Source organism: Mesoplodon mirus (genome assembly GCF_964341445.2).
Source record: "Mesoplodon mirus genome assembly, chromosome: 9".
Taxonomy (NCBI): domain Eukaryota; kingdom Metazoa; phylum Chordata; class Mammalia; order Artiodactyla; family Ziphiidae; genus Mesoplodon; species Mesoplodon mirus.
This window is the reverse complement of record NC_138985.1, coordinates 99,194,117-99,266,205: the sequence shown is the minus strand read 5'-3', so window position 1 is coordinate 99,266,205 and position 72,089 is coordinate 99,194,117.

Genomic DNA, 72,089 nt, shown 5'->3' with positions numbered 1-72,089 from the left:
CCCAGATCTGATATCCACACATTTTGTCATTTCTCTTCAGCTTCATTATCTTTAAAAAATAACACCCACTTCATAGCACTGTTTTGAAAATTAAATGTCACTAAAGTTATAAGCACTTAATACACACATAGAAATGGTAGCTGGTTATTAGTCTTCAGCAAAGTTACATTATGTTACAGGTTTCCAGTCTTGGAAGGCAGAGACAGTTCAGCTCTATTTGCTGTGAGCATCAGCTGAGAAGGAATATCTCCTCAAAAATAGACAAATGTGCTCTCGAGACCTCCTCCAGAAACTGAGAGATGACTTCAGCAAGATTTCCAAAGACTTTTTTTTGCCTTGGAAAATTATTCCTTTAAACAACTTCTTCTTGCAGAAACAGAAAACTGATATTCTGCCACGTGAATAATAAATGGGCTAAAACATAACTTATTTTTATCCTAAATCTTTCATTCAGAAAGATGCCAGCCACAAAGAAGGTTCTTTAAAAATATTTATCATATAAATCAATAGAATAGTCTTTTATATTATGAAAGTATTTGGATAGATATTGAATACTCATTAAGTTAGACATTTTGTAAGGAGTTTAATGTATTAAAATATATTAACAATTTATTTATTATAAATTAATATATAAAAATCAATTTCCAATTGTTCTGTGTTTTTTTCCTCTTTTATTTCTACCTAATAGTAATGAACTAAATAAAATTATAGTAACAATACTATAATAACTTACTGAGGCTTATCATGTGCCAGGCATCACAGCAAGCTCTTTGGCAGATCATCTCACTTATCCTCAACAGCAACCCTGTGAGATAGGTATCCTTATATTATCCCATTTCACAAAGGATGAAACTAAGGCAAAGATAAATTAATGTTATGTATGTTGGTATTAAATTTATTTAAAGTCAATTAGCAGCTTTGTGGTGGTAATGGCAAATATTTATCTGTTTCAGTTATCTTCTCAAAATTAATATGGTATTTCCATGGGATAAATTAGACTCTGGTCTTATTTCTCATTAAAAATAACAATACTTTAGTTGGTAAAGGTTTTACCAACCAATAAGCTATGTCAAGAGTCAGACGTCCTGGGTTCAGGTTTTAGCTTCGCTACCTCTTGATGAGAAAGAGGAGACCTACATGTACTTGGTAGTTGTTCCCACCAATGTAGAGTGACAGTACTGTTGAGTGTGGTGAAGAGAGTACACTGAAAGGACGACAGGAAGAGGGCATGGGGGTTGAGTTCCTTCAGGAGAGGGAGCAGGATTTATTTTCTGTGTATCTCTAAGAGCAATATTTGTTCACTGCTTTGGTACACATGGGTCAGTAAAGGGCCATTTCCTTGAGCATACTTGGAAATTAACAAGCAATAAATGTAATTCCACTTCTTTTTCTCACTTGAGTACACAACACTGCAAGTGACTAAGGTTAAAGATAGATCTACTGTCATTTATTTAAAAAGGAAACCCTTCAGATTTTTGTTCTTTAAATATTATTGTCCATAAATTACTGGGAAAACATGTCAAAAATTGATGGAAACACAATAGAGAATCTAAGCTACTTGTGGTATGTGCTCAATAAATATTTGTTGAATTGAATATATTTAGAAGGAGGGAATAAGTCAAGCAATAACTATTTAATTCTTTGACAGCATTCAATATTAAAGAAGTAAATATTTAAACCATAAAGAAAACCACAATGTTACTAAGGGAGAAGAGGGTCAGAATCATTTAATTATCTTTTTCTGATATTAAAAAATGTTTTTTTCCTATAAAGAGCATCTCATAGAAAAGAATAAAAATTAGAATCTGTGTTTTAATCACATTTTTAGTGCACAAATTGTAACAAAGAAATTATTCCAAAGAAAATGAAAAATCACCATTAGTCTATTATTTTATTTTTTGAAAACACTGTCTATAGGGATAGATATTCAATATGTAAGAATGAAATGGAAGAATTTAATGGGTAGCCATTGAAAATTCAGGGGGCTCTATTGAAAGAGCAGACCCCTTTGTCCACAGAATATATAAAAAGCTGCCTTAAGACTTTTTCTAATCTATATTGATTAGAATACCATAATCTGTATAGAGGAGAAAAACAAAAACAAATTAAACTGAATCATAACACTACATACTTTTCATGTACTAAATGTTAGCTCTGCATTTTTGTTGTTGATTTTGCTGTTATTGTGTTTAAGATACTATCAATTTAAGATATTATATTAGATATATTATTAGGTATTATATGTTCAAGTATGATGTTAGTTATGTGAAGTGACAAAACATTAATTTTTAATCCATACCACTGCTAAAACCCAACATTTCATTTGCTGAATAAAAACAACTCACTTCCCAAATGAATAATTTAGCATCATTGTGTAGTAAGGTTGTTGGTTCTGTTACTTACACTTAAACTAAGGCTATTTGGATGGGATCGATCAGAAATAACTAATGTTTTATCTGGAAGTGACAGAAATCTTGAAATGTCAGCTCCACTACTCAGGAATAGAATTTGTATATTGAAACAACTAAATTATTAAGAAAAAACTAAATTAAAAACGCATCAATCCGAATGACAACTGAGTGACAATAATTTGAATGATTTCATTTGGCATCCTCTCTCTCATTCCCATACACACACACACACACACACACACCACTTAACTTTAATTAACCACACCAAAACCTAGTCAGTCAGGAGTTAGGAACTCCTCATCACCACAAAACATCAGTAGCACAGAAAAATAGTAACAATAATAAAAGAGCCAGGTTCAGGTTTTCAAAGATGGGAACATGCCGTTGAAAGGTGAGAGGAGAGAGCGACCGCAGGTAGGTTCAGTGGTGCCTCAGTACCCACACACCTCCAGTCATGTTCCTTTCTTTGTCCTCCTTTAGTAAACACGAAAGGCTTTATTCTGGGAATCTCAGTGATGAAAAGAGATTCGCAGTCTTCGTTTCTTACAAAGGTGACAGGTGTAATAAACTGAGCCAATAAGGCATTTGGTGCTTTCATATAAGGACCTTAAAGTTCTGAAAGATGATTCAAAATCCTGAGTTTGATATAACTACTTGGCTTCAATTCAAACTCTCAGAAAATAAGTGTTAAGGTCATGTGGAACTAGAATGTACTAAAAGAATCAATATATATATGTTTATTATGCTAATCAAAATCATAGCTAATTAATATTTACTGAGTATTTATTGAGCCATGATACTATATGCAGAACTGGACAATACTTTAAATATGAACAAAATGATTAGAGGGGGAGCCCTTTGCTTGAATTACCTAGATATTCTGAATGCAATGTTGTCTTTGCTCTTTCCTACTTACATACTCCCTTAGCCCTAGCCCCAACCCAACCCCTCAATTTGGCACACACCATTACTCACCCAAGTACTTCTGGAGTGTGTGTATGTGTGTGTGTGTGTGTGTGTATGTCATTTTATCTTGAAGGGGAAATTTATTCATCAAATAACACTTCTTTCACCTATATTGTTGGTTATACTCTGCAAATGATCTAGTACAGGATGATTTCAGTACCTTAAAGTCAGCATTTCTCTAACAAAAATGGTTGTTTATCCATGCATATTTGTATAGATTTGTGTCAGTTACATGAGAAATAGGTATAAATGTGTGCGTGAATTAAAGAAGAAAGTGCCTCTAAAAGTATACACTCGAGTAAGTTTGTGTATGAGACTCTTGGTAGACGTGCTTCAAGAGTGTGAGTTTCAAGAATGTGTTTGTTCTGCATGTGTATGTATATGTGTACATATGTGTTGTGCTTGCATAGATATACATGGAGAAGATCTTGGGATGCAATTTAGCATACTTATCAACCTGAACTCTGCAGATGAATTTCTTTGCATTCAAATCCCAGGACCAAGACTTATAAGCTGTGTAACCTTGAGTAAGTTATTTGAACTCTCTTTGCCTTGGTTTCCTCATCTACAAAGTGGGCGTAAAATTTTACCTACCTCCTGGAGTTGTAATGAGGATTAAGTAAAGTAATCTTTTAAAAGTCTTAGCCCTGGCACATTGTAATCAGTAAAAATTGTCTTTTATTATCTCCTCCCCTCCCCAAAGAACACATGCTCTGATAAATATAAATGTGCTTGCCATGTATGTGTCAGAGAATAACACTGGCTATGCCTTGTGTGCATTTATTATTTTCTCCTTTCCCCCACCCTCATAAGTGTTGACACCTTCCCCATCATTAGAATAAAGTAATAGTGGTAAGAATAGTTGGAAGCAAATATTGAGCCCAGGGTAATCCCTGAGTCAATGAGATGAAAGTTAAAAGAGGATCATATGTGTCCCTGGCTGATCAGCATATTAAATGTATTAGCACAATGAGCACACACAAAAATAAAGTGGAAAATCTAGGCAAAGACTTAACTCTTTGAGAAAGCAAACTTGAAAACCCATAATTCAAAATAATTTAAACACTTCCCTGTTGTTCAATACTAGTATAAGTGGCTCTAGCATTTCAAATTCTATGTACATTAAGGCAATCTCACCTACGTATTAGAGGTGCAGACTTACCTTTTATCCTCCCAGTCTACTCTCATATCTGTTTTGCCTCTTCCTATCACTGACATACGAAGATTTGTAGATAGTGAAAATAGATTCTCTGCTTGTGTTTTCACAGGATATGTATCAACAAAACAACTTAGATTTGCAGATAAACACTGATTCTGTCAAAAATTCCACGTTGAAGATCAGGATGGGCTTGTTCATTTTGAAAAAAAAAATTGATCATTCAAAATTTAGTCAAAACACATAAGTATAATTGCTATGGTCAAAGAGAAGAAAAGAGATGAAAATTCTTCATTTACTGTTAATTAGTCAGAATGCTCTATTCTACCTAATGTATCAGGGTAAAGGGCCTCACCTCTGCTAGTCAACTGCTTCAGTTTTCCAATTTACAGGTCTGTAAAATCTTTACCACCAATTGTTTTAAAAAAACAATTTATAGATTCCATGTACATGTGTTAGCATACGGTATTTTTCTCCTTCTGACTTACTTCACTCTGTATGACAGACTCTAGGTCCATTCACCTTACTACAAATAACTCAATTTCATTTCTTTTTATGGCTGAGTAATAAAACAATGGTTCTGAAGAAACTAGGCGCAGGACAGGAATAAAGACGCAGAAGTAGAGAATGGACTTGAGGATACGGGGAGAGGGAAGGGTAAGCTGGGATGAAGTGAGAGAGTGGCACGGACATATATACACTACCAAATGTAAAACAGATAGCTAGTGGGAAGAAGCTGCATAGCACAGGGAAACCAGCTCGGTGCTTTGTGACCACCTAGAGGGGTGGGATAGGGAGGGTGGGAGGGACACTCAAGAGGGAGGGGATATGGGGATATGTGTATATGTATAGCTGGTTCACTTTGTTATACAGCAGAAACTAACACAACATTGTAAAGCAATTATACTCCAATAAAGATGTTAAAAATAAATAAATAAAATTTGGCAATTTTCTAGATAAAAGAAAAAGAAAAGAAGGAAGACTAAAATAGAAGTGTTGCCTTACAGCTTAAAGATGGCCGGAAACAGCCGCTTTTTAAACTGATGACCCCCCTCCCCAAGCTCTAAGCACATGATGCTCTTATTCTAAGGTATCTTTTATCTTCACAATTAGAACTGAGAAAATTAAATCCTATTCCTGAAAAAAACAAACAAAACAAAAAAAAAACAATTTATAAAGGCTATCATAATACAATCTGAAAATACATTTATTTTCAGATAAATAAACACCATTTTTATGCCCTATCTTACTTTGCCTTTAGTTCAAAAGTGCTAAAGCATTGAAGAAGTGTCGCACCATACTAAAGAGTAAGCACCGTGTAATGGTGCCCTTTCATCTCCTAGATATTTGATCATGAGCAGATTACTAAAGGCTCAGTTATCCTGTCCCCTAAAAGAAGGATGATGATTAAAACTGGAATTTCATACCATTGTTCTGAGAATTAAATGAGACAATGAGTAGAAAGAACTTAGCATTTCAGGCATATATTAAGTCCTCAGGCTTTTAGTAGCTATAATTTTTCCTATTCTCTATGCCTAAAATGCTCTTTTCCTATTTCCCAAGTAGGAAACTGTTATTCATACTTCAAAGGTAAACCCAAGTGATTCCTTTGTAAATCCTTTGTGACATCTCCAAGCAAGTCAAGCAGATTTTTCCTTGTGGAGAAATAGGGAAGCAACACTATGGAAAGGCAGAATGATATTGGTAGAAGAAACAAGAAAAACTGGGTAAGGGAGGGATTCTATCTTGCCTAGTGAGCTCTTTTTTGTCTTTCCTGAATCCATGATGGTACCTTCATAGTCTGAGGAGATGAAACTTTTGGAATGGAAAACAAGGGGTTTACAAACTTGAAAAAGTGTAGGACTAAGATATTTTCCTTGGAAATTTTGGATCTTCCCCTCTCTTATTCTTTTCCTGGTAATGCCTATTTTGTAGGTACTTTTGGCTGAGACGGAGTACAAAACACAAGCGTGTAACAAGGCTGGTTTGAGGCTCAAGGAGGAGGCACAACAGGGCACTTTTCATTTCATTTTTAAAATGTACTCCTTTGCCATATGATCCAGTAATTCCACTCCTTGGCATATATCTGGAGAAAACTCTAATTCCAAAAGATACATGTACCCCATGTTCATAACAGCACTATTTACAATAGCCAAGGCATGGAAGCAACCTAAATGTCCAACAATAAATGAATGGATAAAAAAGATGTGGTACATATATACAATGGAACACTACTCAACCATAAAAAAGAATGAAATAATGCCATTTGTAGCAACATGGATAGACCTAGAGATTATCATACTAAGTGAAGTAAGTCAGAAAGAGAAAGACAAATACCATATGCTATCACATATGTGGAATCTAAAAACTGATACAAATGAACTTATTTACAAAACAGAAACAGACTCACAGACATAGAAAACAAACTTATGGTTACCAAAGGGGAAAGGGGGTGGGGAGGGATAAATTAAGAGTTTGGATTAGTAGATACAAATTACTATATATAAAATAGATAAACAACAAGGTCCTACTGTACAGCACAGAACTATATTCAATATCCTGTAACAAATAATAATGGAAAAGAATATGAAAAAAAGTACTCTTTTCTGGATATGAAAAAATTCAGGATTTAGGATGAAAAGTAGGACTCTAAATATAACTAGAATGTGCTAGAACATCCCTGATTTTGTGTTTCTTAATAACTGGAATATCAAACAAAGTGAGGAGCTTAGAATATTTCACACAAACATCCATCCAGTGAAGTGATAGTGATAGGTTCTCAGGTTCTACGAAGGCAAAGCATCCCATTTATCTCCCAGAGAAGTGACTCAGCTGTTGGTTCTGCCTTCACATTATGGACTGGTTAAGAAGCACTTTCAATCTTGAGGGATAGAAAGTTTTGGATTTGAGATTTTTATAGGTATCTAAGATATTCATGTGTGAAGGCAGCAGAAAGATATATACACAGATATGTATTGGCTCAAGAAATATTAAGTTCATTAAAACAAAACTAAGTATTTAACATTTTTCAAGAGATTGAATCAGAACAAACAATTTAGAAATAGAGAGATCTTGCTATACAAGGACTTATAATCAATAGAAACCAGTGAAACAAGGAGTAGTAAAGTAGTGGTTATACAGTACAAGGCAACTGATTGAAAATATTGGAATAAAATAAAACATGTATAGATGTATATGCATAAATAATAAAAATTCAAAAGTTTAATAGCAATAATTTCACTCTAAATCTTCACATTATATCACAAAAGATCTGAAACTGAGTGTGAAATAAGCATGTTAATTCAAAATATATTACGTTTTATCCTTGGCTTTGATAATTACCATAAAAATAATGATAAAATATAGTTTTTCAAAGTAAAACTAAGAACAAATTAAATTTTGAAAACAGATAAATACTCTTTAAATCACTATGTTGAGTGAGAGATTTCAGAAAGCAAAAGACAGAGAAGGAATGAAACATAAAGGAGGTATAAAATGAAAGCAGAAAAAAAAATGAGAGAAGAAAAAAATATGAAATGATTAAACTACCAATTTAAAAGCAAATATTCAAGGATCAAAAAATAAATAAAATCTAATTATATGCTATTTTAAAAACTGACCTGAGCAAAATGGTACAGAGAATTTAAAAAGTATGACAAATGTTTCTCAAAGTAAAAGAAATGGGTAGCAATATTAGTTTCATATAAATTAGAATTACAAGTAAAATGTTTTAAACAGAACAAAGTAGTAATAATTATGTATAAAGTTCAAATATGTATTAAAAAACCTATTAGAATTTAACCAAAATAAATAGGTGTAAGGAATGCAAATACAAATACAAATCAGGTAAAATTTTTTTAAAGCAAGAACAGAAAGAAATGAATAATATAATGAATATGGGGAATGGATATAAATAAAACGTGTTTATATGTGTGTGTGTATAACTGGCCCTCTTCAATAAAGAATAAAATTTCCTTTTCAATTATTCAAGTAGTTCAAAATTGAAAAACTGAGAAAATTTCAGAAAATAGATATTATAAGGCCACATTTCTGACCAAAATTCATTAAAATTAGAAGTGGGTAAAGAAAATTTTAAATAAGAACAACAAAAGCAACAAATACTCAACACTTTAGATGTTAAAAATTAAAGCGATTATTGAGTTAAAAAAAAAAAAACCAAAGCACAATTTTCAACAAATACTACTATTTGTGTTGAACATTTGATTTTGCTGTCATTGTACTACACACTTACAAATATATTATCTTATTTAATCTTGCTAAGCACTATAAGGTAAGTATTTTCACTATAAATTACAACTGAAGACACCTAGTGAGTTAAAGTTCCTTTCACAATATGTACAGAAATCAAACCTAAGCCTGCCTCCTTCTAGGCTCATGTTCTTATTAACTAGACTATATTTTAAACTTTTAGATGAGACCAAAGCAATTATTAGACACAAATCCATAGTTATAAATGATCTCAATACTAAACAAGAAGGATTTTTTAAAAGAAGGAAACTAAGTGTTCAAAGACAAAAAGTTATAAAAAGAAGGGAAACAAAAATCCTTATGGTATTAGAACAAAATGATATAAGAAATAAATTGTAAAATCAAAACCAATAGAATTAAGAAAATTAAAACTCACAAAACTCTAGAAAACCTTAACAAAAAACCTGAGAAAAATAAAACTAAAAAGAGAAAGAATCATATGACAATTATTTGATAAAAATTGTATGTATTTTCATTAAATAGATAATCAATAGGGAATCCATAATTTACCAAAATTAATTAATGAAGATATATAAAATATAAATAGGCAAACACCTTTGAAAAATGTTATAATCAATATTTTTAATTTTTGTAAAAAATAATTTGGACTTTATACTAAAAGTTTTACAAGTGGGCCATTTGAACATATGAAGAATTGATAATCTTCATGCTCTATAAATTCTTCACTGGCATAAGAGAAAAGGGGAAGCTACTAATTAATTTGATATAATCAGTGTGACTCTAATATAAATATGAGCCAAATGCAACTAAAAAAGAGTTTTTAAAACTTTAAATCAATCTCAGTTATAAGTGTAAATGCACAAATCTTTAGTAAAATAGTAGCAAATGTAATTCAATAGTACATTAAAAGAGTAACATATCATGACAATTAAAGCCATTGAATTTGGAAATATATTAATATTAGGAAAACTAAAATTTGATACATCACATAGTAGTCCCAATAAAACTATATTTATATATACATATAAATACCAATGCATTAAAAACAAAATATTTGACAAACGTAAATTCCTTAATTTTTTATATATAACACCTTCCTTAAATCAAACCCGAATATCATATTACTGGTAAAAGACTTATAGAATTCTTATTAAAATAAAATAAGAATGAATATTTCAACATTGTTATTGTGTTATAATAATACAGTTATGTTGGCAGTTTTATAACATTAATATAAAACATCTACCCAATTCAAAATAAATACAATAAATATATTTATTGCAAAGTGAGGAACATTTTTTATTATTTATGAATAATATACTTAAATACCAATTAAGTCCAATAAATTCAAATTTTAGAAAAAAATGCATTGTTCTATATGCTAGATTGACCTATTACTAAAATTCCTTATATACATAATTAAAATCCACAAATAAATATTTGACTTATACCCCTGTTATTTTTAATTAGCTTTTATAAAAATATATCTTTTATGCTTATTTCCATCCTAATAGAGTACACTGTGACACCACAGCTTTAATAATATCCACAAAAATAACATGTATTTCGATGCAGAGGTGGGAAGTTTATTCCCATTGGTGAAAAAGGGAAGAGTAAGATGTCTTTTCAAAGCAGATTTGCATGTACATTATGGAAGACACCAATTTAATTCCTGAGAAGATGGGGTTAGAAGTGTCCGCTGCTTGTGAACAGCTCAACAGCATGGAGTCCTCCAGGTTGGTGTATCTCTAAACATGACCCACCTGGAGATCCATGGTGTCGAACAATGAACTTTCCAAACCAGCAAGGTCTCCAAAGAGTGAAGGGAGCTCTTCTTCACCACCGTTGGTTGGAGAACACACAACCTACATCTACACTAGCCCAAATTAGTTTCTGTCCTTTGTCTTCTATGTCAGAATTTACTCCATCCATTTTCCATTTCTGGCCCATTTTTAAGCTCCTGCCCCTGATGTATACCTTCCAGACTCCAGATTAATCCTGGGCTTGGACATTTGCTTTTGATAAATAAAAATGAACAAGGAAACTAGCAAAAGATTGCAGGTTGTATCTACCTTATCAAAAGGGTCCAGAGAGTACAAAATTTTGGTTGCTGTATAACAAACATATTACAGTGTACTTGGTGGCCAAATATATATACATACATCTTGCTGTGGAATTTCAAAGTTCAACAATGTTTCTGATTGTGATTGTCATCTATACTTAACACAGCAGAGAAAGGATGTCCAGTTAATAGTCATGTGTAAAGTCTGACATGGGGTTGGAACTGCAACTGGCTTTTAAGGGCCTAGTTGTTTATGATTTGTACTTTCACATTCAGTGTTGTCCTAAGTCCCCCTCAATCTAAGATGCTCCATTCTCCCTGTAATCTGCTTCTAGTGCCCCTGGAGCTGCATTTCATCGGATCCTTGAAGTCCTCTTCTGCCCTGCTCACTTGTGCTGTGCTGCTCAGCTCCTCACAGATGGGCATACCAGCTGTTCCAGAGCCCTGCAGTTACATCTTCTCCAAACATAGCCATTGTCCCGAGGCTGGACTAAGGTGTAGGAAAAGAAAGTGCTTGCATGTATGACATGAGTTCATAGGACCATGGAAGGACTGTGTTTAAATACATGTATGCCATCTGCTTCCAATATTTAGAGGCATTTAACTGAGGTTATGTCTGTTACATGCCATTAGAGAGATAAAAATTAAAATGCACATACCCTCTGAAGACACTGTAGGTTAAACTCTCACTTCTTATGAAGTAGTATCTAAATCCAATCTCTTCTGAAATTTATAGAATTATTATTTCTAAAAATGATTCTAATTATCTTTTTAATTTTTATTTATTTATTTTTCGGTACGCGGGCCTCTCACTGCCGTGGCCTCTCCCGCTGCGGAGCACAGGCTCCGGACGCGCAGGCTCCGCGGCCATGGCTCACGGGCCCAGCCGCTCCGCGGCACGCGGGATCCTCCCGGACCGGGGCACGAACCCGCGTCCCCTGCATCGGCAGGCGGACTCCCAACCACTGCGCCACCAGGGAAGCCCCTCTAATTATCTTAATTACTGGCAACTGGCTACAAAATAGATGGATAGAAAGATAGGTGGATAGATAGATAGATAGATAGATAGATAGATAGATAGGGAGATGAGTTTAAAAGAAAGATCATAGTATGAATGTTAGTAGTAAAAGATTATTTTCATATTTTGATCTAAGAGTAGGCTTGGATGGCACAGAGAGGACTCTGGAGCCTGTTGAAAGCCATGACAAGAGCAATGATCTGGTAAGGGGAGGCTGAAGTATTATAGACAGCTCTTCATTCATCTAACCAAGTCTAACTAAGAATATCATTTCATTACAGGAGGAGAGAACGATCGAACTTACCAATTCTTCTTATCATCTGGCTATGTAATGGATTACTAAAATCAGACATATGTACACACTTCTGTGTCATAAAACCTGGATTTCAGTCTCAGCTCAGGGCTCTGACAATTTATAACCAGCAGCATCTTAGCAAGTCACTTACTCCTGATTCCATGCTTCTCCATGTATTATTTGGAAATAATAACAGGAGTTTATGTGAGATATGAATAAAATAATATATGTGCAAGTTCTTTGTAAGTTGTAAAGCTTACGCATTTAAGAAATTTTTAATATTGTTATTTTAGTAAATGCAACAGATCAAGATGGTAAAAGGCTTGGCCCTTACAACAAATGGGATCAAACATCACCTGTATGTTTCTAATAATAGTAATGGTAAAGAAGGAGGAAAAATGATAGAAGAGAATGGCCATCAAGATCCAAAGATCACTGAAATTCCTGATACTATATTAGAGGCTCCTGTGAGCAGATGCTGATCTGTTTGATTCACTCTGCCACTGGGCCCAGCCCAAAACAGATGCTACATAAATATCTGTTGGATGAAGAAATACATGCTTTCTTCCCTTTTGGTCAGTATTTAGTGTGTCTGTTTTCAAATCTACCTAAATGGCAAAACCTGTGCATCTGAATTGCCTCAATCCATTTCCATCCTGAACACAGATGCAAACCCACTGTACCTTCCTGTTTTTCCAAAACCAGGGGTCACCACCCAGTGTCCTTAATTTTGTGCAATTCATAATTGTTTGAATCCTGAAAGGACGTTTCCTCTCTCCCAGCAAAGTGGTCACCATATAGGAGTGCCTACACTCCAGGAGCTGTGCAAGACAATCCACTGGCTTGCAGGAAAAATTTATTTTTATCCCAGCCTTTTAAAAAATTGTGCATATATACAATAATATACATAAGAGAGTGATAACCCATCTTTCTATATAATTTATAAATAAATAAATACTTATATATTGATCAGGACTCAAAATATTGCTGTGATTAGATGTATGTAGCTGATATTCTCAGTCCCTACCGGTATCACACATCTTTCAGTGTACTCCTGCTGACTTCTGAATACCTGTATCTGCTTCTCTGTGTCCAAGAGCTTTTACAGGAGCCTAGGATGTCTGCTCTACCCACCCCTTGTGGTAAGCTGGCAATGCCCCAGGAATTTTTAGATCCTAGTTGTAGCCTTCAACTAATGATTACTTCAGCCACTGGTATATAAATATCCCAGCTCCCTCAATCCTCAGGCAAGATAAGTATGAGGCTGGTAATTTTGCACCATTTCATATAATTTCCCATGTATTCAAGCTCCAGTCACGCTCTTGGGTGCCCAGCTTAATGGAAAACTTTTTATTGGCTGCTTCTCCTTCCCTGTTTCACATTCCCTCTTCCCTTGCACTTACTTCCCAACCAGAAGTAGGGTCTTGTTTCTGGGAGAACCAAAGCCAAAGCAGGTGTTTGTTCAAAATCATTCAGAAGCTAGTGCTCCAAACCATGGCACCATCTTATTGATTGTTCAAGGCAATCTGCTCATAATCACTGACAGAGCAAAATCTGTCCTGTTTTACTTCTCTCTATGGTGCAATACAGTTGAAAAGTGGTATAAGACCAAAAAAAGTTGGGGGTGGGGACTTCAAAACATTTAGGTAGTCTTAAGACTTGTTTAAGGGTCTCTCTTTCCTTTCACTAGTATCTCCAATGTCCACACTGGGATGCTCTCAGATTTTCAGTGAGATAGAGACAGAAGAGATACCGCACTTGGGCTATGATAGTGTCAGAAATAACCCTGCTTTTATTTTTGGGTAATTACTTTTCTCTTACTAATTCATGCAAACAAAATCATGGATAACTGGGTTTCTGTGTTTGTTTTTATTTATTTAAACAGATTTTAATACCTCCTCAAAAACAAAAGGAAACATGATGACAACAATAAAAACTAAGCACTCCTGTTTAGAGGAGATTATTCTTCTTGATCAGATACTTTTCAGTACTTATCTTCCCTTGGTAATTTGCTAGATGTTTGCATGAAAACATGCTTTTTTAAACTATGAATTGTACCCATATCTACTGTTTCTCACCTAATCCATAATACTCTCTATGTAACTTTCCTTCTAAATTTTAACTCTGAAGATTTTGCAGTTCTCATAAACAGTTCTTTGAGTTCAAGGAACTGTAAAACAAGAGTGGATTACTACATTTTATATTTTACAATGTACATAAGCACACTGGAGAGGAGTATGCAGAATTTAATATTCTGCATATACGTCTGCTGCATTTTTTCTAAAGGGAGTAGTGGGATACTTCGCAAGCATCTAATATTAATGCCTGCTTAATTTCTTAATTAGAGTGAGTGACATGTATTCTGACTTTCAGTGAAATGAATTATATGCTTAAATGTCACATTTCTTATGGAAAAATTCTTAAAAAAGCACAACCTTCTGAGACTAAACCAGGAAGAAATAGAAAATATAAACAGACCAATCACAAGCACTGAAATTGAGACTGTGATTAAAAGTCTTCCAACAAACAAAAGCCCAGGACCAGATGGCTTCACAGGTAAATTCTATCAAACATTTAGAGAAGAGCTAAGACCTATCCTTCTCAAACTCTTCCAAAATATAGGAGAGAAAGGAACACTCCCAAACTCATTCTATGAGGCCACCAGCACCCTGATCCCCAAACCAGACAAAGATGTCATAAAAAAAGAAAACTACAGGCCAGTATCACTGATGAACCTAGATGCAAAAATCCTCAACAAAATACTAGCAAACAGAATCTAACATCACATTAAAAGGATCATACACCATGATCAAGTGGGGTTTATCCCAGGAATGCAAGGATTCTGCAATATATGCAAATCAATCAATGTGATACACCATATTAACAAACTGAAGGAGAAAAACCATATGATCATCTCAATAGGGGCAGAAAAAGCTTTCAACAAAATTCAACAGCCATTTATGATAAAAACCCTCCAGAAAGTAGGCACAGAGGGAACTTACCTCAACATAATAAAGGCCATAATGACAAACCCACAGCCAACATCGTTCTCAATGGTGAAAAACTGAAACCATTTCCTCTAAGATCAGGAAAAAGACAAGGTTGCCCACTCTCACCACTATTATTCAATGTAGTTTTGGAAGTTTCAGCCACAGCAATCAGAGAAGAAAAAGTAATAAAAGGAATTCAAATCAGAAAAGAAGAAGTAAAACTATCACTGTTTGCAGATGACATGTTACTATACATAAAGAATCCTAGGGCCTCCCTGGTGGCGCAGTGGTTGAGAGTCCGCCTGCCGATGCAGGGGATACGGGTTCGTGCCCCGATCTGGGAGGATCCCATATGCCGCGGAGCGGCTGGGCCCGTGAGCCATGGCCACTGGGCCTGCACATCCGGAGCCTGTGCTCCGCAACGGGGGAGGCCACAACAGTGAGAGGCCCGCATACCGCAAAAAAAAAAAAAAAAAAAAAAAGAATCCTAAAGATGCTACCAGAGAACTACCACAGCTAATCAATGAATTTGGTAAAGTAGCATGATAAAAAATTAATACACAGAAATCTCTTGCATTCCTATACACTAATGATGAAAAATCTGCAAGAGAAATTAAGGAAACACTCCCATTTACCATTGCAACAAAAAGAATAAAATACTTAGGAATAAACCTACCTAAGGAGACTAAAGACCTGTATGCAGAAAACTATGACACTGATGAAAGAAATTAAAGATAACACAAACAGATGGAGAGATATACCATGTTCTTGGATTGGAAGAATCAACATTGTGAAAATGACTATACTACACAAAGCAATCTACAGATTCAATGTAATCTCTATCAAACTTCCAATGGCATTTTCCACAGAACTAGAACAAAAAATTTCACAATTTGTATGGAAACACAAAAGACCCCGAATAGCCAAACTTATCTTGAGAAAGGAAAACGGAGCAGGAGGAATCAGGCTCCCAGACTTCAGACTATATATACTACAAAGCTACAGTAATGAAGACAGTATGGTACTGGCACAAAAACAGAAATACAGATCAGTGGAACAGGACAGAAATCCCAGCGATAAACCCACGCACATATGGTCACCTTATCTTTGATAAAGGAGGCAAGAGTATACAATGGAGAGAAAACAGCCTCTTCAGTAAGTGGTGCTCAGAAAAATGGACAGCTACACGTAAAAGAATGACATTAGAACACTCCCTAACACCATACACAAAGATAAACTCAAAATGGATTAAAGACCTAAATGTAAGGCCAGACACTATAAAACTCTTACAGGAAAACATAGGCAAAACACTTTATGAAACTTAAAAGCTTTTGCACAGCAAAGGAAACCATAAACAAGACGAAAAGACAACGCTCAGAATGGGAGAAAATATTTGCAAATAAAGCAAATGACAAAGGATTAATCTCTAAAATTTACAAGCAGCTCATGCAGCTCAATATCAAAAAAACAAGCAACCCAATCCAAAAATGGGCAGAAGATCTAAATAGACATTTCTCCAAAGAAGATATACAGATTGCCAAGAAACACATGAAAGGATGCTCAATATCACTAATCACTAGAGAAATGCAATCAAAACTACAATGAGGTATCATCTCACACCGGTCAGAATGGCCATCATCAAAAAATCTAGAAACAATAAATGCTGGAGAGGGTGTGGAGAAAAGGGACCCCTCTTGTACTGTTGGTGGGAATGTAAATTGATACAGCCACTATGGAGGACAGTATGGAGGTTCCTTAAAAAACTAAAAATAGAACTACCATATGACCCAGCAATCCCACTACTGGGCATATACCCTGAGAAAACCATAATTCAAAAAGAGTCATGTACCACAATGCTCACTGAAGCACTATTTACAATAGCCAGGACATGGAAGCAACCTAAGTGTCCATCGACAGATGAATGGATAAAGAAGATGTGGCACACATATACGATGGAATATTACTCAGCCATAAAAAGAAACAAAATTGAGTTATCTGTAGTGAGGTGGATGTACCTAGAGTCTGTCATACAGGGTGAAGTAAGTCAGAAAGAGAAAAAGAAATACTGTATGCTAACACATACATATGGAATAAAAAAAAAAAGAGGTTCTGACAAACCTAGGGGCAGGACAACAATAAAGACGCAGACGTAGAGAATGGACTTGAGGACACGGGGAGGGGGAAGGGTAAGCTGGGATGAAGTGAGAGAGTGGCATGGACATATATACACTACCAAATGTAAAACAGATAGCTAGTGGGAAGCAGTCGCATAGCACAGGGAGATCAGCTGGGTGCTTTGTGTCCCCTTAGAGGGGTGGGATAGGGAGGGTGCGAGGGAGACGCAAGAGGGAGGGGATATGGGGATATATGTATACGTATAGCTGATTCACTTTGTTGTACAGCAGAAACTAACACACCCTTGTAAAGCAATTATACTCCAAAAAAGATGTTAAAAAAAGTCACATTTCTTAATCAACAAATATGCAAAGATGTAACATATCTTAGAAAAATGTTCATATTGTTTATCTCACTTGGGTAGTAGATGGAGATCAGGCAGGTTAATAACTGACATCCTCACTACAAAAATCCATTGAGTCTAGAATCAGTAGCTTAGGTTCTTCTTGGGGTGCAGCCAATTAATGGCATAAAAAAGTTAATAAGTAGTCATTTGTGGTCTATGCTGTAACAAAAAGTTCTCTCAGGTATCCAATTGTGGGGTCATTTTCAGTTTGCCAAATGATGGAATTTCAGTACCAAATCAGCTTTTCTTTTAAACTAAGGAATAAGAGCATCATGTGTATAAGAACCCCCTAAAATAAAAGTGTTCATTTTTGAGAGCAATAGTCTATGCCCACTAGCCTAGTGCTAAAATTATACAGATTGTAAAGTTTGAGAGATTACTAAATATATATTCAAGATATGGAAATTCAGAATTGCATACTATTCCTTAGTGGTAAGAGTCCTGAGAATAAAAACTGTGATATTTTGATATAGCACAACAAACTCACCATGAACCATAAATCGTCCAATTAAAACTGCAGTACATAAAGGATGCTCAACGTATAAATTAAAAGAATTTTCTACTCTTTTGTAACTGTTTTATGTCAGTTCTTATGTTAGCAACCAGATTTGAAGCTCTTTGAAACCTTTTACTATTGTGTCCATCTTTATAATTAACAGTGTTAGGTTTCTTTAACAAATAAAAACAAATAGTATTCATTTTAGCCTTTTAATTTACTGCTTTGTATAGACATATCATAGCATCACTTTCTCTACCTTCGAATCTACTTCACTCAATATATATTGAATAAATCTTTAACGTCCTTTCTATTTACTATGTGTCAAAATATGTCTCATCCTTTCTGATCAGCTCCTCCTTTCTCTAACCTTGAAAGTGAGTTAGTCACTGGAACAGTCTCATCCTTTCTCCAACAGGGTCACAGGAAGGTCTCCACATAATCTATTAATTAACACACACACACACACACACACACACACACACACAACTGAATACTCAATTTAACTGTCTTATAGATTTAACAATGTGAGAGAATTAACTGCATGAATGATAAAATCAATGTATCAAAAAATTGGTTATTGATATGACCTAACAATCTCTTCTACTAGTTGTATTTAATACTTGTCATTGGAGATAGCATGTCATCAGATTAAGAGTATTATCTAGATTTAACATTGCACTGAAAACAGTTAACAACTGATAAATTTTTGTTTTCATTTCTATAAGCACATGATGCTAACATGAGCTTATCAGACAAGCATTCCAAAAAACCATCTCTATGGACTAAGAGAAATACATAAACCTTGAGAAAAAGATTTCATAATCTTCAATGTTAATTCTAACATTCTGTTCTTCTGTTAAATTCATTATCAACTCTTCAGGTAAAATGTCTAATGACCAGAAATAAGATCACTTAGAATTTATTTATTGCCTTTGCTGTGTGGCCACTGATGACATCAGTAGCAATCCCTAAGTACCTAAGAGAGGAATGTATATCCTAGCATAAGCCATCTTTTGTGATCCCACTACAGAAACGGGCCGCAAAATTAGAAAGGATGTTGATTTTAGACAGAGATGACATTTAGAATTTTATTTTCTTTTGGCCAGCATTCTTATTTCTAAAAAATCCTGATAAAAAACACATTGAGGGGAGAAATAAATGAAGGATAAAAGTGGGGAGAAATAGTGATTAGGTTTATACGAAAGTAAAAATGAAAACATGCAGATATGCAAATATGAGCTCTCTCCTGTGAAATACCACAAAAGCCATGTCTGTTTTCACTTCTTATGACTACTTTTAATGCTTGCTATAAATGGCTCTAACAGTGGTGCAGCCATGACCCTTTAATTATACTCTGAGTTACACCTAGGTATTCAGAAGGCAAACACAGAAAACAAAAAGCAGATATATTAATAAAAGATAAACTGCTTTCAATTAAGAAAAATGACCTAAAACTGCTTTCCAGTTCAGGAGCTCATTTATTGTAAATCTGCCTTTGTTTGTCACCACTTGGCAATTTTACTTCTTAAAGGGATATAGTGTGAGAGTTTTTGAGTTTGGGAACAAATGTGAGTTGAAAATAAACTGAATATATGAATATACATACACAATAGCAGTTTGCCATGCATATGCCAGTAAATAACTAAATGTATACCTTCAGTTCAGATCTCTCTACTAAGACTTGTATATCCATTAGCTTATCCTAACACTCCTCTAAGTATGTATTGCTTTTCTCAAACACAAATGTTCAAACTAAAATAATCATCCTTCTTATTGAGTCTGGCCCCAGCTCTATCAGCCCCATCGCCTACCCTAGAAACCTAACTGCTCTTCAGGCCTCATTATTTTGTCCAACCTACCACTATCACCACCACCACTCACCCAATCACCCAGGCCAACCTATCCTTTCTTTTTAGTATTTTTCCAATCCATCCCCTCTTTGTATTGACTTGGTTTGGGGGCCATGGCCCTTTCTTACCATGGTGACTTATTTGTCCTCCCTCTTTTCAGTCTTTCTTCTGTCTAAATCACTTTGCATTCTTCGATCACAGTCATTTTTCTTAGAGACCAATCAATCACTTCTCTCCCTTGATCAACCCTTTAATGATGCCTCGGTAAGGCAAATATTAAAGACTCTTGACAGTGTGTCATTGCCAACCTATGCAGCCACATTTCCACCACTCACCGCCCATCACTCTTTAGTCTAGTCGTTCTGGACTACTTTAATAAACACATCATTTTCTGTCCTCTGGTGATTCTTCAACTTCATCTGAGGTTCCATAACCCTAAAGATGTTCTTGTGTACTTTTCATTTTTAGCTAGAACCACTCTGGATACATGGATGTGAGTGCACACATGAACACACACACACACAGACACACACACACACATATGAAGGCAGAATTACCAACTCTAAAAGCACTGGGGCCTTATAGCTCTCTGGGTTGTACCTGCTTACAACTTAGTGAATAATCTTCCAGACTGGAGAGTACCACGTTCTAACTAGAAAAATAATCCTTCCTAGTGAGAAAATTAATGTTGCCTTTAGATACACTGGAAGATTTCATCATAATGTTGGACTAGACTAGGGAATTCAGAGAAGTCATGAGACTTGAGAAAAGCAAGACTTGCTCTAACCTCTTATAACCATTGAGAAATCATGTCCCATCTCTCAGTGAATTGTGGGGCAGGGTCTCTCTTTGTAATAGAAAACTGAGACTGACTTTCCAAATGTCTCTGATGAATATCATCTCAGATCTTCCAGAGGTCACCTACTTCAGTGCTTTCACTTTCAAATGAGGAGACTGAAGCCCAAATGAATGTGACCCTCTCTCTCAATAGTTCTACTACTACTGTTGATTTTTTTTTCCTTTAGAAAGATTTAGAGGTAATTTTCCCACTGCTCATATGTTTTCATTTCCCTCTTGCATTATCTGTGAAGTAGAAAGATAAGTCTTTATTATACCATTGACACCCTAGACTATATGAAGCATGGAACAGGTAACAGAAATTTTATATTCAAGACAGCCCACCCAAGAAGTCCCTCCAACCTGTCACAAATCACACATTCCCCCAGCTCCCTGACACGTGTATCAAATTAATTGATTTCACTGATGGTCTACAGCTTCATGACTTGCATGGCCAGAAGCAGAGTTTATATTCCTAAAACTACTAGAATCCAATCCATGTTTATATGATAGTGACTATGCTGTTTTTCCTCATTAAATTCTTTATTTGGACATCAAATATATTGAAAAAATTGTTTACAGGTGCTTGAACATCTCACTGGATTCTTTACTTTTTAAAGGTGTGAAAGAGGTTTATAAGTGTGTTTTATTAAACCAAGTAAAGTGTGTCAAGACAGAATCACTGCAATAACAGTATGCATCAGTGAAACGGCATATTAATCCATCAAACACAATTTGGCATCTGAGCCCTTTGCCATAAAAAAGGAAAAAGTGATTTACCAAAGGAATATCATTTTAGGGGCTATGGGCAGGGTGAGGAGGGTATAGTAGTAGGGAAGTTTCAACTGAGTGAATCTTGCTAGTGCAACCAACAGAGATAGAGGGGAATTGGCAAATTAAGACAGAAACTCCAATTGTTTACTAACAGAGTTATATTTAATTTCAGAGAATCCATACTAAGAAGTGTAAACTGAAGCATAGATAGAAACAGTATGGCCAGAAGAGCAGAAACATCAGAAAATGTTCATAGAACCTGCCTATCAATTCTGCATTTTAAATACAACTCTGGACTAATGGAGAGATGGGAATGGAATGAGGAAAAAAAGGCTGTAGTTACAAGTGTACACCAGGAAGAAAAATTGGGGGATTGAATTGCTAAAAACTGGAAGATTTCAAATTACATTTTATTTTAAGAGGGTTCTACAATGTTTTCAAGGCTTAGATTCTCATTATACATGTTCTAAAGTATGTATTATAGGACACATATAAATTATATCAAACTGGAAAAATGAGACCTATTTTAAGCACACAGTTTTATATTTCTACCCACAGGCCTGCTGTGAAAATCAAATGAGAACAATATTGTGAAAATATTTTGTATAATTTTATAACATTTTGAAAATATTATTTCCAGGAATATTTGAATCCATAAAGATAAAATATTCTGCCCTAATTTCCTTTGCTTACCCTAGAAAAAACTTCGCAGTCTAGGATAAGAAGAGATGCCTAGATATTCCAAAGCTCTGTGAGTTATGGAATACTGACTTAGGGGGAAAAAACATTTAAAATAAGCTGCAGTACAAATGTAAAGCCCATTCAACAACAGCCTTCAGTTTGTTAATTTTATCATGTCCCTACTTGACAACAATGACCATCAGGTGAAGAAATACTTGTCCTTTCTGAAGAATTCTTGGGGATTGATGGATGGCCATAGCTAAGTGCTGGATGATTATGGAACGTATTAATAGCTTACATATGGTTTATAGTTTAAGAATATTAAGAACATTTTTCCAATTGAAAAATAAATGCATACACATTGTACAAGTTAAAATAGAACTCCAAAAAACATAAAGTGAAAGTCCACTATGTTTTGTTCTGAGAGATAACCAATATTATGTTTTCTGTATGTCTTTTGGGATTGTTTTTATTTATATGTTACCCTTTATATATCTATTATGATAATCATGATGTTATCACTGGTATCATCCTATATACAGAGTGGTCAGAGAGGATATTTTGAGATCAGATACTTTTGTTTTATGATATAAATATTTTGTAATCTCCTATGGTTTTGCATAATGAGTCACAAGAAGGGGTGTCACCTCCAAGCTAAGCATAGTTCGATGATGACAGAACCAAGAAGAGCCAAGAGGGCTTTTTGATGGGGAAGACTATGGCTTTAGGGTGAGAAAAAAGATAGCATGAATTAGTCAAGAGTCAAGAGCAGAGGGAGTGTATAGCCAGAAAAAAAAAGAAAAATTGAGGAATAGAAATAAAAAAGAAGTACAGAATAAAATAGGAGTATTTATGGAGAAGAGTGTTCCAGACCAGTAATCAATTACAATCACTTCAACTACCAAGAGTTCCTTTCCTCCTTATCTACCATCTTCCTTCTTTTTAGGAAGGATGGAGCTTCCAGGTCAATGCAACCCCTCAGCCCATTCCCTATTTGCCTTGGGTAGAAAGGTAGTCTAACAGCAGAAGCACAGTTTGGAAATTAAGCTGAGGTGGTTCTATTATCAAGTAAAAGACTTCTTTGAAATGCCCATAACTCATCCTATGAAAGACTGCAGGATAGGAGAGATCCATCCACTTGGCTTCAAGGTTGGATCCAGGAACCATAATATTCAGTGGTCCCAACAAGCTTGACTGTGAGGCACAACCTCTTGATGAAGTTAAACCTTATCAGGGAGCAACCGAGGAAGGGGGAAGTTAGCCCTGGTAACCTTGTCCTAACTGGTAAGTCCATGGCCTAAATGATGACCCACTGGTAGAAGGAGAGAAAGATATGCACCATTATCTATGTCATTATGATCAACCAATAGTATTATTTTAATTGAGGTAAGTGATTGTTTCAGAAGCCCTGGGGCATAATGGAAGGAAGGCATTTGCTTCCTGCCTTTTCAGAAGTCTTTCGAGCAGTCTTTGCAACACTGTCCCCAGTCTAAAAGGATCAGCCCTAGAAAGACAACAGGATTAAGGAAGATGTGGGTGCCACTGTCAGTGAAGTGGGGGAGGACAGAGGGCAGATTGTAAGAGGGTGACGAGCAGAGAAGAGGACCATTCCCAGAAGTCTGATGATAATTTCAAGGAAGTCAATGGAATGGCAGCTTTGAGAAGAGAGAAGAGCAAAATAGAGGGACTTTTGTTTGTTTCATAGGATGGAGGATAGAAGAGGTAGGAACACTTAATCTAATTTCATTGTAAAAAACTTTGTTTAGAATTCCTTATTATTTTTCCTTCCTTGGCATCACTCTTAGACATCTTCAAATACATACAAATTTTCTCCATCTTGGTGCTTAAGCCTTAACATATTTACACCCAAATGAACTCATTGACACTGATTTGTCTGTTTGCTTATTTGTTTTTAAGCTTAGGCCTTAATTCTCCATTCTGCTCATGCCATGGATCTTTCCCCTGCCCTTGATCTTTGTTTACTGGTTTGCACATTCTTGGTATTCAGGGACCATCAAGCATGATAACACAGCTAGGGTCTCACAAGACCAATATCATCTCACTGAAGAGCAAGACAACAATTTTCCTTTGCCATAGAAAGTAAATCTTGTTCTTCCAATCTTCTTTTTTTTTTTATAAACAAAAATTTTATCAAGTCACATTCAAAATGCATAAGAAGGGAAATGACTTCTACCTGTTTTCAAAAATATCTCATTTTTATTGTGATGACCATGAAGCTCTTTGCACTTTTCTGAATATATAGAATTTCAGTTTCTCTGTATGCTATGTAATATATACATATCAAAACTTTACCATTTTAACCATTCCAATCTTCTTAAAGTATATTCTCAATTCATGTGTCAAAGCAAGGACTATAATTGACATTAAATAAATTAAATGAAACACAATTCACCAACTATCAATAATTTAAGAAAAAAGGATTTCTTTGAATATAAATTATCATCAGAATTACCCAATGCATGTGCCTTTCCCCTCATCTTTCAAAGTCAAACTTGGCATTTATCTAAGATGATATCATTCATTCATTCATTCAACCAGTATTAATATCTACTATATACCAGATACTATTTTAGGCCCTGATGGTTCAGTGGTACATTAGAGTTCTTGCCCCTACCTTCTAGTGGGATATTAAAGACATAAACTAAAAGTTACATAACCAACTGCATTAAATTCTAGGAAGGAACTAGACAAGGTGCTAAGATTGCTTATAAACCAAGCCATTATTTTAGACTGATTCACAGGGAAAGGCTTTCCGAGGAGTGGCAGACAATCAGACTGAATAATGAGAAGATGCTTTCCATGCTAAGCATGAGAAGGTTCATATGAAGGGAACAGTAAATGGTGTAAACTCTAAGCAGAAACCTTCAAGCAGAAACAGGCATATCATGTTCAATAAACTGAAAGACAAACCAGCGTGGCTAAAACCTCATGGAAACAGAGACAGCAGCCCAAGATGAGTCTGGAGAGGTGAGAAGTTCCAGAGCATGCACTGAAGATCATGATAAGGAGTGTGATGAGGGGAGGGAGGGAAGAATCAAAAATAAAGCATCACAAACACTCCCTCAGCCAGGTAATCAGGCTTAACATCATCAATAATAAGTCATGTTGATAGCAGATACCCTTGGTCTTCTGTGATCTTTCTCCCCAGAAAACCATAGCTTTAATCTAACCATAAGAAAAACACCAGACAAACCAAAATTGAAGGACATTCTACATAATCCATAACCAGGACTCCTCAAAGCTTTCAAGGTCATCAAAAACAAGGAAAACCTGAAATTGTTACAGAGTCAAGGAGTCTAAGGTGATAGACATGACAACTAAATATACTGTTATCTGGAAGGGATCTCAGAACATAAAAAGGATATTGTGTAAAATTAGGGAAATAGTATCAAAGTATGGACTTTAGTTAGTAATAATGTATCAACATTGGTTCACTTGTGTCAAATGTATCATACTATGTAAAATCTTAACAGGGAAAACTAGGTGAGGGGTGTAAGAGGATTCCTATACCATTTTTGTAACTTCTCTATTAGCTCCTCTGAAACTATGCTAAAATTTAAAAAGTTTATTTTAAAAACAGTGAGCCCTGAGTTTCTAGACTTAGCAAATTAGTTGATAGTAGTGCCATTTCCTGAAATGAGAAAGATAAGGAGACAGAGTCGATAAATGTAGGGGGAAGGGAAAACACATTTTAGGAGGTAGCAACATTTTTATTTTGAAGCACCTTAATTTGGAGATGTTAGTGAAACATCCAAAGAGAGATGCCAGGCAAGTGGGAATGGATATCTAGATGACACCTAAAGAATAAATGAGAAAGCAGAATAGTGGTTTCCAGGAGCTGGTTGAGGGTATAGAATAATGGATACAGAGTTTCAGTCAGGGATGGTGAAAAATTTCTGGAGATGGATAATGGTAATGGTTGCATAACAATGACAATATACTTTATGTCACTGAACTGTGCACTTTAAAATGGTTAAAATGTTAAGTTTTATATTATGTATATTTTGCTGCAATTAAAAAAAAGTAAAATTACTCTGGGTGCAGGAACACAAGTACTTATTTCATTACCCCTTTCTGTATTACAAATGTAATAAAGAACACCAAAGTACACACTAAAAGTGCTACAAAGAATGATGACGTTTGAGAGGGAAGCCTATTCTAGGTGGAAGGTCAAGGAGAGTGTCTCTGAGATGGTAACTTTGAGTTGCTTCATCTTTTTATATGTGTGCTTCCCAGAACCTCTTTTCTTTAAACACTGTTGGCCCCTGTAGGACCACTTCTAAGGATGATAATGTGACCTAGAGACAAAGACACTGGCTTGCGTTTGAATCCTAGCTCCAGCTCCTACCAGCACTATGGCCTTGTTTGTGTTATTCAACCTTTCTAAACCTCTTTTTCCTTACCTGTAAAATGGAGATAAAATTTATCTTTAAGTTTGGTGCAGACTGAGTAAGGTTTTATATATATATATATATATATATATATATATATATACACACACACACACACGCACACACACATGTACAGCAATTGGATCGTAAGATGTACTCAATAAAGGGCAGCTTTAATATAGACAGTATATTTGAAGAGAGACATCTGTCATAGTCTCCTTCAAGTGGGCACAGCCAGAGTGGCAAACCCTGCACTCTCTTCAGGCTGGAAGGATCTATATCTCACTAGAGCAGAACCCATGGTTTCTGGCTATCAGGATGAAGGCAGTCCTCTGGGGCTTCTCCCTAGAACAACCCTGATAAACAGACTGTTTCTATTCATGATCTTTCTGCCTCTGAGTCACAAGCTCGCACTACTGCAGAACATGGCAATTTCCTATTGAGTACTGACACCCTTTTGGGATTCTGCAAAAGAAATCTACTTAATTTGAAACATAGCCAATGATCATAAAAAAATACTCTGTTCAGAACCTTCTCTTTTTTTCTCAGAATATACGATCAATATCATCGGTTATTCTTAGCTATGCAGTCACAGGCCTACACTGCCTTATACTACATGGAACACCGCTGAGCTGATATCACGGTTCTGATTCCATGTGACCACACCTTTCCTTAGATTACATGTCAGTCACCTCCTTCCCAATCTACCTCAGCAGGATACAAGTCAGCACTTCCAGAAATCATATTTAAGTGCAAACTAGACATTTCTTAACTCTCCCCAAGGTAAGGAATATATTATTTCAGTTCTGAAGGAATTTCTTTGAAAATCTGGCAATAACTTTAACCCATGACTTCCAGGTTAAAAGAAAAAAAAAAGACCTACAGGACAATTAATTGTGAGGTTCATGCTGAACTTTGATGGAAAACAATGAGGAACAGCTGGCTATGATAAGGTATGCTAGGGCAGGGAGAATTCTTTATATTCTTCACTGGGTAATCCTAGTCAATTGAGAAAATATCCAAGGTCTCATATCTGCGTTATGTTTGTGAAATAACTCTGGGTCCAAAAGGAATAAGTTAAGTCGGTCTAACAATACAAGAAACATAATTTAAAAGTATGTTCAATATAGGAAAAATAGCATCCTGGTAACAGTACTATACAGATAAACTAAATAAATACAGTTGGAGATTTTATCTGAATCTCAAAGTGTTGTAAATAACAATAATAATTTTAGTATACTTCATTTGTATAGCATTTTAAGTGGTTATAAAAGGCTTCCAAATTTATTTATTTTGATTCTTGAATAATCTTATGAAGTCAGAAGTATGGTTATTGGTAATATCCATTATAGAAATGAAGAAGCTGCAGAATTGGAGGATGTCCTGAGGGTCACTTTTTTGGAAAAAGATACATTGTACTTGGGTTGGAAAAACTGATTTGTTTCCTGGTTCTGCCATATACTTAAAGTTGAGATTGGGCAAACTCTTAAACACTCATATTCCTCACCTGGAAATGAATAATTAGCACTACCTCACAGGATTATAAATGTAGCAATAGAAGCAAAAAAAAAAAATGTGAAGGCAGTAAGTGTTAAACAGGCATGTAACAGTTATTCTCTTCCTTAGCTCAAGAAGAGCTAGGCATGCTCCAAAGTCAAATCACCTCTGCATAAGAAGGAGGGGCTCCCCTGTGCACTCAAAGCTACCTGCAAAGGGCTAGCATTCGATTATGGCTGGGCATTCAATCTCACACCACCAGCTAGTCTTCTCAGAACACATCTACGCATCAGCACTGAACACTGTAACAATATTCAAGATAAATACTTCTGAAGGAAATGAGGACAGACACATAGGGCCATGAGACAGAAAAGTTCTTTTTTGAAGAGGTGACCAGTTTTAACTGAAATAATCACACTAACATTTCTTTGAAGCTCCCAAGTCACTTTATTAACAAGAATAATGATTCTTATGATTTTCCCATTGGGGTAAATAAAACAGATCCTAGCCCCAAGTTAAACTAAGGAAAACTGTGAGGCAAGGGGCTCATCAACAGACAGTCTGAGCAGGAAATGCTAATCCCTCATTTCTCAAAATTCATTCCCTAGCAGAGAGAACTTTTGCCCTGAGGACTGAGGGCTGATAACTGGTGTGACTTGAAAAATGTTACTCTTAGTCATCTAGGTAATTTCTTTCTGAAAACCTGCTAAAATATTTCTCACTGAATTCCCATAGCTTCCAACAGCATAGGTCAACTGTTCACTTTAGGCTGAAGCAAGGATTAAGCCAGGAAGGTTCTCAGAGGTTCTCACATCTCTCCTCTCCCCAGTGCAGACATGGGCATGAATGTATACATTTATCAGATGTCATGGGAAGGGGGGATTTTGCTCCCATCCATTTTAAGACAGTAAGGCCTTCCTTAAGTTTCACCATTAGGAGCCCATGGACTAAGCTGTGATTTGATACTCTAGTCTTGTGGGTAATAACAGTGCACAGGTAACATTCAATTGTTTAAATACAGCAGGGCAAAGCAACACATCCAGCAGAGCCAGGGTAAGGAAGAAAAAGAGGGCTAGAATTGTTAATCTGTTGCTGAGGTAATTGCAGTATATCAGTGAGTCCCAGAGAGCACTCCTTAGGGCTTCCAGGGGGAAGCCTTATGTTTCACCCAGAGGATTCAAAAATCCTATAGGTAGCTTTACTTCAAATCTGCCTTTCCAAAGATTCTCCAGCTGGGGTTGTCTCTGTGAATCAAGGGAGGCCATCAGAGCACCTCCCAGGACAAAGAACTTTTCCTCTCTATATCTATTTCTTCAAATGTAACGTGGAGCCACAGTCAGATAATGAGATATTTCCAGGTAAAATGTAAAACATATATATCCAGGGTATCTCACAAAGGGGAGCTGCTTCACAGAGATCAAGCATCAGAGACTTCGTCCTCATCTTCCCTGAGTGGACACTTGGTTTCCTGAGGAGGTAGACAGAATTATTCCTATGAGGCAGGGTTAGTGGGGGTTTGAGTTCCATAATGAATTCCCTGTTTTTTGAGGGTGAGTTAATTCAAGAGAAAAGTTTGGATCCATCATTCTTAATTTACATTTCTGTAACCCATCTAGAAGATTTATCACCAACGAGTTCCCAGTTGACTTCTGTTGCACACTCAAGGGCATTTTGGGCAATGACATAGTGGCTTTTCTGTGAGGAAGGAAGGAAAACACAACCGGATAAGAGTTGGGCTTTCTGAATTCTCATCCAAGCAGTATTGCCCTGGACAAATCACCTGAGATTGCTGATTCTGAATTTCCTCAATTAGTTATTATCCCCTTTTTAAAGTTTTTATGAAAATGAAATGAGGCAATGGATCTAATAATTCATTGTAAAATTGGAAAGTGTTTTTTTAAACATAGTATTGTTTATTTTAAACTATCATGTAATAACCCACTAATATGACTTCAAGAGAGTAGGAATCAAGAACAAAGATGAAGAGATGGACATGTGTTCTGAAACCCAAACTGAAACACCTGATCTACTAGGTGTATATCCATGGGACAACAGAATACAGAATTTATCAATTAGAACCACTACAACAAATCAAGTTTCCTTATAACCCAAACTACATGATGTTAGGCTATTATGCTTCACCCATTTTGCCTTAGTTCTAACTATAGAAGTAGTTACACTTTGAGAAGCAATACAAGTATCTGTGAAGCTCCTTCTAAAAGAAGGGTCAGAAAACTTTTTTGTAAAGTGCCAGACAGTAAGTATTATAGACATGGAAAGCTGCATTTGGTTTCTGTTGCTCATGTTTCTTTCTTTTTTTTTTTAACAACTCTTTAACAATGCAGAAACCATTCTTGGCTAGAGGCAGTACAGAAACAGAGGCTGCTCTAAAACAATGCAATGATGAGCTTTGGGAACTCTAAAGACATGCAAATATAAAGGGTTATCTGCTCAAATCCACACTATTCTTTTTCTGACCTCCCAATGTGTACTCTACATATTTTGATACTTTTTCTTTACTCCGTTGTGATAGCCATTGCTTGATAAGTTATAGTAAAGTACAGCTATTCTCTTCATACTTTATATATACATATTTATAATCATTTTATATAAATATATACCTTCAAAATACCTTATATAAAATAAGTATTCAATTATAATGTTCGTTGTTGAAGCCATCTAGTCTATGATATATATTTGTTACAGGAGCCCAAGCTGACTAAGGCATTCCCCATTAATCCAGTAAAAGCATCTCACTCTTCAAATGCCCTATTAAATGAAACTTCAGTTGGGTTAGTCTCACCTTTCTCCTCTACTATTGCAGGAGTCCTAATACCTCTATTATAGTACCCATATATTGTGTATGATTGTTTATTCCTCACCTCATCTCCAAGGATAGTTTGTAAGGGCTGGTTATTCATCTTTGTATCCTAGATGTCCAACAGAGTACCTGGATGTGCCTAATTTTGCAGTAAATGTTGAACAATAAATGAATAAACAAGTATTTCCACTGTATCAATACCTGTCCCTTACAAAGCACTTACGTGTGCTTTCTATACAATAACTGATAATATTGAAGGGAGATAGAAAAGTAAGCTTTAAATACAGAATGAGAATGATACTGACATGAGTGATGGATTGTTTTTCTCTGTTTTAAATATGGATAATATCCTCTTTATATGAATACATATATATATATGTATGTATATATGTATGTGTATATATATATATATATATATATATATATATACACACATACATGTATATATATATGTGTATATATATAAAATCTCTGGAATTTGAGCTTTTTTCTGGGAGGGGTGGAGTCGAAGGGAATTCCTAGTCCTGCTCATCGGCTCATCTTTTTGAGCAAGCTGTATTCCGTCCAGCCCTCTCTGAAATCCACAGGTGTTCCACAGACAGAGAAGGTAGAAAACGTTGGGGTCTGATGGATTCTCCCTTTCCTCCATCGTTAAGGAGGTGCAAACTGCCAAAGGATTGCCATCCCTATCCAAATCTTTTTTCTCCGAACTTATATGAAGATGAATGAAACATTTTCTAAAAAGGTGGAGGCAAATTAGCTTTCAGTCTCCTCAAATACAGTTTCACTGAAAACAAAGTCTCATTTGCCTTCTGATGCATTACTTACTGGTACCAGCTAATGGCACCAGCTTGTTGATAAGTTTGGGAGCTCACATTGGAGAAAAATAAAACAAACAAACAAAATGATTTCTTGAGATTTTTGTTGAAATGTTTCATTTAAATTTCAGGTCTTCATTTGTGTGGAATTCTCTTCTAGTGAGGCAAGACAAGCAGCTTTATTTCTTGGCAAAAAAACCTTTGATTTTGCCACTCAGTAACCCCTAAAGAGAATACAGTATTTACAAACAAGGCTCTGACATGTTCTCCTATAACTTTCTTGTCCTCTCAGTTTCAAACACCTCTTAAAATAGCTTTGCAAGTGCCTTCCCAACATTCCCCATGAGCACATCACATTCCAGTGTAAGTGACAGTGGTCTGAGAGAGCATTCTGTCACCTCATTGTGAATTTCTCTGGACCATGAAATACCCGGTGTCCCAGACAACACCAATTCTTAACTCATCTCCAATTGCTTCTCCTCTCCATTTTCCACTGACATAAAACAAAGCAAAAAGACAACCAAAACAATGGGCATTTCATTTTGAAAATATTTGTGGCAAAGCTGATTACATTTATGGTTATCAAGACTTCAGGATGAAGTAATCTGCTATTTGGGAAAAAAAGTACATGGACAGAATTAGGAGAGATGACATCAAACTACAGCTTTCCAATTTGTCCCTTTTTCTTGCACTAAAGATACTGCATGAACAATTTTTGCCAATTTGGCAGTACAGTGACAATTGAGTTTCCTAATGACCTCACAAAATGGAGAAACAGAATAAAGAGGTGGATTTCGATGTCATTTCTAAAAGGCTTCATCTATCATATTTCCATCTGCTTTTAAAAATTTGTCATACCTCTCCAGGGAAAAAATGCATTGTGTAATTTGTTTTCAAGTATGTTTTATTATGTAAAGTTAAAAGATTGAGTTGATATCTTTTGATGAGCATCAACATTATTTTAAAAAATATTGGTCCAAATAGATAACTGCAAGGAGTAATGAAAACTCTATTTACATGCAGCTCAGTAGCACAAATGAATAGATGAGATCTCCAAAGCTTCTGGAAAGCAAGAAAGTAGATACTTTCAAGATTGAAGTAGCTCATTGAACCAGGGTTGATCCTCAGCAAGAACCCAGAAGAATGACATATGGTCAGTCCTTATTATGACAGGTTGGCCCCCGTATCATACCTGTCATTAAAGTTTTGACATTCACTCTTGTTTAAACCTCAGCATTTCCAACAAAATCTTACCACTAAATCATGAGACCCCCCTCTTTGCAAAACATCAGAGAAGCAGAAGAGGGGAGATGGAAAAAGAATCAGAAGTCCCACACAAATGAGAAAGACTATCAAGGGGATTATATAGCTCAGATCTTTCTTAGAAAGAATTAAACTCAAGGATTAAAAATAATCACATGGAATATTTCACAGGGGTAGTCATGATGGGGTAATGAAATTGAAAATGGATTGGGTATCAAGATGTTCAGGCCCATGGGGCTTCCCTGGTGGCGCAGTGGTTGAGAGTCCGCCTGCCGATGCAGGGGACACGGGTTCGTGCCCCGATCCCGGAAGATCCCACATGCCGCGGAGCGGCTGGGCCCGCGAGCCATGGCCGCGGAGCCTGTGTGTCCGGAGCCTGTGCTCCGCAACGGGAGGGGCCACAGCAGTGAGAGGCCCGCGTACAGCAAAAAAAAAAAAAAAAAAAAAAAAAAAAAAAAAAAAAAAAAAAAAAGATGTTCAGGCCCCAAATCCTGGCTCTGTCACCTTAAATCATTGTCACCCACAGGACAACCCACTACTGTTTCTTGCTCACAGTTTCCTTAACTGTAAAATAAAGGTAAAAGACTAGATAATGTTGAACACTTCACCAAACTCTTGACTCTATGAATTTGAAGGAACTAAAGGAAAACGAGCAACAGTACAATGGTCTCCAAAATGAATATTCTTAACCACTACTTTATACTGCCTGACAGTGGAGTATGCCTTTTGGGGGACACTGGAACATCAAGTCAGGGAAAGACGTCCAAGCCTTTTCTTACTAAGCTCTCTAGTTGGTGGTGAAGGCCAGTGGAAGTTTCAGGCTGCCAGGGAGCACAGTTCCACTATAACTGCTGAGGCTGCAGCAGTGTTGCTATGGGAGAATGCTAAGCTTGAGTAAGGCATGGGGTAAAAGCGGGTGTGTGAGTGTAGTACCTTCCCCTAGCAGTATTCCTGTGTGATGATAGAGAGGGGTTGGGTAGAAGGGATAGTGGGGGCATAAGCAATGTGATTTGCACAAAGTACATGTTAAGTAATTATTTGTTGAATAAATGAATAAAAGAACAAATAAATGCATACTCCAATTCTATGCATAAGACCAAGGCTATACAGTATGGCAAGGTATGCAGAATGGTACTCCATTTCATGATGTAAATGATTCTCCATCTTTGGTCATATATCTTGTACATGGAGTCAAGCAAAAAGAGTCAGTGGTACTGTAAGTCCATCCTAGTGTGAAAAAAAAAATGGTGTATTTAAATCATATGTGATCTGTGCTAGCTAAAATTTGTTTCAACATACTCTACACATAATAACAATCAAGATAGGTCCCTTTAAAAGTTCATGTAGCTTTTTTCAAGACTCCATCATCCAGCTCGGGGGGCGGGGTGGGTGTAGATGGCAGCAGCAGCCTTAGAAGGAGGCCCAGCAACTGCGCAGCCACCGCGCTGCTGAAAAGTGCTCATGCCCTGTCCGTGGGCCACCTGGCCATAGGCGTGACAGGTGTGTGCGTGCGCAGGTGCCAGGGAGACTGTGGCCCCAGCCCCAGCCCACACCAATGAGAGGGCCTGGCCAGCCCTGGGCTGCGTGGGTGGCTGGTGGGGAGGGGGTCGGCCTAATTGTGTCACTTTTCCCATACACCCGCTGTTGACTCGTCCTCCCAATGGGGCAGAGAGTTGCCACGCTGTGCCATACTTGGAGGGACAGATGATTAAGTGTAAAGGAGGATTCTGGCAGTTGGGCTGATTATATGAAAGAAGACATAACACATGTTTAATACTCAGCAGGATGCTTGGCATATAAGGCAAAAGGAGACCTTCAAGATGGCGGAGGAGTAAGATGTGGAGATCACCTTCCTCCCACAAATATATCAGAAATATGTCCACATGTGGAACAGCTCCTACAGAACACCTACTGAATGCTGGAAGAAGACCTCAGACTTCCCAAAAGGCAAGAAACTTCCAATATACCTGGATATATATATATTTTTCCTTTTTCTCATTTGTGAGTGTGTATGTGTATGCTTCTTTGTGTGATTTTGCCTGTATAGCTTAGCTTTTACCATTTGTCCTAAGGTTCTGTCTATCCATATTTTTTTTAGTATAGTTTTTAGCACTTGTTACAATTAGTGGGTTTGTTTTTCAGTTTGGTTACCCTCTTCTTTCTTTCTTTCATTTTATAATTATTTCTTAATGTATTTTATTTTTAATAATTTTTTTATTTTAATAACTTTGTTATGTTATTTTATTTTACCTTATTTAATTTTTTTCTTCCTTTCTTTCTTTTTTTCTCCATTTTCTTCTGAGCCATGTGGCTGACAGGGTCTTGGTACTCCGGCCGGGTGTCAGGCCTGTGCCTCTGAGGTGGGAGAGCCAAGTTCAGGACATTGGTCCACCAGAGACCTCCTAGCTCCACATAATATCAAACAGCGAAAGCTCTCCCAGAGATCTCCATCTCGACGCTAAGACCCAGCTCCACTCAACGACCAGCAAGCCACAGTGCTGGACACCCTATGCCAAACAACTAGCAAGACAGGAATACAACCCCACCCATTAGCAGAGAGGCTGCCTAAAATCGTAATAAGATCACAGACACTCCAAAACACACACCCGGACGTGGTTCTGCCCACCAGAAAGACAAGATCAAGATCCAGCCTCATCCCCCAGAACACAGGCACTAGTCCCCACCACCAGGAAGCCTACACAACCCACTGAACCAACCTTAGGCACTGGGGGCAGGCACCAAAAACAATGGGAACTATGAACCTGCAGCCTGCAAAAAGGAAACCCAAAACACAGTAAGTTAAGCAAAATGAGAAGACAGAGAAACACACAGCAGATGCAGGAGCAAGGTAAAAACCCACCAGAAGAGGAAATAGACAGTCTACCTGAAAAAGAATTCAGAGTAATGAGAGTAAAGATGATCCAAAATCTTGGAAATAGAATGGAGAAAATACAAGAAACATTGAACAAGGACCTAGAAGAACTAAAGAGCAAATAAACAATGATGAACAACACAATAAATGAAATTAAAAATTCTTTAGCAGGAATCAAGACCAGAATAACTGAGGCAGAAGAATGGATAAGTGACCTGTAAGATAAAATAGTGGAAAGAACTACTGAGAGCAGAATAAAGAAAAAAGAATGAAAAGAATTGAGGACAGTCTCAGAGACCTCTGGGACAACATTAAATGCACCAACATTCAAATTATAGGGGTCCCAGAAGAAGAAGAGAAAAAGAAAGGGACTGAGAAAACACTTGACAAGATTATAGTTGAAAACTTCCCTAATATAGGAAAGGATATAGTCTCTCAAGTCCAGGAAGCACAGAGAGTCCCATACAGGATAAATCCAAGGAGAAACACACCAAGACACATATTAATCAAACTATCAAAACTTAAATACAAAGAAATATATTAAAAGCAGCAAGGGAAAAACAACAAATAACATACAAGGGAATCCCCATAAGGTTAACAGCTGATCTTTCAGCAGAAACTCTGCAAGCCAGAAGGGAGTGGCAGGACAAATTTAAAGTGATGAAAAGGAAAAACCTACAACCAAGTTTACGCTACCCAGCAAGTATCTCATTCAGATTCGACAGAGAAATTAAAACTTTTACGGACAAACAAAATCTAAGAGAATACAGCACCACAAAACCAGCTCTACAACAAATGCTAAAGGAACTTCTCTAGGCAGGAAACACAGAGAAGGAAAAGACCTACAATACCAAATGCAAAACAATTAAGAAAATGGTAATAGGAACATACATATCGATAATTACCTTAAATGTAAATGGATTAAATGCTCCAACCAAAAGACACAGACTGGCTGAATGGATACAAAAACAAGATCTGTATATATGCTGTCTACAAGAGACCCCCTTCAGACCTAGGGACACATACAGACTGAAAGTGAGGGGATGGAAAAAGATATTCTACGCAAATGGAAATCAAAAGAAAGCTAGAGTAGCAATTCTCATATCAGACAAAATAGACTTTAAAATAAAGACTATTACAGGAGACAGAGAAGGTCACTACATAATGTTCAAGGGATCAATCCAAGAAGAAGATATAACAATTGTAAATATTTATGCCCCCAATATAGGAGCACCTCAATACCTAAGGCAAATGCTAGCAGCTATAAAAGGGGAAATCGACAGTAACACAATCATAGTAGGGGACTTTAACACACCACTTTCACCAATGGACAGAGCATCCAAAATGAAAGTAAATAAGGAAACACAAGCTTTCAATGATACATTAAACAAGATGGACTTAATTGATATTTATAGGCCATTCCATCCAAAAACAACAATACACTTTCTTCTCAAGTGCCCATGGAACATTCCCCAGGATAGATCATATCTTGGGTCACAAATGAAGCCTTGGTAAATTTAAGAAAATTGAAATCATATCAAGTATCTTTTCCAATAAGAAAAAGAGTAGATATAGGACTAGGTATCAATTACAGAAAAAGACTAGATATAAGACCAGATATCAATTACAGGAAAAAATCTGTAAACAATACAAATACATGGAGGCTAAACAATACAGTACTTGATAACCAAGAGATCACTGAAGAAATCAAAGAGGAAATCAAAAAATACCTAGAAACAAGTGACAGTGAAAACACGATGACCCAAAACCTATAGGATACAGCAAAAGCAGTTCTAAGAGGGAAGTTTATAGCAATACAATCTTACCTCAAGAAAGAAGAAACATCTAAAATATACAACCTAACCTTACACCTAAAGCAATTAGAGAAAGAAGAATAAAAAAAACCAAAGTTAGCAGAAGGAAAGAAATCATAAAGATCAGATCAGAAATAAGTGAAAAAGAAATGAAGGAAATGATAGCAAAGATCAATAAAACTGAAAGCTGGTTCTTTGAGAAGATAAATAAAATTGATAAACCATTAGCCAGACTCATCAAGAAAAAAAGGGAGAAGACAAATCAATAGAATTAGAAGTGAAAAAGGAGAAGTAACAACTGACACTGCAGAAATACAAAGGATCATGAGAGATTACTACAAGCAACTATATGCCAGTAAAATGGACAACCTGGAAGAAATGGACAAATTCTTAAGAAAGCACAACCTTCTGAGACTGAACCAGGAAGACATAGAAAATATAAACAGACCAATCACAAGCACTGAAATTGAAATTGTGATTAAAAATCTTCCAACAAACAAAAGCAAAAACCTTTTATGATAAAAATCCTCCAGAAAGTAGGCACAGAGGGAACTTACCTCAACATAATAAAGGCCATATATGACACACCCACAGCCACCATTGTTCTCAATGGTGAAAAACTGAAATTATTTCCACTAAGATCAGGAACAAGACAAGGTTGCCCACTCTCACCACTATCATTCAACATAGTTTTGGAAGATTAGGGTAGTAAGAAAGTTTGGATGTTTAGTAGACTAATGGCATAAAATCATCATTAAAAATACTGATTGGGCTTCCCTGGTGGCGCAGTGGTTGAGGACGCCTGCTGATGCAGGGGACACGGGTTCGTGCCCCAGTCCGGAAAGATCTCACATGCCGTGGAGCGGCTGGGCCCGTGAGCCATGGCCACTGAGCCTGCACGTCTGGAGCCTGTGCTCCGCAATGGGGGAGGCCACAACAGTGAGAGGCCCGTGTACTGAAAAAAAAAAAAAAATATATATATATATATATTGATTAAGTTCTGCTATGTGCCAAGCACAGAGCCAGTCATAAGATTCAGTCATGAGAAGAAAAACTTTAAAAACAACGAAATACAAATCCTGCCTTTATGGAGGCTGTCTCTTCTAATGAAACCAGAGAATATCAATGACAACTTCATTCATTGTGTAAAGGAGTTGAATAGAAGGTACATGTTCAAGTCAAAGAGTGTTCCCAAGCAAAGATATTAAAAGTCAAATTTAAAAGGCCTCTTAGGACTTGTCTTACTTTTCAAATAAATTAAGAATGCGCTGACTGCTACTGGTAAAACAAATCAAGTTTATGCTCCATTAAGGGTCAGTAAAAGTATCTTGGGTAAGTTCTCGGGTTTTTTTCTTAGCTTCTTCATGAGCGAGACTGCTGAGGCTTAGAAGATCAACTGGGAAAGAGAAATGGAAAAGAAACAGCTCTGTGATGTCCTTTCTTCCCTCTTCTCATATTTACAGACTCAAAGGAGCCGAAGAGTTGCCTACACTGGATAAACAAACCAGTTAAGTCTTTCAACAGAGAGGTGAAAGATTTTTGTTGCCTGAATTACAAAAAAAACCTTGTGAAAAATATAACAGTGGGGAATAAAAATAGTTAAATAAAAACCACAAGATGGCAAGTAATGATGCTCTTTTCTCCCTAAGTTCTGAAATAGAGATTGGATGGGTTAAAGGAAGAAGAAGATAGAATTAAGATATTCAGAGCATGAGTTCTGTGGCTATTATTGAAAAATCCAAGAATTTTAAAACATGGAAATATAAGATTAGGAAAAATCAAATACAAGAGTAAAACAATATAATATATATAATGAAATGAAAAAAAATTTTCTCTAATGCATAGCTAAAATTTATCTTCAAGGAACAAGAGAAAACATTTACTGATTTAATGAAAATACCAAAGCAAAGCTAATGCAATGGAATGTTATTCAGCCCTAAAAAGAAATGAGCCATCAAACTAAGAAAAGACATGAAGGAAACTTAAATGCATACTACTAAGTTAAAGAAGCCAATCTGAAGAGGCTACACACTATATGACTCCAACTAAATGACATTCTGGAAAAGGCAAAACTATGGAGACAGTAAAAGGATCAGTGGTTGCCAAAGATTAGGAGGGAGAGCGGTATAAATAGGGGGAACACAGTGGATTTTTTAGGGCAATGAAAATACTCTTTATGACACTATAATGGTAGATACATGTTATTATACATTTGTCAAAACCCTTAGAACATACAATAGCAAGAGTGAACCCTACTGTAAACTAGGAACTTCAGGTAACTATGATGTGTCAATGTCAGTGCATTCATTATAACAAATGTACCTCTCTAGTGCCTGATGTTGATTGTGAGGGAAGCTGTCAGTGTATGGGGCAGGGGGTATATGGGAATTCACCGTACTTTCTACTCAGTTTTGCTGTGAACCTAAAACTGCTCTTAAAAAACAAAAACAAAAAACAAACAAACCTAGAGCAGCAAGTAATCTTTCAATAATTATACAGAATAATAAAAAATCAGTTTGAATTTTAGATAACTGATCTATTGATATCATTTCATATTCAATTATACTGAAATATTAAAATAAGAGCACATGGGAGTTTGGGAGAAAAAAATAATTTTTAAAAGTAGTCAAATATTTGCTGCAAGTGGAATGAATAAGTCACACTAATTTAATTAAATGAAGCAAACAGGGATAACGACGTTTAGAAAATCTGACCGGTATATGGCACAGTGATTTCAATGATCTGCAATTCCTAAGTATTAGGGAAATCAGCTAACGGATCTACAGTCACCATCAATTTTTTCTAAAAGTGCATCTCACGCCAAGAGGTGCCAAAATATAGGAATTGGAGCAGTACCTATTAAAGGAGAAGAGACCAGGGCTACCAATTATAGCCTGCACTCTAGATTCAATATCTACTAAAATAATGGGACTAAATCAGAGGGAAAAATATAACAAACCTTGTGCACTGAAAAAGCTGCAGAGAGGCAGGAGCAATTATGTAGCTGAGGATTGAGAAACCGAAGAAAGATCCAAGAGGAACGGATCATGGGAACTCGCATTGCGATAAAGAAGCTAAAATAAGCTAGTGAACATCAAAGGGGAGACGTTTGCCAACCTGTTTCTTCCAGGAAAATGACTCCTGGGATTCAATCTGAACACTTATGTGATAGAAAGATGTCATTTTATTTTGTTTGAATATGGAAACTTGCTGGAGAATAAATATGACCTCTTTTCTATATCACTCCTTGAAAATAAAAGTCATGTAAATTTTTAGTAAATTCTTACAGAGACAGAAGCCAAGGAATCTCCTTTTAAATAAGAGAAGTTTAAAGAGGAATGCTAAGGATGTGAATTTCTTGAAGAATGTGTTATGTAACTGTGAGGGAGAAGAACAGTTATCACTTTAATTAATTAGGGCCCGGTTGTTGCTCCCTTGTGAAAGATAATCCTTGATTAAAAGTGTCAGTATGTAAAAATATTGACTGATATTGAAATGTAAGAGTGTGAAATTTCAATTAATTGTAAAAAATTAGCTTGTATTATCATTTACCAATAGACACTAATGATTCTCGGAGACTTGGGACATACAAACAAATAGTTAGAATTGACAGTGGACACGTAAACAGGAACAGAATTAATCCACTGATGGTTCATCCCTCAGAATAACTAGCTCCTTTGGCCTTTTGTTTTATGTCCTCAATGCAGAGGTTAATGTTAAGTCATAGCAATTGTTTTGTAGAGGAAGGGAATAGATATCACAACAGGAAACAGAAGAAGATCAAATAATATTTTAACAACACATAGTGCTTTCATATTCAACAAAAATGTTCCAACATATATACATTTTATACTCATGAAATCATATTTTATGCCTTAGCAATTCCATACCTGGAAGCCTTATTGAGACTCTTTTCCCCTCTGTGCCTAGAAAGAGCTCCCAGGGGACTATGAAGGAAAAAGCACCTTCAAACTTGAAGACTATTATCAGACTAAGCCAGGAGGTGAGTGGCCAAGACAGACTCTAAATCTACCTGAGATTGATTCCTCCAATATAAACTCTGTTTTCATGATTCCATTTTCTGAACTCAGAGTGTGATATGCTTCCATTTCTTTTTCTTCCCTCTCTCTTTTTCCTTGGCTTTATCAAAATTAGATGCCAAATAACATAATGGGATATTCTTTTGAAGAAACTGCTTCTGGTAGTAAAACAGAACAGAAAACCCCCAAAAAACAAAATTTTAAAACTTATCTTTGACTTTAGATGTGAGACTGATGCCCAAAGCAATGAACTCACTCTTAGACCTAAACAAGCTATTTAGTGTCCACAGGCAACAACTTCTGCACTTAGAAAGAAAAAACAACCATCTACCACGTCGGATTGGCATGAGGTATAGGAATAGTATATGTAAAGAAATGGCACAGGGCCTAAAATTTGGTAGACACGCAAGAAAGAATGGCTATGATTTCATTGTTTTTAATTGTCATTGGTATTGTCAAAGAAGAGTATCTCATCCAAAATTCTGAAATTTTCCCTAACATGGAAACCTTCAGTCATGAAAAATATCCCGTCGTGCTCACTTCAAAACAAACACAAAACTTTGACTCCTTGAATGACACCCATCAGCCAGAGACAACAGAAGTTAAACCTACATCATCCACAGCTCTCCCTGCCTTCAGTACTCCCAGCACACAGTATAAAGGGAGAAAATAAGTCTGTAATATTTCGGCTTACATGTGAAGACATAACTGCCCACACCACTGATAAAATCTGATAGCAAAGTAATTTCGACGATGAAGCAAGAAAACAGCAGGCAGATCTGGGAAACACTGTGGCCTTGGGGCTGCTCTTTATCTTCTCCCTAAAATGAAACCAAATGTCCTGATGCTCTGCAAAGAACACAATTAAGTAGAGTTTTCCTATCATTTCCTATTTTCATGCTGGTTATATGGTAGCAGGGCAGAGGGGGGCATAGAGTATTAGAAAATCTTTATCACGTTCAACAATACGAAATTGTATGAAATTTATGTTCTTCCCTTACCAATCAAGTTACTCCATGCTTAGCTTTTATAAAGAGTAGGAAAAATTAGCCTTTAGGTAATTCTTCAGCTCCCCATTTCACTACTTTTAAGAGCTCCTTAGTAGTTAATTAAATAAACAAGAAATAATAGGCTTGTCTTCCTATATTATTTCATCTTGTTTACTGGCTTGGCATAGTTGGTGAGGTAAGGGAAAGCTTCTTTGTTTTACTAAAGTGGAAGACATTTTCGTGACCAAGGGTGAGCAATAACATCAGGAAAAATCATCATCTTTCCTCTTCCTAGAGGAGGTGTTATATCAGCCTGTTATTGGGGATCATCACAGCGAACATTTTGCAATAGTAACAGTGAAATGTATCCTCATTAACATTTATGACAATTCCCCCACTCTCCTCCACTAGAGCTGGGAGACAGGAAGAGGAAGAGGGTCTGGTGCTTGGTCCAGCTAGATTAGTAATGAAAACCTAGACAGAACACCGGATAGGAGAGTACACAGAGGAGCTTTGGAACCATGAAGATATCTTCCCAAGAAGGTGTCAGAGAGAAAGAGGGATTACGGACAGGGAAAATGAAACAAGGCAGAGGAAAGACATCAAGGGCTTATTTCTTAAATAGCCAGGACTGTTTTAACTCTAAGGACATAAGGTATGCATATGGGACTGTACCCCATCTAAACAAATAGGTATCAGTGTCACATGACATGGAAGAGAAGTATCTTTATCTGTGGATGTTCTCCTGAATTGTGACTCATCAAATGTAACTGAAAAATCAGATAGTCTCTGGCCACAGCTAAGCTCTCAGTCTCGATGGCCCACACAAGGTGGAAAACTCATCTGATGATACTGGCAGCAACATGGGTTGAACATCTAATCTTCATTCCTCTCCAATGCCCTTTAGATGCCAATTCTTCAATCTGGTATTATTTAAAATGTGGTCCTGTGATTATCCACCTCAGTATCACGTGAAGTGCTAAACATCCAGATTTCTGTGTCTGAGCCCAAATCTGCTGACTCAAAATCTTTGCAAGAAGAATAGAGTATTTCAAGGACTCAACCTGTGAATAAACCTCTTTTAAAAGACTTCTTAGAAGACTTTTAAATAGTGATTCAAATAATTCAGAACCTGGTAATTTAAAACACTATACCTGATGACTATGAATGTTGACTGCTGAAAATGTAGATCCAGTCCTGCCATGAGATCAACATTCAAGGGTGTATAGGGTCCTCAGTTTCAGAAAAAAGAAGTTCTGCTTTTCTGAACCCAGTAAACACATAACATCAAAATACTGCCCTGCTACCACATGATTGGCTGTTTATTTTCACTGATCTTAAAAACACGGATGTTTAGTTTTGCTTTCGTTGCACATTAGCCATGGTCTGAAAATTTGACTTTAGTATTTGACCTATGGAGATGCCTATAACTTGCTTGATACAATAAAATGGAATGGGGAACTAGGCATATTTTTAGGGTTACCTAGTATCTATACAAAACATTGGGGAAAAATAAAGCTCTGTATTAATAAAGCTCTGTTTCTAACACACTTGAAATGTATATTGCTGTCATTTATACAAATATGGCCTCTGTTCTCATCTTAGATATCATCAGCATCCCTAACAAGTTCCAGTTGGTGCCCCATTACCAGCACCAGGTAAAAATCGTTCAACTTGCCTAGCAGTCTTACAGGTTAACCTTTTTGTAAATAGTTCATCTTAATATCAAAGAAAACAACTCTGCCAATCCCAGAGAGCTCTTTAAAGTGAAAAACCCTAGTTTTCACCTTCCAAGGAACCTGGCTGGGACTATTAAATGCCCCAAATGTCATTATTATTATACTGACTACACATATCAACGTAACAAACACATAATGAATACACAGACTATGTCATGCAGTGTACCTGACTGTGGGAAATTAAATGAGATTATAGGATGTTAAATATTTAACAAAATATCTGCCACACCATAGCTTTTCTTACCAATTATTATTTGTTTGGGGGATGACTAGTATAAGTGTGATATTTATCATTGCTTATTAGTATTATACTAATAATAAATTAGATGAAGAGAAGGAGGAAGAAGAAGAGGAGAAGAATAAAGAGAAAAATAAAGAGCATATTGACCAATATTTATTTTGCATTTACTCTGGGACAGCCATTATGCTAAGCTGTTTGTATGTATTATCTCCTTGTGTGGGGGGAATGGAGAAATGGCTAACATATAGGGCTTGGCATAAAGGCTTTGATCAGTTATGGAAGATTTCATGTGGGTTTGACTTTAGAATTTATCCTAGACAGCTGAGAAACAATAAAGAATTTTTAACAAGAGAATAACATGTTCAGATTTGCATTTTAGAAAGGTTATTCTGGCAGTGTGAGGCATAGATTGTACTAGGGAAAGACTGGAGGTGGGAGACCATAGAAACACAAGGCTCTGGTGGTAGTTCAAGTGAGAGATGCTAAAGATCTAAAAAAGATGTGTGGATGGAGAGGAGGGGATGAATTCCAGACAAGTCTCAGGGATAGGTTTGACTTGATGACACCATTAGATGATGACAGTAGAACTGGCGTGAGGAAGAAAGAAGACATGTTTAGAGCATATCAACCTCACTTCTAATTTGTGAGTAATAATAATATGCAGATTGGTATTCACACAATAATATAGAGCAAAACTTCTAAGTTTCTCACATAAGAAAACAACAAATTATACATACAAATTATTATCATCATCATTATCACTATTATATATCTTATCCAGCAAGAACAAATGTGGAGAATGGATACATGTATATGTATGGCTGAGTTGCTTTGCTGTGCACCTGAAACTATCACAACATTGTTAATTGGCTATACTGCAATATAAAATAAAAAGTTTAAAAAAAAACCCCAATGTTCCCATTCTAAAGATAGAACCCTTCCATTTTGAAATTTAAAGACTTAAACACAGAAAAAATTCCACTAGCTTCTTCTTCCAGAGATATCTCAATATCTCCCACAACAAAACTCTTTGTTTCCCATAGAAATATTTTCACAATAATGTTAAACACAGAAGGGTATAAATATCCCCCATTTCCCATAATTTTCTAGAATTCTACACAGCAAACAGCACTTAATATGCACCGGCAATGAATGTTTCCTACTAATCTCTTTTCTTAAAAACATACTAATTCAGAGTCTTTCTTGCTTTTGTCTACCTCAAATTATCATTGAAATTGAAATTCTAAGTTAAAAAAAATGATGTTCTTGCCCTCTCCACAGTAGTGTGCTTCCTGTTACCGAACACCAGAGGGCGCCATTCAGTGAATGCCTGGATTTGGGAGAGGGGGAAAAACAAAGAAGGAATGCCACTGCTAATAAAGAGACTGATTTTTTAGGGTGTACCCTTATCTACCATGAAACATTACCATGGTAACAGCACCAGTTAAGATGATTGTATATTTAGGTCACAGTATAAAAGAAGGAGCTTGAACATGTGTGCAGAAAAAGGGAAATGAAATAAAGTCAGACAAGAATATATCAAGTGTAGAAGGAGGCAAACCAAGGCAGAACGTGCCTCAGACTTTGCTAATTGCAGGCTCACAGAGTCACATCATGCCTTTCAAAGCAAAGGTGGGTGATCAACTCTAACTAAAATCAGAAGTTGCCATTCAAACTCAGAACCTTAAGCACCAGCAACCTTAATACAAAGAAAGAGGAACTCATTTGGAGAGACAGCTAGATGGAAAGTTGGGATGTGTGTATTCTGAGGCAGTCCTTGGTTAGCTGCATCACAGTGGGAAAACCTCTTCATCCACTTCAACGCTTAACATGGATAATATCAAAACTCTCTTTCATCCTTTAGCACCAGACAAAAGAAAATCTCAGTGTCGCTATAGGTGAAAATAGCATCAGCCAAAACATCAGGTGATTTCATTGTCCCTGTTTCCCTCTACCACAGGCAGTCACTGATTAATCAGAACAAGCAGTTTGTGCCAACTAAGAATCTAGTTGGCGATGAATCTTTCTTGCTTAGGGTTTACGGGATACAACAAGAATATGCGGAGTTGAACTAAAAGAATGGGGAGAACATTGTTGAACTCTGAACACCACAGCTGTGGTTTCCCCAAACATAGCGGAAAATGTGCAATACAATATTCATCAGCACAATATAAGACAAAGACTGGAGTCCAACACGCTTATGTTTGAATCCAGGGGCTGCGACTTACTAGCTGTGTAATCTCGGGCCATTACCTGACCCCTCTGAATGCTGGTTTCCTCTTCTGTAAAATGGGGACAATAACATCTACTTCATAGGATTGTTGCAATGAGAAAATGAGAAAACTGATTCATCTATTCACTCATTCAACAAATATTTAATAAACTCCTAGGATGTGCCAGACACTATCTTAAACACTGGGGATAAAGCCCTGACAGAATAGATGATATAACATATGTGAGGTGCTTAGGACACTTTCAGGGACTTAGAACACACTCTATGAAAACGCATTTCCAAGGAAAACGACCTGCTTTCTGGGTCCCACACAAAACACACACTATCACCACCACTACTGCCATGTGACCAAGCTGAACTTTGGGGTATGCAGTCAGTACACGTGCTCTGACACCTTCTCAGGAAAGCAGTCCCAACGTCTGCTCAATGAACCAAAGGTAGACGAAATGGGGACAGGTGACAGGGAATGAAAGCCAGGTGGTAACAGTCATGAGGAGGATATATTGACAGTGTTTGATATAGAGGAGTCCACTGAGGAAAACAACACAGGTCCGCATCATAAAATGCCAACCCAACTCAAATATAAGGTTAAATGAAGAAAACCAGGTCCCTCAAGGGAACTGTGTGAAAAAAATGTTTCTGTCAGTCTCTTGGAGACTGACATTACTCCTACTGAGTAAACTGAAGTAAGATTAAGATAAGAGTAAGAGTGGGGTTTGAGTGGTCATATTTAGACCATTACTCATGGGCATTCTCTCACAGGCATACCGCAAAAACTGCCATCGGTGATGGAGGTTATTATAGTGGCTGTTAATGGCATGCCCACAGATTCTTGCCCTCATTTTTTTCACCCATTCCCTCTTCAATTCCTTTATTCTATTGCCCCCTCTTCTTCCTCTTTTGCACTTGCTTTAACTTTGTTCACTGCTGTGGGTCAGAGAGCCATGTGTCTCCTGATCAGCCTGCCTGTCCTCCTCCACTGAAGTGGGTGCCATGCCTTCCCTGCCTTCCCTGGGAGCCAGCAGGCTGTGGTCTGCTGTTTTCTTCAAAACTCTGACGCTGCCCTCCCTCTTCCGGTGCCCTGGGCCCTGGGGGCTGGCTACCCTGAAATTAGAATTGTAAAACTGCCACTGAATGTATATCCAAGTGCCTGATGTTGGGGGTTATCTGGGCAAAGAAGGGGACAGGATCATGTTTGGAGCAATGCGGTTTTTAAATGTGAAGATAGCAATCTCTGCCCCCTATGCTGACAGACCGGGGTGGAGGGGACTCCTTCCAAAGGGACTTTTACCAATGTTTGACTGCTAGTCTCTTGTACATCCATCCCTGAAGTCAGCTGAGCGCTAAAAACACGTTCTGTGGTTCTCTTGAACTTAAACTAGGATAGGGATATTCAAATCGACCTATTTTCTCACTCCATCCCCCCCACCCCCAGACACCCTCAGACACTTACATAAACAAACACACCTTTCTTTTGTAGGAAGACCAAGCATCTGTCAGGAAGCTCACCCTGAAGTTTTGGGTCCACAGACTACCCCACTCCCGCCCCATTTCATTCACAGAGTTTTAAAACAGTAAGCTGAGGTGGTTGGAATTTCCATGCCTTTGTAGGGTCAAGTTTTACTTTTCAGTTTTAATTGGCGTAATTGTTTAGCCTAGTAAAACACAAGTTGCTTATCCTACTGCCATAACTGGACACATTACTAATAACAGTAATAACGATAAAAATTCACATGGCATTAATTTATTACTTCTTGAATCCTTAGCTGCCAAATCCTGCAAAGCTGCAACATTGTTGTCACAAAATTCTTCCATCCATTTGCCAAGAGTCTCAAAAGTCCACTTTCTGAACTGCAGCCTAATACCGTTCTTACTGTGATCAACTGGTTTACTTCTATGATTATGACCTTGTTGTTATCACCCCGAAGATCACACACACACCCTTAATTGCAGTTTCTTAAGTGTGTCATCATCCTTATTGTTTGCTTATCAAGGAAAATGTACTCTATATATCTCCTTGCTATACAGATTGCCAAAAATGCATACATATATACAGACTGCCAACAAAATACAATGGGGGGCCTTTGGGGCACAAGGCCGGGTTGAACAGCTGGAGTTTATGAGAGGCCTCACTTTCAGAGCCCTCTCAAGACTGGTAAACTCGAATGGCCTGGAGCGAAGTGAGGTGCTGGTCCACTCCAGCACCTGGCCATCTGAACTTCCCCAGAGAAAGGCTGCCCCCCAAGGGTGGGCAGGCGCTGAGGGTCTGGGGCGCCGCAGCATCGGGTCCCTTAATGCTCTGCGCAGCCGCAGCTGAGCTCGAGCGCTGGGGGCCTTTTCCCTCAGTGTCTCCCCCCGCCCCACCCTCAACCCAAATTCAAGTTTTTCCCAGGCCTTTCCGATTGCCCCACTGTTTCTCTCTGCAGTCTGGGCTGGCTCCCCTCGCCTCTGGCCCAGCCCTCGGAGGAACCAAGGCCACCGCCGGGATCGTGCTATGGAGGTGGCCATTGCTGCCGGCACTCGGGGCGGTCGAGCTGGGGACTGTGTGACGGAGCGCGGGCGGGTGTGCCGTACAGCATGTAGATGCGTGTTTGTGTCGCTGGCTGCGTGTACTAGGGGACAGGCAAACTACACGAACCCACTGCCACCCAGCGCTAAGAAAAAGAGCACGAAAAGCAAAACAAACCAAAAAAAGAAAAGATGAAAGGGAACTAGAAAGTCAATGCAGGGGATTCCGGAGCTTGAGGACCTGGAGGCGCCGTGCTCTGGATGGGCTCGCCGCGCCTGGTCTGGCCGACTTGGAGCCCTTGGTGGCCTCCGTCACAGACATGCCATGGCCGTGAACTGACTAAGGACACGGTCGGGAAGCTCGGGTGAGATGTCAGAGGACAGCTCTGCTTGCCTTAAGCGTTTACCTCCATTTCTCTGCTCTCCTCCCACCTCTCCGTCCCGAGTGACCCCCCAGAGATATTTCCATACAGGCAACATTGGTCTCAAGGCCTGGGTCTGGTGAGCTTGGCAGACGCTCCTGTGGACGATTTCGTGGCTCAAAGTAGCCTCCAAGAGGGCGACGGGCAGGAGGGTAGAGAAAGTGATGGGGGCGCTGGAAGGAGGCTGGGGCAGTGGGTGTGTGCTGCTTTCTGAGTCAGGGATTTCGGGGAATCTTGAATCTTGACCTCTTAAGAGCTCTCCTAGGCATGCAGCCTCCTGCCCCGCGGGGGGCGCCCCAGGGGCGCGGGGCAGAGCGCACAGGTGGAATTTCTGCTCGATCTCCCCTGCGCGGGCTTGGACCGCATCTCGCAGGTTCCGAGAGCTACAAGTTACCTGCAATCACCCGGGTCCTCAGGTGTGGACTGCGAGGGACACTGTGGGTGCAGCTGTTCGCAATCTGTGACCCCGAACCCCGCCGGGGTGGCCCAGAGCCCATTGTGAGGTGGCTGTCGGCGAAGCCCAGGCACGGTCCGGGACCTCGCGGGCTCCGGGCTGAGACCCTGTCCTCAAGTCGAGGCGGACAGCCGAGCTCGTGTGCGGGCCGAAATGGGATGAACCTGGTTGCAGAAAGCTGCCTCCTCCTCTGTCCTGGGACCCTCTCCTCATTCTTATTCCCCTGCCCCTTGGCCATGCTCCTTGGACCGCAGTACCAAGCCTCTCTCCAGCGACTTGGCGCGGGCGCCCAAAGGGCAGTTCAGAAGGCGGAACCAGGGGGCCATATGGAGCCAGAGGAGCTGGGCCTCCACCCCAAACGCCTGGGAGACGTGGCCAGACCCCAGGCTGGAAGGAACGTGAGGGGCAGGAGAGGGCGAAGCTCTCCCGTCTTTTCCTTGACGGCCTGTCGGGGAGGAGGAGGGAGTCGGGTGACAGTGGAGGGAATGGCGGGCTGGGAGAGGGAGCGATGTCCCGGCCGGCGCGGCCCCCAGGCTACCTTTGCCGCCTTCCTCCAGACTCAGGGACCCGCGGAATCGCATCCTTGTCCCGCGCTCTGCCTCTCTTGCTCCTTCTTTCCAGACCCGCCATCGCTGCCCTCAGTTCTCCAAGCCCCAGAAGCCAAAGTTTCCTTTCGAGGATCTGCACTTGTGGAGGAATTCTCCAATTCCCTAACACCTGACCCCTCCGCGCCCGCTCCTGGCAACTGGGAGGGACCCCACGGCGCCAAGGTCCCTGGCGCTGGCAAGCAGAGAGCTGAGCAGCGCGCTGTCCTTACCTGCCGCCGGATTAGCTCCAGGTGCCTCCCCAGGCTGCAATATCCCTGGTGTGGGCTGGCGGGAGCGTAGAGGAGCCCTTCGCGGGTTCGGGGCTCACCGGCCGGGGAGCGAGCTGCGCTGCGCTCAGAGTCCGAGGCCAGGCGCCGGCTTGCTTTCTCCCTTGATCTTGCAAGCGAAAAGGAAAAGATTAGCTGGTGCCGCGACACCCGGAGGGGTGGGGCGGGGGAGGCGGGGGGAGAGCGGACCCGAAGGCTCAGGCCAGAGCTGCGAGGCTCGGGCGCGCGCTAGCAGAGTCGCGCACCCCACACCCGTCCCAGTCGCTTGACGAGTCTGAAACCCCTTTGCGGTGTACACTGGAGTTAAAGTGACACTGCCCCCGCCCTCCACACCAGAACACCAAAGGAGAAGCAAAAAAGGAGTTTCAAACCTGGCTTTCACGAAGAAGCTGAGTCTGGAGAGCAAGACCGAACAGAGACCTGGCTGGACTGGCGAGCTGGGCGGGATTCATTTCTTCACCAAAGTGCTTGGGGAAGTAAGGGAAGTAGTAATTAGTGTAGGGGCAACTAATTACTAATTAGTTCGGTTCCTCTGGCGATCTCCTAGTGGAATCTGCAGTTTCAAGGCTCTGGCCAACCCTCAGGCTGGCGCGCGTGTGCGTTCGTGTTTGTGTGTGCGTGTCCGTGTGTGTGTGTGTGTGTGCACGCGCGCACTCGCTGGAGCGGGTCTCTGAGCCCGGGCACCTTTGGTATAACAAGAGAGCGTGCGTGTGTTCGTGAGTGTGTTCGATTAGCTGCAATGGGAGGACAATTTCTGGAGAGAACATTTACAATTTCTTTCAATATGACAGGATTAGTTGCTCCTCCAATGAAATCTTTTCTGCTCTCTGATTTGGCGGTTCTTCTGAGCAAATATGACAGCCTTTTCTCCAGGCTCCTTTCTGCTCCTTTCCACGTCCATCCCCAGAGCCGAGCTCTCCATCTGCAATTTCTACATCAGAATGTTTACAGTTACTACCACCACCCAGTCCCATTCCTGCAAGTATGACTGCTGTAAAGGTGACATGACATATTGGGAAGGACGCGGTGTTGCTTTTTGATTGCTGAAGATGCTTAAGCCCAGTTTTTCCAGGTGGGAAAATATTAGAATAAATCCTCTGTGCTTTGTAAACATATAATCGTGCTGAACTATTCACGGATTATTTATTTCTCTGGGACATTGGCAAATGTATAAGAGGAAGAGGTAATTTTTTTCTTTCTTATTTTATACAAGGGTCAATGCCCATGTTTCTTTGACTAATAGGCATTAGATTACAAAGTATTTATGGTGCTTTATGGAATTTGAGATCTCCATGAAAAAAAATTAGGATACAAACTTTTTGTGTTAAATCAGTCTTAGGTTTTTATTTTTTCATTTTAATGAGAAATCCATTCCAAGAAGAATACTCATTATTTTTAGGTACTAGTCCCAACTGATAAAGATACAATGATATGATTCTAAAGTATAGTTGAGAACAAGACTTGCTTTTGTGAAAGTATGTGTATATAAAGATAACATCAGTGTACGATACGTTATAAGGCTACATTTTCTTTCATCCACCTTCGGCAATCAAATGAAAAGAGCTGAAATCTTAATTGATATATCCAATTAAGTTCAGTTCAAATCTTGATGCCCAGGCCATTGCTAGCTGTCAAAGGGAATACAGAAATAGCAAAAGTCACTGTCCCTGTCCTTTATAAGCTCCCCATCTTATTGGCAGGGAAAGACAATCAGATGACAATCAAGATGAATAATTATGTAGCAATATAAATTCATTGATAAATGAAAATTATGTAGATGAAAGGGTCTGCCCTTTCTGTTAACTCATAGTTATCACCAAGCAGGATGTGGCACAAACTTTTTTGGCTTGATTGAAGTCACCCTGAAATAATGCATTATATCCTGTGGCTCTACCTTCAGCCTCCACACCCTCACATCCCACCACCACTGGGAGATTATAAGATACATATGAGAAAATCAAGACAGCTCTGTCCAGTCTTGACCTCAGCCTCCCCCAGCATTTGGTTGTTTACATTAAATATCTGATTTTGTCATTTCTTCTCTCTTAGGTGATCTTTTGAAAATGAATTCACATTTTCCTTTCTTTCTCCATTATTTCTGACTATTAAGCCTCCATAAACCCAGGGAGTTGCTTGGATCTTTAAAACAAAACAAAACAAAACCACATAGATATCCCAAAGCAGAGAAATAAAGGGGAAGGAATTCCTGGCCAGCAATAGAGAAGAAACCCCAGTGATCTGTTGCTATTTTGTTCTTTCATATCATTAATGCTTTTCATATCATAATATTCTTTCATATCATTAATAAAACAGGGCTACACATTCCAAAAGAGCAATAAAGCAAAACGCCAATGAAATCTAACGAATATTTTCTCAAACTTGAATAAAACAGAGTCCATTGGATAACTGAACTACCATGTTCGATAGAAGTCATGATACTTGTGGCCTTTTGGAGAGGAGCTGCAAAAGGAAACGGCATTTTTAGCAAGCAATCAGCAATAATGTCCATTTTCTTCTTCTAGGTCATCACTGAAAACACTTTTTTTTAAACATATACTTGCATCTGTGCCACTCATTGTGTGTTTTTGGAGAATTATTTAACTGCTCTATGCCTCATATTTTTAATCTGTAAAAGGGATACAGTAATAGTAACTCTCCCCTGAGGTTTTTATAAGGAATAATAGAGTTCTTTCATGTAAAGTTTTCAGAAGAAGGCCTGACATATAGCAAATTAGCTATAATTATAAGACTGTCAGTCAGGATTTGAAAATAGATTCTTGGGTCATGCCTCTGACCTACTGAATCGGAATATTTAGGAGTGAATCTTGCCAATGGAAACCATACTGTTTCTCAATTTCATGCAACAAGCATGTTAAACATAATCCATCAAAACACCGACCCAAAGAAATCCCATTTTTCCCCCTTCTAGTTTCTCTTTCTATACAAGAAAAGATCATGTGTATTCTGAGCATTTTATTTTTATTTCTTAAGACAGTTCACTTTCTGAGATAAAAGAGTACTTCCCCTGGGGCTTCCCTGGTGGTGCAGTGGTTGAGAGTCCGCCTGCCGATGCAGGGGACATGGGTTCGTGCCCCAGTCTGGGAAGACCCCACATGCCGCGGAGTGGCTAGGCCCATGGCCGCTGAGCCTGCGCGTCCGGAGCCTGTGCTCCGCAGCGGGAGAGGCCACAACAGTGAGAGGCCCGCGTACTGCAAAAAAAAAAGAGTACTCCCCCATCCCAGGAATATAGCTTTTACATTTATTAGTAACCCACGATGTGGAACATTTTCAAAAGTGCTTTCTAAAGTCTTTATAGAATGCATCTATGGGTTTCCTTTTATCTACATGCCTATTTTCCACCTCAAAGAACACTAATAAATTAGTAATTTCCACTTGTGAAGCCAAACTTCATTACCTGCAACCTCAGAAAGTTACTTTTAGGCATGTGCTAAAGAACTCAGATGCTCGAAAGGGATGACTTTGAATCTCTGACAAAGTTCCATTTTGAATAAGACTGTAAATAAGATCACCACCAACATGAGGAGAAGGTGAATAACAAGTCTCACTTCTGGGAAGGTGGTGCATATTTTATTGTGCCATGTTGATTTCAATGTTGTAGCAATAATTAGACTTCAGTAATTAGATGCACAAATCAGCACTCTGTCATCATAAGCACATTAAGAGGGTGACGAGTTCAACTCAAGTGATTTCCCACCAGGTTATGGCATCCATAATATTTTCTTAATTTTCTGCTTTCAAAGAACCAAGAAAATGAATGTGCGAGCCTTGCCTATATGGGGAAAATGAGCCAGGAGCAAGGAGATTTTGTCTTGTCTTCATCTCCCACTCACACAAACTGTTCAAGATTTGAACTAGGAAAGCACAGCATTTGTCAGCAGGAGGTTTGGGAAAGGCGGGCTGATTTTTCTGATGTATGCCAAAGGAACCTATCTTTTCCTTGACCTCAGTTTGAAATATAACAATCCTGGGTTAAAAGTGAACCTCCACTAGATGACAATCACTGCTTAAAATGGGTGCTACAGTTGCCCTCACTGTTTTGAAATCTTAATAACAGTCCCATAATAGACACACTATTCTTCTTAGAGTTATTTATTTTCCCTGTAAACCTTTCTAGAGAGTAATTTTAAATGCTTCTATTCTTTAGCTAAAAAAGATTATCTCTTTCTCTCCTAGAAAATCCTAAGCTTTCTTTTTCAGTCCCTGCAATAGGAGTTTCCATATACAAATGAGACTGATTCTGAGTGACAATGCTTGGTGACAGTTTAACAAACAATGCTTTGCTATTTTTTTCCTTCTCCTTTTTTCTTGAAGCTTGGCATCACAGCTGTTTTAAAACTCTTCCTCTCCAAGCAGTGATGGTGTTATCCAAAGCCTGAAAACATTTATTGCTGCTGGGTCTAAAATATTTAAAATACAGAGCTCATTTTCGAACAGGGAATACAAAGAAGGGGGACAAAATGAAACACTCCCCTCTAAGATGTTAAGCAGCTGCAATGGTGATAAATCAGTGTTAAGAATGCAGGAGAAAAAGGCCACATGGGGACACGTGTTTCCTAGAAAAGCATTTAGCGTCTAGGCATTCCTCCTTCCAGGATGTAATGCCCAGTTCCTCTTTAGAGGTGAACCTCTAACACAGGGAGAACAAACATTTCAACCACATCAACCTCAGGGTAGATTTTGGCAAACAGCTTAAATTTCCCCTTTTCACAGCCTAAGTGAGATGCTGGAATCTCAGATGGAGATAAGATTCTAGAAAGTTCAAAGTGAAAGTCTTATCAGACTCTTCTAAGTGGGGCCCAAATTATTTGAATCAATGTGTGGTAAAGAGTAGGCTAGGAAATCTCAGTATCTTTTCAGTCTATAGGGAAACTCAATTTCTTAGAATTTAGAGTCAACTAGTCACATACTCATGGGAATTCACATAATTTCTCAGATCATAGTTACCCGGTTCTTAAGCTAACTAAAACTGTCCTTCAAGGGACAGGTGGAAATTTTAAAACATTTCAAAGATATCCTGGGAGGCACCATCACAGAGGACAGAGTCCTCACTAAATTTGATCTACTCTGTTTCTTAAGAGTGACTGAAATAATTGTGACGCACAAAGCAGACTTTTGCCAAGCAAGACTCAACTGAGTGTAGCTGATAATGTCACCCCATGTAGACTTTTTCACTTTAAAGACACTCTTTCTCCTACTAGTGCTCCCAAAGAAGCATTCCCTGATTTACCGTCCCTAATAAGACAGATCCTGGACACTTTGTCCTTTCTTCCTCATTTACTCAGCAAGGTGACTGGGATTTGGGTTTAAGGGCCTCATTTACAAAATCTCATGAGCTGTATTCTATACAAACCTGCAAAAAGGAATGAGGCAAGGTCCCAGGCGAAGTCAATGTATGTGCTACATTTCTACAAGGCTTTTTATTGACAAACGCTTTCTTAGAAAGGGAGTTCATTTTAAAAGGATGCCCAATAAACATGCACTGGTAATCACTGAACATTTTCAAGAACAACCACTCAATCTACCCTTAAAGTCCACAGCTGACACAATGTGCTCTCCTTTTATTGATGCCAGGATATGGAGCAGACAGATTTCCGTGCTTGATTGTAATCCCATGGAAATGTTTCTTTCTTGAGCAAGTCTCACGTAAACAAGCTGCCATTGCTTTGCTTCCTTCTGCAGCATTGTGAATTGCACGAGACACTTCTGAGAGTAGGGTGTTTCTCAGAAGCCTATTATAAACTAAATGTGAAGTATAGAAATTGGCTCAACAAAATTAGTATATCATGCAATATTCTCTTAGATACTAGGGCAACAAAAATAAATAACTAAGAAAGGCTCCTGCCCTTCAGAAAGCTAACCCCGTTGGAAAGAACAACAGAAACAGAAATGTTGTTCTTAGGTTCTTGTGATGAAACTTTTGATGCCATAATCCATGAGGGATTCAGGAAAGGACCTGACACTTCTCTATCAGAGAGCTGATTCCATAGGTGGATTTTACATAAGGTACTCTCCCTGGGATTTGGAAGCTATGACAAGTTAGATCTTGGGGGTGAGAGACTACGGATGATGAAACAATACTTAAAATATTTAAAGCAATTAGCAGGAGGATACTGTTAAAACTGAAGACATATATTAGTGACCATATATTAATGAACAGAATATCCCACTCCAAAACATGCTTCTTTGGCATATTGATTATTTTGAGCTGGTTATTTTTGAGAAAAGGCAGACATAAGAAAAGTTCTGAAAACTGAGTAGCAGTAACCCTTTTGTAAGAGACCTTTTTACATTTGTAAGGGAAATCTCCATTTGTAAGGGTATCTTCCTCTCTGTACCAAGAAGGATGACTCTAAAGCTCTAGAAACAAGTTTTATCAAAGGTGAAGGTGAAAGCTTAAATCTATATAACAACCTTATCCTTATTTACTGTGCTTTTACTGGTAACCTTCCACAACTGGCCTCTTCCGCCACCCCACCCAACACCTTCTTTTGCCTTTAGTTGGAGATGTTATTTAAGATGATGGCTTGGGCCATTTCAGAAAGTTACTCAGTTTTCCTAGGTCTCTCATGTATACTGGAGGTATACATGTTATTAAAATTTTGTTTGTTTTTTTCATATTAATATTTTATTATAGGGGAATCTCAGCTAAGAACCTAGAAGGGTAGAGGGAAAATTATTTTTCCTCCCCCACACCATCTACCAAAACTTGGGCACATGCTTTTGTAGTATCCAGGGTAGACAAATGTAACTAATATCTAATTTCCAGAGTTAGTTAATGGAGAAGACTAGAGTAGGACAGGAGCATCACTACATACTTTTTGTCCAGGGCACTATGCTCTAGGATGTACTTCCAATTTCACTGTAGCTTTTATTATACTAATTTTGTCTTGTTTTGTGTTTTGGAAGTAATAAGGCGACTGTGAAGTTACTTAGCAGCGAGTATCTCTGGCACATGGACATTTCTATAATTTGAGAAGAAAACTCTTGGGCACGGCCGTTACAGCTTATTCTAATTATATAATGGCATTGGGGATGAGAGTAATGTTACTAAGAACTGGAATGCAGTCCCTGTTTATGGAATGCACTTAAAGCAATGGAAACATTTTTGAGCCATAGTTTATACTTTCAGTTTGCAGAATAATACTAGGCTTATCCCTGAGAATGTTCTCTTAGGTTTCTATATGTCTTGCCCTAGAGCTGGTCCAGAGTGATGAGTGAGAAAATGAAAATGGTGCAAGAATGTAAATTTTCAAGGTGAAAGTGGGAATATGCCGCCCAGTATCTAAGAAGAGCAATGGTATATAGAAAGCCTTTTTATCATCATATAAGAAGTAGGGATTACCTGGACAATACTAGGAAAGTGAAGAAGATGAAAAATTGCTAAGTTATAAATAGTAGACTTGCTTTCAGGGCCAAAACATGGGAAAGATGGGATCCAAAACTCTTCACAGAGCAAAGCAAGGTTCAGGTTCAAACTTCACCACTTATTAGATGTGACCTTGGACAAAATGCTTAATCCCTTTACACCTGTAAAAGGAAAGTCAAGATGGAGCTGGTATCACTAAGAGAGCTCTCTAAAACGGACCCAGAAGGCCACTGAGGAAGTGTGACTTGTGTACATCTTAACCCGGATGAAACCTGACCTTTTGATCTCTTATTGTTTCAGCAGGCATCTAGAACATCTGCCAGAAACTCAAGATACTTATCACTTACCCTAAAATAACTTGTGACAGTCTATCTACTCATCAAACCCTTACCCTAAAATAACTTGTGATAGACTATTCTTTATTTTTATTTATTTATTTATTTATTTATTTATTTATTTATTTTGCGGTACGCGGGCCTCTCACTGCTGTGGCCTCTCCCATTGCGGAGCACAGGCTCTGGATGCGCAGACCCAGCGGCCACGGCTCATGGGCCCAGCCGCTCCGCAGCACGTGGGGCCCTCCCGGACCGGGACACGAACCCGTGTCCCCTGCATCGGCAGGCGGACTCCCAACCACTGCGCCACCAGGGAAGCCCCAGCCTATTCTTTAAAGACAAATATTTCCTTTCCTGCATCAGAGTCAATCACAACTCTCTCCAGACAACTTATCAACCTAATGGCTTTTGTCTTTGTAAGACCCTGACTCTTTCTCTTCTCTGATCTTACCCAAATCTGTGTTTCCTGAATTGCAGTTTTTAAGACCCCAAATAAAGCTCTTTGTCCTGTGTAGTCTTGATACTGATTATTGTTTGACACAACTCAGCTCCCTCACATGTAACTAATGTGTAGAATCTGCCCCAGAGTCGTCACGTTGATTAAATGAAACTGTATTTGCGAAAAGTATTTTGTAAGATGTGAATTATTATTGACAGTGGATATGTAAGTAAACTGTGATGTGAATGACTGATTTCTTTTCTCCTTGCCCATTCCTACTTCCCCAGGCAGGTGTTTCCTTCTTAATTAAAAATAATGTCTACTTAGGAGAATATTAGCCAATATGTGGCTGGGGGACAGGGAAAGTTTGGGGCAGGGTGTTATTCTTGTTCACTCAAGTTATATGTGTAACCTTACTAGAAAGATGAAGCAATCACTGGTGTCTCCTTTCCTTTACTTATTTAGTCTTATCAGCTCCTGGTATGGAATGTCAACGCAAGGTACCCCTTGTCCTTATATGGCTCTTAATGAAGAAATGAAATTTTCACTCCAAAACAAAGATGCCTGTCCTGCTCTGTGTCAAGCACAGAACTCCCCACAGTTGCTTTGCTCTGGCTTCCAAAACCATGAGTACTCATATCTGTTAGCTATAGAAACTAGTTTCTAATCCTCTAGACCATAACTACATTCTGATAGTAAAAAGAAACAGACTAACTCCTTATGAATCTAAGCTTTCATACAAGGATTTTTTTTTCTGACCACCTAAATTCACAAATGTTCTCTCATTCCAAGCCTTTTTGCCCTTAAACATTTTCTCAGTTGCTACCCTACTCTTATGTGTCCTACTGATTGGTTTGAGATTCACCAGATAATTTTAACCGCAACTCTCTACTTCCTAGTGATTCTGTGTAAGTTTAGACTTGGACTCTTCCTTCTTAAATTTAAAAATAAAAAATCTGGTGTGAATCATGTTTCTCCTGTCTCTTTTAAACGTAACAACATTTCTTATAAATCAGGGTGTGGTTACTGCACTTGGGCTGTAAGCATGGTAGACCCTTCCCCTAATCACCAAAGCAGTTTTCTTTAAGTATATTCAATCTCAAAGTTATTTTGAAGTGGTTAATTGCTCAGAACTTGAACACCTAAAGGGAATATTTCTCAGGCTACAATTATATGAATATAATTCTCATGGAGGAATTTTAAAACTTTTATTAAAATATGAGCTATCTTTGGCACTGGCTTATTACCTTTGGCCAGAATATTAATATGCTATTAACATAAATACATTATTTATATATCATTAGAAATAATCCCAACACATTAAACAGTTTTTTACTATGACTACTTAGTGACAATGACTTATTCTGCAATGTTAGAATTGGTAAAGTTTCTTACTTTCTCTCCAGAACTTCTGATTGTTATATTTATTTCTAATCTGGAGATATCCCTGGTGAAGTTAAGTTGTAAACTGAAAGAAAATAATTGAATTAACAGACTAATGAAGACAGAAAAATAGGAATAAGTTCTAAAATTGATTGCAGTAGAGGGAAAGAGATTAGGGTGGGGAGAGGGAATGTGAGGAGACATCTTGAAAAAGGCACTTACCAAGTGAAACTGAAACCAAGCCCCTCTAAAACCTAGTTCCCCTGCCAAATTTATGATTAATCTCTTTACCTACAACTTTACTTCCTTTCTTGTCCTGCCCCTCTTACCCTCAGGATTGAGGAGTATCAAAGAAAAGGGGGAAGTGAAACTGAGCAGGACCCTGCAGGGCCTTCCCAGGTACAAAACCTCTTCGTGTCCCTCATTTCTTGTTTGTAGAAAAAAGGCTTTAGTCTCCTAGGCCTTCACTGAATTCCAAAGAGCAGACTCGAGCAGTTACTAATTAGGGAAGTGAGGGAACGCAGAAACAAAGGAAAAAGAGTCAAGCAAGAAAAGTAATGATAGCTTAAACAATAGGTCAGTAATAAAACAGAGTCCTAGTTCCTCCTCAAGGGATATACATAATAATCTAACACATATCTTTGACTTGTTCTGCAGAAAACAAGACCTTCACCCTGGTGGAGGAGGTGACCTCACGCTGACCAGCACAGCAGACCCCAGACTGGTTGGAACCGGAAGGTTGATGGTTAAGATTCCTGAAACATCACCTTGTCACCTCACCATCAACCAATCAGAAGAAAGTCCATGAGCTGGACCCCTCACCCTGAATGTTGCCTTTAAAAACCCTTCCTTGAAAGCCATCAGGGAGTTCAGGTCTTTTGAGCATGAGCTGCCCATTCTCCTTGCTTGGCAACCTGAAATAAACACTGTAATTTCCTTTACCACAACCCAGTGTCAGTAGACTGGCTTTGCTGTGTGGCAGGTGAGCAGCCCCAAGTTCAGTGTGGTAACAAAATTAGATGTCCTAGTGGAGCCATTACTCATAATCTAAAAAAACAACTAAGAACCAACTCCTGGTGTCTATCACAAAATACATCCATGGGAAGATGGAAGACTAAAACAAGCACTGTCAGAGAAAGGCAATGAGCCACTGCTGTTTTGTGCTCCTTTGCTAAACTGCTAGAAACTACAATATGGCTCTCATACTAAGCTGAAAGTTCTCAGCTCCTCAAATGTGTCTTATAAACCCATTCCATTGAACTGTTTAGGTAAATATGTAGCAGAAACAAAAATAGTCTTGAAAAAGCTTCTATTTCTGTTTGCTTTTTGCTTTCTCCCTTCTGGGGTGACAGTTCTCTCTGTAAACCGCTTTAGAAACCTGGTGGCATAGACAAAGAAAACTTACTCAAAACAGCCTGGAGGTGTGCTGACAGGGTGGAGGAGAGACTTGGAATGTACAGCAATCAAGTTGCTAAGGATAAGCGTCAGAATATAATATCCAAAACCAGCTTGCCATTGTACTTCTCAAAATGGATCCATGGTGAACCAGAAAAATTAATCTAAATGTTTTATTAAAGATATAAATAGCATCTTCTCTGCCAGTTTTACAAAGCACAGCAGCGCTAGGGAGACAGCATTTTTTAAGTATTTCTATGTGACTGTGTATAAACACGCAGAGCATTTATTTAGCTTTCAGTTAGCCCTGAAGGATAAAAGTGACTGTCTAGTATAGACAATACTTCATAATACAATTCCAAACAACATGAATTTGTAGATGAATGGTTCTTTTGGACTTAAGTCTAGAGTCTCCCTTCACCTTCTCCTAAGTCTGCTCCCATCGTTGCCAATGTTTATATTTTCCCTTAATAGTGACCACCTTGATTCACTTAAAAATAACTTGTCAAGCAGTTATTTATGTGCATACTTCTGTGTCATGAGATCAGCAAATGGCAAGCTTCAGATTCTTGTAGAAAGAATGTACCTTGTACACAGTATTGTCCTATTGCAATGGGATGAATTGGGTTTATATGCACATGGACACATCTGGAAACATCAATCAGCCTCTTGTAACTAGGCCCCTTTACGCATTGGAAAGCCTCTTGTATCATGCACATAGAGGACGGCTCATTTGGTCAACATCAAAGGATTAACTCACTCTATATTGTTGAATTACCCCAGTATTGTAAATTTTTAATTTTAGTCTTCATAAATTTAAAAACAAATGTTAACTGCTTGATAGATTTGTTCTAGAATGTATTTCAATATAACCTGGCTTCCTAAATGCAGTGCAAAAGTGATGGCTTAGTACGAAGTGCCCTGCATCCTAATCCTAACTCTTTCAAGTTATATGGCTTTAAATAATTTATCTCATCCATCATTCACTGTCTTCACCTGCAAAATGGCAGCGTGTTCACCCTAAGTGATTCCAGATTATTTTTAAAATAGTTTAATACCTCAAGATTTATCATATTATATTTTGAGAAACCAGCTATTTATAATACTCCTTTGGCTAATTTTATGATGATTTTATAATCTTCAATGTTTTAATATGTACTAAGTTTTTAGGTAGAATAACGCCTCCCCTTCTGGAGATGTCCACATCCTAATCTCTGGAACTTCTGACTATGTTACTATAAATGGCAAAAAAAAAAAGGGAATTCAGATGGTGAATGGAATTAAAGCTGCTAATCAGCTGACCTTAAAGGGAGATTATCCTGCATCATTCTGTTGGGTCCAATACAACACAAGCATCCTTGAAAGTAGGTAACGAAGACAGAAGACTCAGTATCAGAGTAATGTGATGTGAAAAGAATTTGGCTGGCCATTACTAGCTTTGAACATGGAAAGAGCCATGAGCCAAGGGACCCAGGCAGTCTGTAGAAGCTAGAAAGTTAAAAAAACAAAAAAACAAAAACAGATTCTCTCCTAGAGCCTCCAGAAGGAAGGCAGCCATGCTGACACCTTGATTATATTCCAGTGAGAGCTATACTGGACTTCTGAACTACTAAACTATTGAGACAGAGATAATAAACTTGCATTTTTTTAAGCCACCAAGTTTACGGTATTTTGCTACAGCAGCCATAGCAAACTATATACCAAGTTTCCACTAGTGTGCAAAATGATTTAGGTATTGTAGATTTAACCTGAATTTAGCTTGTCCAAATTTCCAGGTGAGTGCTTATGTTAGTAGTAATATAACTGTGCCAACTATTGTGCCCCCAATCTCAGCTAAGTATAGTGGCTACAGCCACCTTCCCAGAGTGGGAGTGGGGTGAGGGCTGCAAAAGTTTGCGGAAGCCGTTTATTGCTGCTAAACGTTCACCACTTAGGACAGTTTGGCCATATTTACCAGTTTTGAATCAGTACCTTGGAGAGAGGACAGGACACATTGTTTCTTAATAGATTATTGAGATAGGCCCAAATGATGAATTACTCAGTGGTGCCGGCCTCTCTCGAGATCTCTGAGATTTGGGGAGTGACAGGGCTATCATAACCTGAGAAGGAAGTATAAAGTCATCTCCATTCTGAAGCAGTACTTTCCTCACCATCAAGTGCTCTCACCTGGCAAAGCCAGTTGGAGCCAAAATGTCAGATTTTCTCTGAGCCAGTGCAGCATACCACACGAAGCTTCTGTGAACTTTCTTAGTCTGAATTGCCTTCCTATGACTCCCCATGTGTTAATCTCAATATCTGACTTGAATGTCATAGTCCTTACTTATAATCTGTCTTAGTGCAGCAACCCTCTTGCCTTAGAATAAAGGCAAACTGAGCTCACTACTAGAAGGCTTGGATAGAAGATGGTACGGGTTAAAAAAAAAAAGGCAGTTTGCGTATTCATTCATTCATTCATTCATTCATTTAATAACCAATATTTATTTATTGCCTATTCATAAGCCATGCATGGTTCTATGTGCTAGAGATAAGCTAAGTTGACTAGGACAGAATTTTGCTTTCATGGGCATCTTGTCGGGGGAAGTAAGCAATAAACAGCTAGCTAGATAGACAGAGCTATAATATCGAACAATGTTGATTACCATAAAATGCAGAAGCAAGTGAAAAGACTAGTCTAGATTATATATTATGCTGTCTGCCAAATATTTATAGTTCTCCCTCCACACAGGCACAAGGTCAGACTGCAGTGGTTGGGGAACGGTCATGTGATTAGGACTAGTTTTGAGATCTGAGTGGCGCTGATGTGACTCAAAGCTGAGCATTTAATTACCAACGTGAGAACCACCAGGACTGTCCCTCCCTCTGGTATAGCAACTGCAATGTTCAAAATGGTAGAAGCTCCATAGTCTGGGTCCCTGAGTGACTCCTGCTAACCATTGTGGATAAATAGTGAGCTGTAAAATAAAACTTTGTTATTTTATGCCACAAATATTTGTCTTTCCCTCCACGATATAATCTATCTCACTCTGACTGATAAAGATCTTCAGGAAATGCATGACACAAAGGAGCTGAAATTTCATCAGAGACATGACTGATCATAATTGAGCAACGTTAAGTTCTGGAGTAAGAATATTTCAGACAGGGGAAATAGCTAGTGTAAGGGGCTTAGAGACAGGCACAAGCCAGGCTCGAAGAAAGTGCTGCACAGCTCTGAACCAAGCTTGGACATGGGTCATATCTCGACAATGCCAGTTTGTTTTTTTTCTTCTTGCCTACTAATTTTTATTTCTTCATGTTACTATTTATTTTGAAAAACATGGTAGATGTTTGAACCAGTATTTTTAATTCTTAGAACTCCGACCCAGAAATATAGCTCAGGACCTTTTTTCTTACCTATACAATTATTCTAATCAGATGCAGTCACTTTTTGTCACTATCTTTACACTCTGGCCTAAGTTCTTCTCATAATTTTCTTTGTAACTTTGGGGCAATGCTTAGGAGCTCATGTAGCCTCTGATTCACTTCAATGTCATCATTTTTAATCCCTTTATTTATTAAATAAATATTTATTTACAAACTACAATATGCCAGATTCTGTGCACAGAATCTGGTGAAGAAAGATAGAACTTGCAGGGTAGTGGAGAAGACAAATATAATCACACAAAAATAATCACACAAATTCAATGGAAAATGACAACAATGATAAATGTAATGAAATAAAGGTATGTTGTTCTGAGAGTACATAAAAGGAGGATTTGAATCTGCCTGGAAGGTCAGAGAAGACTTGCCTAGAAAGTGAAGCTTGAGTTTACATCTCACAGATGAGGAGGAATTAATCAGGTAAAGAGTGGAAGAAAATATTTGCTAGGAAAAGGGAACTTCAGCTCAAACCTTCTGTGGTGGGAGAGAGCCCTGAGGATAGAAAAAAACTAAAAAATATCCAGAATGGATAAAATAAGGAAATTTATGGGATGTCTTTCATGAGAGGAGATGGGTAGGGCAAGCATGGAGGAGGAATGCGATTCATGGCAGTGTTTGGGAACACTGCCTTTATAATAAAAGTTATGGGAAGCCACTGGAGGATTTAAGTGGGTAGGAGGAAAAATGACTATAATCAAATGTGTTTTTTAAAAAAAAGTTCAGGTCACAGTGAGGAAGATGGATTAGAGGAAGGCAAGAGCAAATGTGGATAGGTCGACATGGCTGCTGCCTAAGACCAATTAACAGATGATGACAACTTTGGGGCATTGTGATGGGAATAGAGAAAAGTGATGAATTCCAAAGTGTTTCGATGACGTGAATTTGACATTTGGTAAAGAGTGAATATGATGGAGGAAGAGGGAATTCTGAGGATGACACTTTGCAATCTGAATGGTGATGCCACTGACTAAAACTGGAAACACTGGAAGAGAACAGAGCTCTGAGGAGGTTTCATGTTGACATACTGAATTTGAAGGACCTTTCAGACAAACAAGAGGGGATGACAGATAGACAGCTGGAAATACAGATCTGGAACTCAAACAAAGGGCTAAGCTAGATATATAACTTTGTGAGTCATTTGCTCCTAGGTGGTAATTGAATCCAGGGGCAAGGCTGAGACTGCCTAGGAGACATCTTAGAAAGAGGAGGAGCAAGGGTGGGAAGCCAGGGAAGATGAATGAAAGATTAGCAGAGCAAGGAGAGAAGGAGCTGAGTGGCAGGATTAGAGCTAGAACTGGATCCGGACACATGTCAGGAGGTCTGGGTTCCATCCACCATGGTCTGGGATCAAGGTGTTAGAGAGTCCGTGCTCCAGTACACAAGTTCTCAGTAAGAGAATTTACTTCACAAATTAATGACTCAGATTATCTGAATTCGAGAAGGAAGGACAGTTCCCTTCTCTGAAATTAGCTATTGCTCTTTTCCGCACAAGTTGTCCCAAGCTTGAGAGTTTATATATCACAGATTCATTCTAAGAACATGACCACTGTCATACAGTGCACTCAGGGATGTGCAGGTAATTAACATACCTATGGGAACAGGAGATCACGTAGCCTTGTGTTTTAAGACTGAAATAAAGCAATAACTTACTTAGAAGATAGACTTCCACCAGATGCAGTATTTGGGACATATGTTTATATATTCCAAGCAAACAAGCAGATATCTCCATTGCTTTCAAAACAGATGTTTAAGAAAAGAGCATAATATATGTTTGTGGGGTAATTTCTCAGACACTTATAGAACTTTTATAGACTCTGCTATCTGATTTCCAAACCCATAGAAGGTTAATTGCATCCAATTATAAAAATTAAAGAACAGGCTTACAGATACTAATAAGAATACTAATAAGAATGGATGACTAGAAACCTGGAAAGAGTGAACAAAAAAGAAAATCAAGAAAAGATCTTCCTGAGATATCAAGAAACAGAGCTCTTTGGGGCTACAGTGAAAACACACAACCTTTCTTACCCCAATTGCCTGTGAAGCCTTTGCTGTATTACAAGTTGGCTAAGTACTTTTGAGTCATCCTGGTGATCCTGAGGTTGAATTATGTTAATTCTACTCTTTAGAAGGGCAGAAAAGCTCAAACACATTGCAAATTAATTTCTTTAAAAAAATAATGGCACTTGAAGAAGTAAACTTCAGTTATTTTGAAAATAAATCTTTTCCAAACCTCTCATTTCCATGTGAGCTATAAATATATAAGCATGCTGTAATCAATGCATTAGCTAATAGTATTAGTATTTCCTGCATTTAGACATTAGCTAGAAGTATATTTAAGCCTAGTGAGTTTGCTAGGACCATCATAACAAAGTACCACAAACTGGTTGGCTTAAACAACAGAGTAATATTGTCTCAAAATTCTGGAGGACAGAAGTCTGAAATCAAGGTGTTGGTAGGGTTAGTTTCTTCTGAGGGCTTCAAGAGAAGGATCTGTTCCAGGCTTCTCTCCTTGGCTTGTAAGGAGAGGCTTCATGTTCACATGGTGTTCTCCAAATTTGGTAAGTTTGTATTCAAATTTAGGGCGCACCCTAATGACTTCATTTTAACTTGTAAAGACCCTATTTCCAAAAAAGGTTACATTCTGAGGTACGAATTTTGGAGGGACACAATATAATCCATTGCACTTGATAAAGATGCAAAATGAATAAGTAAATTAATATGTTATATTTTCTATCACTTGTTAATGTTGGTCAAAGACATGCTCTTCAACTTTTATTTTAGTAGTGCTGATGGGTTGCTTTAAATTCACTTGTCTTATCTGTTTCATGATCAAAAGAAGTGTTTAATAATCAATGATTAGCCACTGTGTTTCCATAATACTTACCACAGTCAGCCTGGTGCTCTATTCTTCCATAAATATCCCCTCCTCTAGTTCTCTTGTAATCTTCTGGGGACATGGGCTATGTATTGATCATTTATGTATGCTTGTTGCATCCAGCATTGTGCTTTGTACATGATAAGTCATTAATAAGCATTTTTGAGGTGAACTGAATTGAAATGTTAGTTGAGATAATAAGTTTTCTAAGTGACTGCAGAACTGTTTGAAGTTAATTGATTCACACAGAAGACTGCCTTAGTCTCATTCACCAGGGTCTAATTAAATAAGGTAATAAAAAATTGACAAATGGTGGTTCAATTAGACCAATTCTGTTTCTTGGACATTCATTGGCCCTGAATTTCAGAAGTGATTTTAATGATCTGGGATGATCCAGTCTCATGCCTATAACAACAAACCCAAGGGTTTGGTGGTCTGACAGTCCTCAAGAGTCAATCCAGTAGCATCTTGTACCTGGGTAACGAGGCTGGCACAATTAAAGTTAATCATACCTGATATAATTTTCTCAGAAGCTAATTAAATGAGGGAAAAAGTGTTGTATACAGCTTCTACATATTCACCAATTTACAGGTCGATTCTGATGTCATTTTTAGGTGATACAGTTTTCAGTTCTAACACCACCTTTTCAAAGATACTTTCCTGATCGCATAAAGATACCTCTCTATATCATTCATTTTCTACCACTTTATCCTTTAGAAATTTTCTTTTTAGTGATGACCACTGTTAAATATAATCTTTTATATTTTTGTCTATTATCTTCTGATCCATGTTTCCCAACCCTCTATTTGAATATAAACTTCACAACAGCAGATGCCTAGTCATTACTGCTTACTGATATCTTGTTCATCAACCCTGGCTAGAGTAGAAACTCAATTAGTATCTGGTCAGTATGACTCTGCATGACTCCCCTGCTCCCGAACCAGCTCTCTGACCTCACATCTTACATAACTCCCCACTATTCATGCCACTTAAGCCCTAACAGTTTCCTTGTTCTTCTTCAAACACATCAGCCACCATGTCCTACCTCAGAGCCTTTGCAGGTATATGTCATATCATTTACTTGGAAAGTTCTGACCACAGAAATCTGCATGCTTTGTGCTTTCACCTCTCTTAGGTCTCTTCTCAAAATAATCTATAGTCTTTTCTGTATAAAAGCCCCCTTTGTCATGGAGACTTTCATGCTTTGTTTGTCTTATTTTTCTCCATAGCACTAGTTACCACCTGACACAACATACATTTATTTGTTGTACTGAATGCTGTGATACACCACTTAGATGTCCCTTCAGGAACCAGATACTCATTCTCCAAGCTGTGGAGACTGTTACCTGCTCACAGGTTATAAACGTGCTCCACTGGAAATTGGCCTTGGTTAAAGGAAGCTGTCTCACTCAAGGTTTTGTCCCTTCCTAGGGGTAACCCACATCAAGTACATGGTCAGTGCCAAGGCCATCCCAACTCTAGAAATGCCTCTGGGGTTTTCTGAAGCCCTTGTAGCAACTAAGTCTCAGTTTAGCCTTTCCCTCCACCCAAACTTGCTTCACTTACTCTGACATGTGTTGATCCCTAATAGACTTCCTGCACACAATCTCCATTTCAGAGCTTACATGGACTGTAAGCTCCCTGAGAACAGGGACTTTGTCTATCTGATTCACTCTTATTTCCTGTTGCACCCCTCAGTGTCTAGAACAGTGCCTGAAAGGAGCTTGGTTAATATTTGTTGAGCAAATAAATGAATGAGAAGACAGTCATCTCTCCTCCCAGAGAAGAATTTATGGACATGGATGAATTCTATATGTTTTCACTGGGAGACAATACAGAGCAACTTTCAGGAAGGTTATTCAACTCCGTTGAAGTAAGAATGCTGCCACACTATGAACAACCCCTATGGACGATTTATCCTTCATGTCACAATTCCAGTTTTTAGTGTTTTCACAGAAACATCCAGAGTTACTCCCGTGTGATCTCATAGCTCATTTGACTTTCCTACAAACTATATGAAGAAGGCATTTGAGCAATTATCTCTATTTTCTAAATGATAAAACTGAAGATTAAAAAGGTTAAATTGATTCCTCTAAGGTCACTTATTAGCATATAGCAGAACACCCAAACTCAGGTCTTCTGAATTTTTGTGCCATGTTCTTTTTCATTCTTTTGCTAACAATAAATCCAGTTATTAGTGACTGTGTTAATTTCATGTAAATATAAATATTTATAAGCACACACACAGATCTGACTTGCCTAACTTTTATAAAACTTAATGTCGGGGCTTCCCTGGTGGCGCAGTGGTTGAGAGTCTGCCTGTCGATGTGGGGGACACGGGTTCGTGCCCCGGTCCAGGAAGATGCCACGTGCCGCGGAGCGGCTGGGCCCGTGAGCCATGGCCGCTGAGCCTGCACATCCGGAGCCTGTGCTCCGCAACGGGACAGGCCACAACAGTGAGAGCCCTGCGTACCGCAAAAAAACTCCCACAAAAAACAAAAAACTTAATGTCCTTGTTTAAGTGACCAGGTATCCTTCTTTGACTAAGACTCACAAATTACTCTGTAGAGTTGAAACAAGTAAAAAATTAAATAAATCTATTTAATTAAATCTATTGCTTTTAAGATTCATTTGTGAAGTTCTTAAAACTCACTGCAGGAAACAGTAATCATTATGCCATTGATCTTCCGAAGTATTCCTTCTAAGAGCCACCAATTAGTCCTGTTACTATAGAGATGCCAATATGGCTTGTCAGTATAACTTTCTTGCGTAAGTCTAAATTTAAATAGAAGATATGCACAACATATTTATCATACTACAGATGTATTTTATATTAATATAGAGATCTGTCTTTATGCACCCATGTATACATACACAAAACAAAAAAATAAATTTAACCAAGACATGTATAATAATTCTAGCTGAGCAGCTTTTAAATTACATTCAGTATTTTTGACTTCATAATGGATCACCTGAATCTCGAGGCAAATCAGACTAACATCTAATGATATTAAAATACCAAAGCTGTTTTAGAGAAACATTTTTCTGAGGAATGAGTAATACGAACGTGTGGCAGCCATGCCATACAGTCCCATAGACCGCTCAAACCTCCTGCTGGGTTGAGCTCAGTTGACTGGTGACCCTAGCTGCTGTCCTGGATCACGAAGGCCATACTTTCCATAGACTGCTCTAGTGAATGACTACGCCTGGCAGAGGTGCCAAGGCAGGCCAAGCTGGCGAGATGTGGGACTACTCCAACTAGTGGCTTTGGTTCAAGGACTCCATGTTGACCTGGCTAAACCATTCTTTGAACTGTGCAACAGTCCAAGATTCTTTGTACCCAATCCTCCTTCCTTGCCTCTTAACTTCCAAAAATGTTAGATGTGTATTGCTATCTAAAGGATCTCCCTGCCTTGCCTGCTTCTTCCTCCAGTAAATAAATCTCTTAGATGCAATCTAAATCCATATAGGCATTTGCTCCTCAGCAGATCCATATTAATGCAAATGATAAATATCCGTGTATCAGCAGAATGTTCCACTTCCACCTCTCCACTTCCTATACTCAAGC